General features: G+C 55.2%; 2 protein-coding genes across 2 annotated transcripts; one reads left to right on the plus strand and one right to left on the minus strand.

Annotated features, from left to right (window-relative positions):
* Positions 1-1,211: 1,211 nt before the first annotated feature.
* Positions 1,212-34,557, minus strand: BCAP31 (B cell receptor associated protein 31). Its single transcript, XM_008250320.5, has 8 exons — positions 34,503-34,557; positions 33,233-33,365; positions 30,926-31,026; positions 25,510-25,657; positions 4,927-5,062; positions 3,978-4,101; positions 2,695-2,795; positions 1,212-1,645 (listed from the first exon to the last, which is right to left on the minus strand). Exons 2-8 carry the CDS (start codon positions 33,322-33,324, stop codon positions 1,607-1,609), a joined length of 741 nt encoding a protein of 246 aa, XP_008248542.1. The 5' UTR covers positions 33,325-33,365; positions 34,503-34,557; the 3' UTR covers positions 1,212-1,606.
* Positions 34,558-35,352: 795 nt separating this feature from the next.
* ABCD1 (ATP binding cassette subfamily D member 1) lies at positions 35,353-52,044 on the plus strand. Its single transcript, NM_001171362.1, is given in 10 exon segments — positions 35,353-36,252; positions 38,556-38,736; positions 46,090-46,232; positions 46,313-46,481; positions 46,890-46,984; positions 48,874-49,019; positions 49,314-49,459; positions 51,338-51,422; positions 51,582-51,707; positions 51,810-52,044. Coding segments are annotated over 10 exon segments (2,226 nt in total).
* Positions 52,045-65,500: the final 13,456 nt, after the last annotated feature.

The raw sequence follows: 65,500 nt of genomic DNA on the forward strand, positions 1-65,500 counted from the left end.
AGCTCTCTGTCCTCCAGCTGGCCTGGGTGGGTGCTAACAAGGGGCCGGGCAGAATGACAGGAGGCAGAACCTGCACCCTGACTGTCTGGACTTTAGCCGTCAGAAGCTTGAGAAGGGTGAGCTCAGGGAGGCACAAAGTAGTTAGGGAACTCTTAGTGGAAAAGTGGGACTAGCCCTCAGCCTTGGCATAGCAACCAGAGGGTATCCCTGTGTATACCCTGCCATCTCAGATGGCCTAGGGAGGGGAGAATTCCTCAGGAGGCAGCCAGGAAGCAAGTGGCTGGCCTGGACCCAGACAGGGTAGGCAGGTTGGCCATGAGCCACCTTGCCAGAATCAACATCGTTCAGGGGTCTGTCCCAATTCCCAGAGGCATATCTCTAACCTGCTCCCCCAACATCTTTGCCGAGTCTTCCCCACAGCCCTCGGGTAGGACAGAGACCTTGCAGGGGCCAGGGGCCGGGGTTGGGGAAGAGCTGGCACCATCAGGGCCAGGAGCTACCTTCGTCATACCCTGTACAGAAAAGCATGCTGCAGGTGCCTGCGCCCTCACCGCCAGGGGGGTACCCCAGCTCCAGGCATGGCCCATCATGGCCCTGGCAGAGGCAGCTCTGGGCCTGGCCTGCAGGCTGCCCCTGGGTGAGGCATAAACAAGGAAGCTGCCTAGGGGGAAAGGTCAGCAAGCCTGCGCCCCCAGGCATCCAAGGGTTGCAGGCAGCAAAGGGGTCACCCCCATCCACAGCTCTTCTCCAGCTCCCAGCTCTGCCCCAGGCAGCTGTAGGTCACTGCCAAGGACGAATTCTCCTTTCCCAGACGGCGTTAGTCAGAGGTCATCCTGTAAACCTCAGGACGGGGAGGGGCAGGGAGTGACAGGTGGCGCTCTGCCATGTTCTATCCGTCCCAAATGGGATGAACAGAAACCCTGAGGAGTCAGGTGAGCATGCCACCCCGGAAGCCCTGCTGGTTTACAGAGCCGCCTGACCTCCCCAGGGCGACCAACAGGACAGACACTCCCCAGGCAGCCTGTAAAGGAACGGCGGCAGGAGGGGTAGAGACAGCAGCACCGTGGAGGGCCAGTGGGAGGCTGGCCCTAAGGGACCGCAGCAATGTGAAGGAAAGATGGCTGTCGCCAACAGCCCTCTGGCTGCACTTTCAGAGAACGAAGCAGCAGCCCCTCTCTGGCCTCAGTTACACAAGCACCACGTCCATGTCATCATCTTCAGAACCTTTATTGCCCCCGAGGGGAACTCTAGTTGGCCGGCTTCACCTGCCCTCCAGCAGCACCAGAGAAAACATCAACCCGGCAAAACAAAAGGGGGCTCAAACCAGCAGGAAGCAAGGTCTGCCGCGGGCAGGCCGAGTCCCACCTGCCCTCCACGTTCTTTGTGGGCAGGGTGACAGCAAACTCATTCTGAAAGGGTGGCAATCAGGTCCCCTGCAGTGCGCTGGGAGAGCATGGGAAGGGGCCAATGACGAGCAACAAGCTGTGAAAGGGAATGGGGAAACAGAAAGGAGTGAACTGAAGTACCAGAGCAGAGGCCAGGCTCCCAGGAAGCAGCGGGCACGTGCCAGGTGGAAGCGGCTACAGGCAGGGGAGGAGGCAGGCGCTCATTCCTCCTTCTTGTCCGTCGTACCATCCACCGAGGCCTGGAAAGGGACAGAAATCCCAAAACAGTAGGTTGGCAGGGCACATTCCTCCCTCCAACCTCTAGCCCCACAGCCCAGAGCCAGACTCGGTTCCCTTTTTCCCTCAATGACAGGTCTCCAGGTAAGCAAGAGGCCCCACCCTCAGCAGCGCCCGAAGGCTTGCCAGGGTAAGAATGAACACCAGTCAGCCCTTCCCACTCTAGGGAAGGCCACGAAGCTAACGTCAGTCAAGGGAGGGCAGCCAGGACCTCACCGGGGCGCTGGGCTGCAGCCAGTGGGGAACAGCTGGAGGCCTCCACTGTCGCTCTCTTCTGAAGCAGCCAGACCCAGAACCAACACCTCCTCCTGGGCACACTTCCCCCACCTCCCTCACCACCATGACGGGCTGGGCTCTCAAGTCCCCTTTCTGGCCCTTCCAGCTCTGTGCACCTTCCACAGGGCCCCTGAAGGCCAAGCCCTGCCCACTGAGCATGCCCAGTGCTAAGAGCTCGGGTCCCCTCCACAGCCACCGTGAATGCCCAGGAGCTAGCAGCTACAGCCGGGTATTCCCAGTGTCATCTGAAGGTCCCGAGCAGGCCTGGAGCAGCAGGTGATGGCAGTGAGGGCACCTACCAGGCGAGGTGGCCCTCGACACGCGGGGCTCTCTGCCCCACATCACCCCCTAGCCCTCTGGGAAGGAAGGCAAGCAGTGGGTCCCAGCATTTCACCGCACACCTGTTCTTGAAGGGGCCCCACAGCACAGACTGGGGGTGTCAGGGAAGGTAAAGAGCTGAGCCTGTGGTGGGCAGGCTCAGAGTGTAGAGAGCCAATCCACTGCAAAGACTCCCTTAGCCAGTGCCCATCATCGCCTGCTGTCTGCACGAGGAATTCTCTACACTCCGACTCAGCAGCCACAAAGGAGGTAAGGGGCATTGGGAGAGAACAGCCAGCTGCCACGTGGCCCAAGGGCCTGGAGCAGAGGCGTCAGGCCCCTGCACACTCAGGGAGCTGTGTGGAGCGGAACCTGTTCAGCCCGACCCGCCTCGTGGCCGAGTGGGTGGAGCACTGACCTGCAGCTTGGCATGCTCATCCAACAGGCGGTCGTACTCCTTGGTGAGGCCCTCTGACTGCTTCCGCATGGCCAGGGCCTCATTTTCAGCTTTCTCTAGCTCTGGAAATGATGCAAAGGACAAAGAAAGAAGATGACCAGGATTAGGGAGGAAAAACCTACTCGCTAGAGATAGCAGAAACCACCTCCAATCTGTCTCAAATGAGGTTGCACATGAGACCTCTTCTCCAAATACAGCTCCTGTCTCACACAGTACCTCAGAGCAGAGGGGAGAGGGCTGATCAAAGTAGCCAGCAGAAGCCAAGAAAGGAGCAGCACGGGACCACCACATGAGACGCCTGCATTCTGCATCACAGCACCAGTCTGCGTCCTGGCCTCATTTTCTGATCTAGCTCCTTGCCAATACACCTGGGAAGGCAGCGGAAGATGGCCAAGTGCTTGGGCCCCTGCGACCCGCATGGGAGACCAAAATGGAGTTGGTGGCTTCTGGCTTTGGCCTCGCCCAGCCCCTGCTGCTGCAATCATTTGGGAGTGAATCAGTGGATGAAATATCTTAATCTGTCTCTCTCTGTCCCCTCCCACTTCCTCTCCCCCATCACTCTGCCTTTTAAATAAGTACATCTTTAAAAAAATGGTATCTGGGGGCCGGTGCTGTGGCACAGCAGGTTAAAGCCCTGGGCTGAAGCCCTGGCATCTGATATGGGCACTGGTTCGAGTCCCAGCTGCTCCTCTTCCGATCCAGCTCTCTGCTATGGCCTGGGATTGCAGTAGAAGATGGCCCGAGTCCTTGGGCCCCTGCACCTGCACGGGAGACCCAGAAGAAGCTCCTGGCTCCTGGCTTTGGATCAGCACAGTTCCAGCCATTGTGGCCATCTGGGGAGTGAACCAGCGGATGGAAGACCTCTCTCTCTGTCTCTACCTCTTTCTGTAATTCTTTCAAATAAATAAAATAAAATCTTAAAAAAAATCCCAAATTCCGTTCCTGAATGCTAACACTCCTCTGGCCTCAGCTCCCAGGCATCTTGGGGTACCCAGTGTGCCTGTCTCTCCCAAGAGCAGCCCCCAGCAAGCAACTGCTCTGGTAGAAGTCAGGTCTCCTCCTGGACCCTGCTCAAACCACTCAGGCCCTCCTGGCCGGGGCCTGAGCTAGGCTGTGCTGGTCTTGGAGGTGCGGGGTACCATCTGGGTGTTTGCAGCCAGCTCTCAGCTTGTGCGGGTGTTAAGACACTGGGCACGAAGGCTGTAGTCTTCTGGGGATGGCGGACACACGAGAACAAGCCTCACTCTGCTTGGCACTGGCCAGGTCGTCCTTCAGCTTCTTCAGGTTAGCCTTTAGGCTCCTGTTCTCTTCCTCCAGCTTCACCTCAGTGTCCCCAACGTCCAACTTGCGTCTGTCAACAGCAGCTCCCTGGGAAAAACGCCAAGGGCTGGGTTACTGGGGAGGGAGAGGCTCCAGCCTGCCCCACCCCCCGAGCCCCAGTTCCTCCAGCTGCCCTGGGCACTTGTCCCTTCAGAAATGTCAACGCAGACCTGGGCCATGGCTTGCTCTCAGCTACCAGGCAAAGGCCAGGGTGTAGTTGCCCGCCGAGGGAAAGGAAAAGCCAGTGGGGCCACCTGCTGCTGCTCACAGGCCATACGCCCTGCCTGAGCTGGCCGCGTGCCTGCCTTCTTCCTCACCAGCAGGGCCAGCAGCCCTGTGGAGTGCACCGCTGTACCAATCCTCCACGTGCCGTCCTGGGAGATTTCTGCAAGTCATTCACTAGCGACTCACTGCTTCCCTCCTTCCTCTCCCAGGCCCGGGCAGCTCCCTGCAGCCAGGGGCCCTACGTTCACCCTTGCTCATCTGCTTCCACCCAACCCATGAAAGCAAACCTGTGCCCCTCCTTCCAAGCTTGGTTCTACGATAGGCCAGCAGCCTGTCCCTGCCTCCTTCCCAGCACTGAGGGATACCCGAGAGCGCAGCAACCTTCCAAAGAACGAGGGCCTGAGGGGAGTGGCTCCTGCACCCTCTCCAGCAGGCCTTGGTGAGCTAGAGGAGGGTGTGAGAGTAACCCCGGATCCTTCTTCACACGCACCTCCAGTGGGCACACTGTCCCCACCGAGAACCTCCACTCTACGCCTCCACCCACCTCTCCAGCTGCTCCCCGGTTTCCCAGGCCGACAAGGGCCACTGCGGCCCCAAAATAACATGGCTGCCCGGGCACCCCACAGCGGGCAGGAAGGCAGGGCTCACCTTCTTTAGCTGGTCGTTCTCTTCCATGTACTTCTTGGCCGCCTCACTGGCGCTCTCTGCCTGCTTTTTAAAGGCTTCATTGGAGGCCAGCAGAGTGGCCTGCTGGGAGATGAGAGTCACCAGGCGTCTAAGCAGGCTGCAATTATTTACAAAAAAAAGGGAGAAGTGAGAAAAAGAAAGAGCAAAATAGCTGGCAGGCACTTCTCTTGGATGCTCCCTACCCCAGCCTGCCTCCAGCCTGGACCTGCCCTCTTGAATTGCCAGCAGCCGAGCGAGAAGCCGCCAACCTGGCTCTGGCAACACGAAGGGGAAGGGTGGGGCCTGGGAGCTGTCTGCTGCCACTGCTCCAAAACAGCCACCCTTGGCTCTGTGAGGCGGCTAAGGGGTGGAGGGGGGGTTGGAAGCAGGAGCCAAGGGACACCCAGGGCAGGGCCTAGCTACAGCAGGAGATCCCAGGACTCCAGCACTCTCCAGTTCAGTACTATGGAAGCCTCAGCACCCTTTTCCTCACTGTGAGGCCAGGCTAGCATCTGTCAAATACCGAGAGCAGCTAATAAATTTGGGTACCCCTCACATGCCAGGCCAAATCCTATCTTACAAGGCACTTACTATCGCAGGCCCCATCTTACAAAAGAGGAAACTGAGGCTGAGCAATGTGAAACAATTTGTCCAGGGTGAGAAGCCAGACATGGACAAAGCTGGACTTCCAACTTGTGTCTCTGTGATCCAAAGCCTGAGCTCCGAGCCACCATGCTTCCTTACAAACTAGCAGGTCACAGCCCCCAGGTCCCGACAAAACCGAAAGGTTTCACTTCTCCCCAACCCCCTTCTCAAACCCGTCACACAGGCAGCTGCCAGGACACATCTGTTACATAAGAGTGCCCAAATTGAGGTCTGCTTGGGCTAGCGGGGCAGGCGAAGAATCAGGACACAGGTGCCCACTGCCTGTTGGAGGCAGCCCAGTGGCAAACAGGTGGCAGAAGCTGGGCCCCAAGCACTTCCCTCAAGTCCACCTGTGGGATGGGATGTCAGCTGGCAGAAGAGAGGAGGGACGCATGCCTCGGCAGTCATCAAGAAAGGTCTCAAACACTGAAGATGGGGGCTAGGAGTTGGAGTGTGGCTGCCTACCCCCCACATACCTTGAGAAGGGGCCCGATCCCACAACAGAGGGAAGGCAGAGTATGTGCAACGGCCCAAGGTAAAAAAGAAAAATCTGCTTTCCCAGGGCACTTCAAGCACAGAGTTCTGGCTCAAGAGACCAGCAGCCTTGGCGGCTGCTCCCAACCTTTTTTCTCCTGGCCCTCGCCAGGCCTTGGCAGGCTCTGCTCACCTCCACCTGCAGCCTGCTCCCAGTGAGCAGCACGGGGCGGCTGAGCAGGTAAGCCACCTTCCTGGCCCCCGCCAGGCTTCTCCAGGGCCCTGGCAGAGCCCTTTCAGGAATGCACACTCAGGCCAGGGCAGCCCGCAAGGCAGGAGCCGCCCCTGCGGTTCCTGGTGTGGGGAAAGGCTCCCAGGGGCCCCTGGCGGCACTGGGAGAACCAGGCTGCTGATTCCTGGCAGGAGAGGAGAGTTTCCAGTGACATGTGCTCTCTAAAATTAGCGACCAGGACCTCGTGGCCTAGGGCTCAGGTTTCCCTGCCTCAGCCCCCGGCTGCCCACCAGCCTGCCCCCCACTGGGCTGGAGCTGTGAAGGTGGAGGGAGCTACCAAGCACCTCAGAAGTCGGCGAGAAGCAGTGTGCCTGACTCACATCGGCATGGCCGGAAGTCACTGGAGAGGCTTAGAAAGAAAGGCAAGTGTGACTAAGCCCCAACCCCCCACTCAGAGCTCGTGGGATGCTGAGGAAGAGGCTGGAAATGGGGGTGGGGGCACGTGTGCCGCCTGGCGGTAAACATGGGGCCTGTGGACACTGCAGGGACGGGCCACCATGGGGCGGGCAAGACCCAGGGTTACATCCCTACCCCAGCAGGCTGGGCCAGTGGTGAATGGTTACCAGGGAGGCCGGCCCAGGGAGATGGCTAACACAAACAAGGCAGTGGTGGCAGTGGTGCCAGCAGTGCCAGCGGCAGCGCAGCAGGGGCCCGGCTCTCCTCAGTCAGCCCGGCTTCTCCCAGCTATTGAGAACCAAGGTTTCCGAGAGTCCCGCACACACGCACGGAACTGGGCATAGACCTGTGCAATGTGTGCTCAAACTGCTGGCCCCTGCTCAGCCCCAGACCCAGTCTTCTGCTGGTGGCTGTCAGCTGTTAGGGTCCCCCAGAGCACCCTGGTTACCTTCCCAGGAAATGCATCCGCACGCCAGTCCTAACAGTTCTCCTCTACATCCTCCATGCTGGAGCTGTGCCAACACACCCAAGGACAATTCTGGAAACCACATCCACACCCCAGCCAGGAACCTCAACCCCACCCACTCTCTTTCCTGGAGCACCACGTTCATACCCGTCTTCTCCTTCTTGCCCATTCGTCAACTTATTCCAGTCCAGGCCTGCCCTGGCCCAGCCTCCGACAGGAATACCAAGGGGCCTCTAAACTGTCGGATGTCGCCACTGCTCACTTGGTCCTCCCTCACACACTCTCATTTCAAGAGCTCCTGTCACCACCTGGCCCCTCTGCTCCCTCGGGGCCTTCTTCCTGGCCCGTCTCATTGTTGAAAAGGTTTCCAGTGCAGCCTAGACTCACAAAGCTGACCTACTAAGCGGCAGCTCATGCAGGCTCCTGGAGACACTCCCAACAGCTGGTCTAAAACAGGCCTTACCAGAGCACTGCACGTATCCACTGGGAATCAAACCCCACCACAACACCTCTTGCTGCTGGCACCCCTCTCCTAGTTACCCTCACGGCCCTCTGGCCAGTACCAACCCACCACTTGCCCATCTTGCCCTGCACCTGCATGTCCTTCCCCCAGGCTGCAAAGTCCTTTCTACCCAGCTCTGTCACCACTGGCCCTAAGAAAGCCTTTCCTCTCTTCCCTGCCCTCTTTGGGCGCACCCCCACACGGCTGTGGTGTTCTCTGCGCCATCTTCATTGGTCTGTTTGCCACATGGCCCTTCTAAGCCATGAATGCCCGGATCCAGGCTGAGCGCTGTGCATTTCCAGACCCCCATAGCTGGCACACTGCAAAGGGACCTTCCAGGTGAGCTCAGCCCATTCCCGTAGAGGAAACATTTCCCGACAGGCATGGTGATGTGTCTGAGGCTGCATGTCAAGCCTGAGCCTGCACCTTCTTGCCACACTGGTGTTCACCCTGGAGGCCTGGCACTGAGGGGGCACAGGCAGACACAGGGCTTGCCAGTCAGTCTAGCAACAGAGGAAACAGAAGACAGCAGTGGGAAGGCGTCATCTCAGACCCGAGGCGATGAGTAAGCTGGGCTCGTGGCTGCAGTGGGAGCTGAGCAGGCACTTGGGATAAACGATTCACCAGCACGAGCCAAAGGCAGACCCTTCTTGCTGGACCCACTGGGCAGCCTGAGGGCCCGCCTTCTGGAACACCTTACTGCTCCCTTACATGCTGGGGCACCTGTCTGGACCCTCTCACAGTCCCTGCAGTGATCTTCTGGTGTGTGCCAGGCCCCACAGGACAGTGCGCAACACAGCAAACAGGGGCCACTTTCCAGACTTCCAGGTTTTGACAGCCAGCAGCAGCTGCTGGCCCACTGCCTTTCTCTCTCCTGCCATATATCTCCTGAGTATCCTGGATAACTGGTCTTAGCTAGTCATTCCTGGAGCACAGGTGACAGCTTAGAGTCAAAGGAATTTCCTAAAGGTATAAGGTAGTCAGGGACAGAATGGCCCAGGGTCCAGATTAAATGCACCCAACTGAAGAGGGAAAAAAAAAATCAGTGAACCAAACTTAATACAATCCAGATGTGTCCTTGGCAGACAAATATTAGCCCCAAATACCTGAACTTCACTTGGCTTTCTTGGTAAGATATTCTTGGATGCTGAGCAGCATGATTATGCTTTTATAAAAGGTTGAGTAAACAAGAGAATGCAGGAGACACAGACACTCTCTCTAGACACTAGAGAAACAGAGCCAACCATATCAAGTGGAGAGAGACATGGCTCATCCGTGCTGATCACCAATCCTGTTTCTCTCTGTGAGCACAGACAGGCAGGAAGACACAGGTTTGCCAGGAAGTGGGAAAGGAGCAAGTCTTGACCAACAGGTCCTATGGGGTGGCCATGCCCACCTGGCCAGCCACCGGAGGCTTCCGGAGAGCAGGCTCATTCTGCAGTCGCCAACACCCAACAGGCACACCACTCTGGCCCTTGCAAGTAGATGCTGGTGCCACAGCGCCACCTGCTGACTTCCCAGGCCCTCACAACCCAGCAGCACTGTGTATCCAGTGGATCCTGGGAGCAGGTGCCTGGCAGACAGGAGGAAAATGAGGCACTCACCCTGGCAAGGACTCAAAACCCAGGTGATGCTCAGGATAGGCTTCAAGTGAAGCAGAACAGTAATAACAGAGCCTCTGCTGTACCAGGAAACTCACAGCCACAAGAGCCTGGGGTCACGAGGTCAGGAGCCTGCAGAACAGGACGGTCAGGGAAGACTAGGAAAGTCACGAAAACATCCCAGGAAGGTCACCAGGACAGCTGCTTCAAGCCCAGCTTAGTACAGTGGCTCGAGGTTTCTTTTAGCCTCTAGGCACTCCGAAGCTGGAGAAAATGGGGAGGAGGGGCTGGACCTTGGCTGGGAAGCCCATCACACCACACACAGCCAAGCCCCTGTGGCAGGGGGTGGGGGGGCACGTCACTCAGAGCCACAGGAGGGAGGACTTGGGCAGAGGATAGGTGTGGGCTCGGCTGTGCTCCTCCACTGACACGCCCTAGACTGCAGGGAGGTGGCAGGCTCAGCTCCTCAGCAACCTGAGGCACGGGGCCACAGGGATGGCTGCACAATCCTGGCACCTGCACCTGGCACCCTGCCCCATCCTCTTCCAGCTCTGCCTCCAGTGCTAAGGAGAAAGGGGCCCTCCTAGGATGGCAGCGACTCAAAGGCCATGAAGAGAGAAGAGGGACACTTCCTTGCTCAGCTCACCCACCATTTGTCTTTAGCATGATGGAGAGCACACTGGGGCCCAAGCAAACAATCACTGCATTTTTTCCAAGAGGCAGGTGCTTATTTGGATGCACATCAGACAGTCCTTCCTGAGCTATCTGTGGGGAATCCCCGACAGCCCCTCCACGGCCCAACTGCTGGCAAAATCAAGCCCCCATAGGGCGTGCAGCACATAACTAGAGCTTGGGGAAAGGCATCTAGAAATTAATAGAACTCTTAAAAGGGCTCTTCCCAATACTTAGGTCTGAGGTTCCATGCTAATTTCTGGACTGTCAGAGAAGGGTAGCATCCAGTGGACAGATAGAGGGAGGGAAGGAGGGATAAAGACCAATGGAATTGAGGTTCAAATGCCCTCTGCCAGCTGTCTGCAGCAGCAAGCCCACAGGCCTCGCAGCATCTTTGGGTGGGCCCAGCAGCAGCATCTGAAAACTCCTTAGCCACCTTACCTAGACAGCAATGAAGGACATGTGAACAGTTGCTAGAGGTTTTATGTTGTTAAGGAATTACTGGCAACTTACTGTAGTTATGAGGTTGCATACTCAACTCTTTTAGAAAGCCCTATCTGGGGCCAGCAGGTTAAGCCTCTGCCTGCAATGCTAGCATCCCAGGTGGGCACCAGTTTGAGTCCCAGCTGCTCTACTTCCAATCCAGCTCACTCCTAATGTACCTGGGAAATAGTGGAGGGTGGCCCAAAATGCTTGGGCCCCTGTGCCCACAGGGGAGACCTGGAAGAACCTCCTGGCTCCTAGCTTTGCCCTGGCTCAGCCCTGGCCATTGCAGCCACTTGGGGATTGAACCAGCAGATGGAAGACCTCTGTCTCTCCCTCTCTGTAACTGCATTTCAAATAAATAAATAAATCTTAAAAAATTATTTGAAAGTCCCTATCTTTTCAAAGTGATAAACCAAAATATCACTTTGCCTATAAACATGGTATCTGGGATTTGCATCAAAATAATCCAGAGGGGCTGGGCTGTGGTGCAGTGGGCTAATGCCCTGGCCTGAAGCGCCGGCGTCCCATATGGGCACCGGTTCTAGTCCCAGCTGCTCCTCTTCCGATCCAGCTCTCTGCTATGGTCTGGGAAAGCAGTAGAAGATGGCCCAAGTCCTTCGGCCCCTGCACCCACGTGGGAGACCTCGAAGAAGCTCCTGGCTCTTGGCTTCGGATCGGTGCAGCTCCGTCCGTTGCAGCCATCTGGGGAGTGAACCAGTGGATGGAAGACCTCTCTCTTTCTCTCTGCCTCTCCTCTCTCTGTGTAACTGACTTTCAAATAAATAAATAAATCTTTAAAAAAAAATAATCCAGAGCCCAGGACAGTCCAGTGGGTGAGGGCAAGCTGTGCACTTGGATAAAAGAAATACCAGCCATTAGTAACCAGAGGTCAACATGGTGTGGGCTGCTGTTCCACTTCTACAAATGCCCACATGTTCTCTTTCCACAAAGCATACAGGCCACCCTGGGTGATTCCAGTGCATGGCCTGTGCACCCCACACTGCAGCTCCCTAAAGACCCACAGGCCTGTTCACCTTCAATTTCTGGTCAGGTCTCTCTCTGGAGCAGCTGAAACCAGTCTTTGCTGTGGCTACAGGGCCATCTTTTTTTTTTTTTGGAAGATTTTATTTATTTATTTGAGAGGTAGAGTTACAGACAGAGGGAGAGACAGAGAGAGAGGTCTTCCTTCCGTTGGTTCACTCCCCAGATGGCCGCAATGGCCGGCGCTATGCCGATCTGAAGCCAGGAGCCAGGAGCTTCTTCCTGATCTCCCATGCAGGTGCAGGGATGCAAGTACCTGGGCCATCCCCTAATGCTTTCCCAGGTCACAGCAGAGAGCTGGACTGGAAGGGGGCAGCCGGGACTAGAACCGGCACCCATATGGGCACAGGCGGAGGATTAACCTACTGTGCCACGGTGCCGGTCCCTACAGGGCCATCTTAAAGGTTCCCCTCCACCCTGCCTCCCTAAAGGCCAGGAAAAGACCTCTTCAGCTCCCTCTCTGTGCCTGGCAGCCTTTGACACGAAAGAGAACCCAGAAGCTGCCATCACTACCAGCGAGAAGGACAAACACTTCCTGTGCCAGGCAGAGCTCTAGGAACGAGACACACATTGCCTATATTGTCATTCTTGCCTTATGAATGAGAGAAAAGGCTCAGAGAGCAGAAGTGACTTAGCAGAGGTCAGGCAGCTGGGATCCAAACACAGGCCTGACTGCGGAGCCCACTGTCATAATTATGAACCTGCCCCTTGGGGCCACCATGAGCCATATGGCTCGCCAGGCAAGTTGGAAGAAAATGCCACACAGCCAAGACACATGAGCAGGCACAGTCCAGGCTGGGTGTTCCCCGCCTGCCCGCTCGGCAGGCACATGCTGCGTCAGCTTCCACGTCAACTCTGGCTCCTCTCACTAAATCTAAGCTGGGGTATCACATGGGCGCCAACTATCTGCCAGAGAACACTGCAAGCAGGGGGACTGACCACCCCGCAGGGTCTGGGGTGGTCAGTCGCCTTACAGCAGACAACACAGGCCCCTACACTGCTGATTAAAAAAAATGAACCCCCAGGGGGACTCTGCAGCCTGACATTTAGGAAGAAGAGCTTATCTCCCCTGAGCTGCAACTGCTGCTAGTGTGCCCAGTCGCCACCCTGGCTGAACCCTCTCTCCACATCCAGCCCACCAGCCTGAGCCTCTCACTCCGTAGCCTTAGGCCTCAGTTCCTGGAACAGGCAGGGCTGGTGTCTCCCCCAGCTCAGATGCCTGTGACAAACTGTGAGTGAAGAGTCACCCAGGAAGATGCAGGAAGCAGCCAGAAACAAAGAGGGACTGATAACTCCCTGTTGGGAATTCCAGTGCTCTCTGCACCCAGCACCTTTGACAAGGCCTGGATAGGGGAGGGGAGGCCAGCAGCCCCTCACAGAGGACCGGGTCTGCCTCCAGTTCTACGCACGGCTCAGCAAGTGCCTGTTTGGCAGGTGGAGCAAAGTGCTTAGGGACTTCCCTGAGGGCCTCCTGGCAGCAGCGAGGACCTCTGACCCAGCTCAGGTCCTGCCTTCCTCATTTCTAGCCCAGGGGTTCTCCACCTCCACGTTACAGCTATCTGGGGTCATATTATCTTGTGTGATGGGGGCTGTCCTGGGCTTCCCAGGTATGTTTAGCAGCATTCTCTGGCCTCAGCCCAACAGATGCAAGTGGCATCCTACCAACTGTGACACCAAGCAGGTCCCAGATACTGACAAATGCCCCAGTGGAGTCCAAAACAAGGCCCCAGCTGAGGACCACTGGCCTGGATCTGTGCTCTCCAACTTGGTAGCCCCACACATGTGTGCCTATTGAAATCGTCATGCAAACTTAGCCTCAAGCTCAGCTTCTCAGTCACAGGAGTCGCATGTCAAGTGCTCAACTAGCCACGGCCCAGCTGGAGGACATTCCCATCATTCTAGAGTTCCACTGAACTGTACCAGTCTATACTGACTCTGACTTGCTTCTCAAGATCACATAAATTAGAATGTTTTCTCTACAGAAAGACAAAAATGAAGGTAGTAACAGGACCCACCCTCAGAGGGGGTAAGGAGAGACAGACAGAGAGAGAGAGAGAGAGAGAGAGAGAGAGCGCGCGTGCTTATAAAAAAAAAAAAAGCTGAGGGAACCCTTGTACCAGCATGGAACGTCCTGGGTCTGGCCAGTAACCACATCTGCTCCTGACCCTGGCTGACATTTTAGCAGACTGCAGCAGATACAACAATGAGCTCCACTGAACATGCTCAACCCCACCCACAGGAGGTGCCGTCCAGACTCACTTCCCACGACCCAAGCTATATTCCCAAGGTGCACCCCGGGAGCAGGAACAGTCTACACGGTTGTCTTCACATACTGTCAGCTAGTAAGACCTAAAAGGCTGGGCTTCTATCTGGCAGTCTGATAGCTTTAACCCAGAAACACACCTACCACAGTCACCATCCGCCCAGGACACCCCTTTCAGTCAGCATAAAGGTTTCAGCAGCCCTTGGCATGTGCCAGGTCCTTGGCACTGAGAGCTTCTAGAATAAAAGGGAAGAGCCCCAGGTCCCTATGCTGCACTAATTTGCTCAGGGCACACCTCACAGCCAGGTGTGCAGGCTGCCCCGGGACCGGAGGCCAGCTCTCAGGCCAGCCAGCAGCATGAGTCTCTCACAGCAGACCGCAGCACGAGGCGTTGGGAAGGAGGAGGAAGAGGTGTTGCTGGACCAGAAGGCATGGGGGAGTTCCTGGTAGAAGCGGGGAAATGCTGCAACAAAGCAGGGAGAACATGTACTGCTCGAGGCCCTCCTAGGAACCTAAGTGGCTAGTTCTTGACAGTGAAGACAAAGCAGAGGACTGGAGGTCAACCCTCTATGCCCCAGGTGGTCTGAAGCCACTGGAAGCAGTGGTCAGAGGGTTACCTGGCTAGAGCATGAAGGACACGCCAGAGGGAGCAAGATTGGTGGGACCCTAAAGGGGACTGGGGACCATACCAGAGCCATAGTTCTTTTTGTATTTATTTATTTGAAAGTCAGAGTTATATATAGAGAGAAGGAGAGTCAGAGAGTCAGAGAGTCAGAGAGAGAGAGAGAGAGAGAGAGAGAGAGAGAGAAAGATCAACCATCTACTTATTCACTCCACTATTGGCTGCAACAGCCAGAGCTGAGCCAATCCAAAGCCAGGAGCCAAGAGCTTCTTCCAGATCTCCCACGTGGGTGCAGGGGCCCAAGGACTTGGACCATCTTCCATTGCTTTCCCAGGTCAAAGCAGAGAGCTGGATTGGAAACGGAGTTGCCGGGGCTTGAATGGGCACCCATATGGGATGCCGGCACTGCAGACAGAGGCCTTACCCTCTCCACTACAGCACCGGCCCCGTAACTAGCTAATTTTTTTTAAAGATTATTTATTTGAAAATCAGAGTTAAACAGAGAAAAGGAAAGGCAGAGAAAGAGAGAAAGAGAGAAAGAGAGAAAGAGAAAGAGAGAGAGAGAGAGAGAGAGAGAGAGAGTCTTCCATCCACTGGTTCATTCCCCAATTGGCCACAACTGCCGGAGCTGCACCAATCAGGAGCCTGGAGCCTCTTCCGGGTCCCCGACATGGATACAAGGGACCAAGGACTTGGACCATCTTCCACTGCTTTCCCAGGCCATAGCAGAGAACTGGATCGGAAGTTGAGCAGTCAGGACTTGAACCGGCGCCCATATGGGATGCTGGCACTGCCAGTGGTGGCTTTACCCGCTACGCCACAGCACCGGACCCAAGAGCCAGGGTTCTCAGGGGTGGAGAAAAGGCTCTGCTGAACTGTGCACTGAAACACAGTCAACAGAGGGCTGGTATGATGGCACAGTGGGTTAGGGTACTGCTTACAATGCTGGCACCCCGTCAGCGGCATCCCATGAGAGTGCTGCTTGGAGTCTCGACTGCTCCGCTTCTAATCCAGCTCCTGGGAAGGCAACAGATGATGACCCAAGTGCTTGGGCTCTTGCCACTCGTATGGGACACATGGCTGGAGTTCCTTTCCTGGCTTCAACCTGTCCTAGACCTGGCTGCTGTGACCATTTGGGGGAGTGAACCAGCAGATAGGAGATCTCTTGATCTCTGTCATTCCTCATCACCGTCACTCTAGCTTTCAAATAATTAAATAAATTTTGCATTAAAAACTGGTCACAGAAAATCTAAGTTACACATATTTTACATTTGAAAAAACCCACAGGGAGCTGGCACTGGGGCACAGTAGGTTAAGCCACCGCCTATGATGCTGGCATCCCATATGAGTACTGGTTCAAGTTCTGGCTGCTCTACTTCTGATCCAGCTCCCAGTTAATGTGCCTGGGAAAACAGAAGATGGTCCAAGTGCTTGGGACCCTGCCACCCATGTGGAAGATCTAGATAGAGTTCCAGTCTCCCGGTTTCAGCCTAGCCCAGTGCCAGCCATTGCTGCCTTTTGGAGAGTGAACCAGTAGATGAAGATCTATTTCTTTCTGTCCCCTTTCTCTGTAACTTTGCCTTTCGAATAAATTAAATCTTTTAAAAAGTTATATCTGGGGCCACACTGTAGGTTAATTCTCCGCCTGTGGCACCATCATCCCATATGGGCACCAGTTTGAGTCCCGGCTGCTCCACTTCCAATCCAGCTCTCTTCTGTGGCCTGGGAAAGCAGAAGAAGATGGCCCAAGTCCTTGGACCCCTGCACCCATGTGGGGGACCCTGAGTAAGCTCCTGGCTCCTGGCTTCAGATCAGTGCAGTTCTGGCCATTGCAGCCATTTGGGGAGTGAACCAGCAGATGGAAGACCTCTCTCTGTCTCTCCCCCTCTCACTGTCTGTAACTCTACCTCTCAAATATATCTATTTATATCTATTTAAAAATAAAAATAATAAAGTAACCTCACAGGACCATGGGGTCACATGGAGAAAAAGAATACTGCCAAGCTTCTGGGTCAAGTGACAGGGGTTCTCAAACTTTGTGATGGGTCTCCCAGGAGAAGGTACCCAAGGACCCGAGAGTAAACGCAGCAGAGGCAGGACAGAGCCCAGAAAGCTTTGGCTCCAAAGCCCCAACTCTCCTCACACACTGCCCGCCACACCCGCCACAGTGCCCAACAGCAACTGTAGCCTATCCAAGCTCATCAAGACAGGATTATGGGTGTGATGGTCTTTTTTTTTTTTAAAGATGTATTTATTTTATTTGAAAGTCAGAGTTACACAGAGAGAGGAGAGGCAGAGAGAGAGTGAGAGAGAGACAGAAAGAGACAGAGACAGAGACAGAGAGAGGTCTTCCGTCTGCTGGTTCACTCCCCAATTGGCTGCAACGGCTGGAGCTGCGCCTATCTGAAGCCAGGAGCCAGGAACATCCTCCGGTTCTCCATACAGGTGCAGGGGTCCAAGGACTTGGGCCATCTTCTACTGATTTCCCAGGCCATAGCAGAGAGCTGGCTTGGAAGTGGGTGGGGCCAGCGCTGTGGCGCAGTGGGTTAATGCCCTGGCCTGAAGCACTGGCATCCCATATGGGCACCGGTTTGAAACCCGGCTGCTCCACTTCCTACCCAGCTCTCTGCTATGGCTCGGGAAAGCAGAAGAAGATGGCCCAAGTCCTTGGGCCCCTGCACCCATGTGGGAGACCTGGAAGAAGCTCCTGGCTCCTGATTGGCACAGCTCCAGCCGTTGCGGACATCTGGGGAGTGAACCAGCGGATGGAAGACACCTCTCTCTCTCTCTCTCTCTCTCTCTGCCTCTCCTCTCTCTGTGTAACTCTTTCAAATAAATAAATAAATCTTAAAAAAAAAAAAAAAAAAGGATGTGGAGCAGCCAGGACTTGAACTGGCGCCCATATGGGATGCTGGTACTGCCAGCGGCGGCTTTACCCGTTACACCACAGTGCTGGCCCCTGTGATGTTCTCTTTAAGGGTGGGCCGCTGGGGCTGGCACTGCGGCATAACAGGTTAAGTCACTGCCTACAATGCCGCCGGCATCCCATATGGGCACAAGTTTGAGTCGTAGATACTCTATCTGATTCAGCTTCCTGCTAGTACACCTGGGAAACCAGCAGAAAATGGCCCAACTACTTGGGCCCCTGTATCCACGGGGAGACCCAGAGGAAGCTCCTGGCTCCTGGCTTCAGACTAGCCCAGCCTTGGCCATTGCAGCCATTTGGGGAGTGAACCAGCAGATGGAAGATATCTCTCTCTCTCTCTCTCTCTCTCTCTCCCTCTCCCTCTCCCTCTCTAACTCTCCCCCTCTCTAACTCTGCCTTTCAAGTAAAATAAATAAATATTAAAGGAAAAATAAAGGTGGGTTCCTTTCTTCAACTCCAAGGCCTGCTCAAGGCTAACCTCCTCCATGTCCTGACCCTGGCCAAGTGAGGAGCCAGTTCCACCACCAGGCTCTCTCGTGGACACAGCCCTTTCTCCTGCCACCACACTCCTGTCCGCTAACGCACCCCTGTCTTCGCTCTATCTGGCTTCCCCTTGCCTTCTCCAACTGCTCTGCAGGGGCCGTTCATCCTCTCTGCGGCCCATCCTGCTGCCATGAGGTCGGCGGGTCTGGCTGTCCTACCGGCCCTGCTTTCCCTGTCTTCTTTGTTCCTCCCTCTGGTGGGCAAAGCTGACTCCCTTCCTTGCCACTGCAGCTTGTCCCGCTTCATCTCTCCTGTATGAAGCTGCGATTGTGCCTAAGGCTCTAGAGGGAGCCGCCCCCTCACCCCCCCAGCAGCCAGAGTGCCCTACCCAGCAGGTGACCTGTCCTCACACCACGTGTACACAGAGCAGACACAGCGACTGGGAGGGCCTAGTAAGTGATTCGACTGTACCAGTGCCTCGGATCTGTCCCACCTCTGACTTGGTCTCCCTGAGCCTGGGCTATTCAGCTTTGCTCCACTTCCTTGGAAACACTACCCCTGCTGCTGACTCTGCCACAGAACGACTGCAACACCTGGCTCACTACCACCAGGAGAAGTGGCCACAGACTCTGAAACCCTCCACCCTGCCCCCACCTCTTCTAAGCTATCTCCTCCTCTTGCCCACCGCAACCAGCTCCTGTGCAAGAACCGAGTCAGCTCCTCCCAGGGAAATGTACAAATCACAGGTGAGGAACAAACAACAAGGGTGGCACTGACACTCTGAACAGATCAGAAGGTCCCAAGAAAGCTGGCCTAGCTGAGGCACACATGAAAAATGACACTCAAGCACTGTTTCCCACTGTTTTTACCAGAAAAACAAGGCAAAAGGCTTGTGGCCCAGCAACAGGGAACTGAATAGACACACAAAAAAACACAGGGGAGACAGATCAATTGTCCTAGAAAAACATTCATTGTCAACTGAGTGGAAAGGGCAAGTCACCACAAGGTAGTTCAAGCTTGGTGCCGTTTCATTAAGAAGTGTGTGGAGGGGCCAGCACTGCGGTGCAGCGGGTTAGGCCATCCCATATGGGTGTCAATTCGTTTCCCAGCTGCTCCACTTTCAATCCAGCTCCCTGCTATTACACCTGGGAAAGCAGTGGAAGATGGCCCAAGTACTTGGGTGTCTGCATGTGGGAGACACGGAAGAAGCTCCTGGCTTCAGTCTGGCCCAGCTCCAGCCATTGCAGCCATTTGGGGAATGAATCAGCAGGTGGAAGATCTGTCTCTCTCTCTCTCCCTGTGTGTGTGTGTGTGTGTAACTCTGTCTTTCAAATAAAATAAATAAACCTTAAAAAAAGAAGTGTGTGGAGTCTACAAAGGAAAAGCCCCAGGTGCTCGGGTTAGATGGTTCTCAATCTGAACTCTGAGCTCTCCCCATCAGTAGCTCCAGGAACTTGGAGAGCTTTCTGCACTTCTCTGAACCTCACTTGCTTCTTCACAATACTATCAAAATTTATAGTATGTGCCTGGTACACAGAATGCCTAACAAGCAGTAGCTGCTACTATGCACAGAAAAGTCTGGAAAAGCCTAGAACAAAGCTAAGTGTCAACAGCAGTTATAGGAGCATCTCCAGGAAATTACTTTCACACTTGTACTTAAAGTCTCATCTTTCTACAAGGAATATGTCCTGGTAGGGAACTTCTTGCTCTTCAAACATGAGGAACTACAAGATAAGAGTCGTTAGACTCAAAAGCCCAAGACTAATGAGGACACGCAGTAAGGACCACCTGAGCTCACTGATGGTGCCAGGGCCTATTCACCAAAAGCCACCAGGTGACTGCTACTCAGGACGAAGCAGCTCAGCATCTGAGCAAGAGCCTGAGGCAGGCTGGAGACAACTACCTGGCGCTAAGTGTTCCAGTAACACCAAGAGCCGTATCGCGGAGCAAGGGGGTAGAACAAGGCAGTCTCTGGTGTTCCCGCTCCAAAGCTGAGCAGCTCAGGTCACCCTGTCACTCCGGGACTGCCATTCTCCATGCACAAAGGCCCACAAAGGCCCAGGATTAAAGGCCTTACTGGTTTCAACCAGAACCAAAACAGACCACCGCAACAGGCACATACACATCAGCAAGGCCACAGGGCAATCTGGTCGTCTAGCTGAGCCCTTACTAAACAGAATGCTCAGGCAAGAGGGGTGAGCTGCCTTTCTGCAGCCCCCCAGCCAATGATGTGGCAGTATCAGCCTGAGAACGCAGCAGCATCCCGGCTCTTGACTTCTCGGCCGCCAGCCCTCCCAAGTGCAGTCCCTGGGGTATGTGGGATAGATATGTAAGGGTGCCATGTCACGCCCCTCAACTCCACCACAGCATGCTAAGGGCAGGCGGTGCTATGCGCTGCTCTCCCCAGCTACTCTACCTGACTCACCCTTCTTACAGACAGTAACAACCCCAGATTTGCTAAGAGTGTGAGTGGGACCCCACAAAACAGTTTTCATAACACACCTGAACTTGACCCAGCAAAGAGAGACAGATACCTATCTCACATACAGGCATGCCGCACAACAGTGGTTCATTTTTTAAAAAAAAATGTACAAACAAGTGTGGAGAGGCACACAAAGGACATGTAGAACAAAGCAAGGATTAGCCCACAATCGGAATTTGCCTATTTACTACCTATCTACGGCAGACTGTGTTGACAGATGTAAGAGGGTTCTTCAAAAAGAAAATGCTTCAAAGATCCAAAAGGCAACCATAACATGGCTTCTGAAAGCATCACTGCACAGGTAAATGAGGAGAGTGGGCCCACTCCAAGTCCACACTTAGTCCCGTGCTGGGCAGGGAAGCTCCGTGGCGCAGACAGCAGTGCCGTGAGCTAGTGACCTCTGGGCTGTGTCAGAGCAATGCCGCTGCAGTTTTGCTAATGCGCAGTCACCTGAGGACCTGGCAACATGCAGGTTCTCACCCGCAGGCCCAGGGCAGTGAGAGGCTGCATTTCCAACAAGACAAAGAGACACAGTGTTTGGAGAAGGCGGACTAGAAAGCACACAGGTGCGGTGCTGGATTTTGAATGGGAAAGCCTCCGAACCAGCTCACACAATTCTGAGCAGGGTACTGGTTAAAGCACTGACAGTCCCCTCCCTAAACAGTATTGCACAGCCATTAAGAATGAGTTGTTCAAAAGCATTGCTAAGATAGGTTGTTGGGTGAGAAAGGCTAGTCAAAGCACAGCAAAAAATACACACGGTATTTGTAAGGAAAATGTGACACGTACATGTAAAAAAGACTACTGAGGGGCCGGCACTGTGGAGTAGCAGGTAAAGCCACCAGCTGCAGTGCCAGTATTCTATATGGGCGCTGGTTGAGTCCTGGCTGCTCCTCTTCCAACCCAGCTCTCTGCTGTGGCCTGGGAAAGCAGTGGAAGATGGCCCAAGTCCTTGAGCCCCTGCACCTACAGGGCATATCTGGAAGAAGCTCCAGGCTCTTGGCTTCGGATCAGCTCAGCTCCAGCTGTTGTGACTATTTGGGGAGTGAACCAGCGGATGGAAGACCTCTACCTCTGCTTCTCTATAACTCTGCCTTTCAAATAAATCAATCTTTTTTTTTTAAAAGACTACTGAGCCGGCGCCGTGGCTCAATAGGCTAATCCTCCACCTTGCGGCGCCGGCACACCGGGTTCTAGTCCCGGTTGGGGCGCCGGATTCTGTCCCAGTTGCCCCTCTTCCAGGCCAGCTCTCTGCTATGGCCAGGGAGTGCAGTGGAGGATGGCCCAGGTGCTTGGGCCCTGCACCCCATGGGAGACCAGGAAAAGCACCTGGCTCCTGGCTCCTGCCAGGATCAGCGCGGTGCGCCGGCTGCAGCGGCGGCCATTGGAGGGTGAACCAACGGCAAAGGAAGACCTTTCTCTCTCTGTCTCTCTCTCTCACTGTCCACTCTGCCTGTCAAAAAAAAAAAAAAAAAAAAAAAAAAAAGACTACTGAAAAATTCAAGCAGCATCCCAATTATATCTGTAGCTACCTCTGAGGATAGGACCACAGAGAGTTCACCCGACACATCACTATGATTTGGAGGTGTTTTTGTTTTTTTCTTTTTTTCCACAGAAGAGGTTTTGTTTATTTTATAATGAGCAGGTGTTTGTTTTTGATTAAGAACTCACAGAGCAGACAGCTGTGTTCTTTGAAGTGTTTCCTCCAAGACCCATGCGGTTATGTGGATATGAGGTGTGGGTAACATTACACCACAGGAGAAGCTCCTCAAGGGCCAGGGTCGCCACGCTGGGACCCAACAGACTAGGAGGATTCTACGTTCTGGGCAAAATTCTAGAAATGGCTAAGTAGATCCTCTGTGGGCAATCAGTGGATTCACACTGATCGCTGGGATCCTCACTGCCTTCCTTAAGAAGTAGCTGCCCAAGACCCACCTGTGACTGGATGAACCATGGGAGGGTACTGCAGGCATAGCAGGACAGTGGACACCCAGCTCACGGCGTCCCTCCCTTCAGCTAAGGAGAAGTGAAATGTGTGGGGCTGCTGGAAGAACCTGGCCAAGAAGTTAGACAGCCACTGCCTCGTGTGGCACATGTAAAAATGAATTAGGTAAAGCCCCACACACTTGTCAGAGGGAGAGGAAACACACAACTGGGCTAGACTGCTGACTTGACACTGACATATCACGACCGTGAAAGTAGGCTGTAGCAGTGGGCCCAGGCTTACTGCCACTCTCCCACCTCTGAGAGTCACTCTGGGAATGGCAGTAGTGTGCAAATGAGGATGGCCTGTATTGGAATTCACCGACTTAGGTGAGAAAGGAAACTTCAAACACTTCTGCATCCTGACTATGCTGGCATCGCCCGACCATCTGACAACAAAGGCTCTACAACTGTCAAAAAACTCAGAACTGTAAACTAAAAACGGTGAATTTTACTACGCTGAATTAGCCTGGAGGGGACTGGCTGAACGGGAATGCCCGTGGCACATGGTCACTTGTCTGGTGGCCTAGTTACCCCACAGCTGCAGAAGAAGGGGGACGATCACTGGCTCCTGACACAATCAGATAATACTTGAAGTACCTGACCTGGAGGTGTCCTTCCAAAAGCAAGCTCATGGAAGCAGGATGGAGCCAGGAGAAAGGCTTATGAGCCAGAGTCTGCGAGGAACAAACACTAAGGCATCGGCCACTGATGTGCTAGCTTCTGCAGGAGCACCCTGCGGTCTGCTACCCCCTCTCAGAGGCATGCCCCACATAGCCCTCCAAGTAGCAGCTGACCGACCGCAAGAGCCTGGCCTGCAAGGAAGGGCACCGTCAGCTCACCAGCAGCTCTATCAAGCCTTCGCCTTTCTGTTCACCCCAGCCTCACGAATGCACACTTACAGATAGTTCAACAAGAACTCCAGTCTCCTTCAAGTCCGCCTGATCAATGAGACTATCTCTCCCTGTGTCTGCTCACCACGTGCTGGGGTACCCAAACCCTGAGCAGGCGGAGGTGGAGAGTGAAGCCATGGAGCTGATCCCCACAGCAGCCACTGCTGTGAGCTAAGACCACACCTAAGTACACTGCTGCACCAGCACCTGTTGACTTCAGCCTCTGGTCTGCAAGAACAGACCTGGAGACTGGCAAACGTTTGCTGAAAATCAGTGCCTGCTCAATCTATGGAAGGCATGGACAAGACAGACTACAAACTTTTCCAGGAACTCCCAGCACTTACCAGTGATCCCTCTCTTTTCTAAACGCATACAAGCCATTCTTTCTAGAGCATGGATTGAGGTCAAAGTCAAGCTGGCCCATCCTAGCCATACCCTCACCTATCTTCTCCTCCCTTTGGAAATCAGAATACTTGCCTGCTGCAGCCTTCCAGCATCTCTCCCACTCTGCAGTTCCTTGAGGATCATCAGCAAGTCCAGCTGGAGATGATCTCAAGTTCCCGGACATAATCTCATCAAGTCTAAGTGGAGACTACAACACTGAGACAAGCTACCCGCTCTAGTTCGCCTTTGCCCACTGGGGATTTCAGTTCGCTCATCCCCATGCTTCCTTTGCCCTTGCCCTTCTACCTTCCATCTCCTCTAACACAGACACAGAAAGAGGAACTATCTTCTCCCCCATTTCTTCCCATGTCTCGCGAATCACAGTTCAGTACAAGTTTTTCCTTCCTCAAAGCTATTCTGAAGGTTCTAGAAGCTTCTCTGGTAAAAGTCCTAGTTTCTGCTCTTCCTTCCTCTCTGTGGTCTCTCTCCTTCATTTGGCTCACTTGCAGTCATACTGAGAATTCTGTTTGTGAAACTCAGTCCTCTGGGTTTACTTCTCTTTCACTCTCAAACCACAAAATTGTACTTCTCTGGAGCTTTCTGAAACCCTAAAAATGTAGGCTATGTCTTTGACCCCTGTAAGCCTTCTCATTTGCTGACTTCCCTCATTTGAAGGCACTAAGGTAGCAGATTATAACTCTGATCAAACATATTACCTTGAAAAGCTATGTGCTACCTCCCACCCTTTTGAACCTGGACCCAGAGAGTTCAAGATCATCTGGAAAGCTGCAAGTCAGACAGGCATTCGTCCTAGTGCTAGCGAAGCAGGATGCACCAGGCAAACGGAGGGCAAGCATCCCTGAAGTGCTCACCGTCTTGAGTCTGTAGGCACAACATCAGGAAGGAATTCTCATCCATGAGCCAGGCCTGAGAATCCACACGCTCAGTTGGTGCTTTGGTCTGACGGTCCCCACCATCCGTGTGCTTTAGCATAATGCCTACTGCAATGGCACTGGAGGTGCGGTCTTCAGGGGAACAATTAATTCAGGAGGACTCTGCCCTCCTAAGTGGGTCAGTGCATTACAAAGGGCCAGAGGGGACTAGGTTGGCCCCTTTTGCCCTTCCACTCTTTGCACCATGCATTGTTCCTCTTCTCAGGAGGACGCAGCAGTAAGTTCTCTTGGAAGCAGACCGCAGCCCTCATCAGACATCTTGCGCTTGGAATTCTCAGCCTCCAAAACCAGGCGCAATACTGCAATCCATCTCTATTGTTTACAATTACCCAGCCTCGTATTTTGTTACAACAGCACAAACAGACTAAGTCAGCCGTCTTCTTAGTGCTGACCCACGCACCAAGCACCTTTCCAATCCCTCTCGCCTGAGCCTCCGTGTATCCCTCTGCCAGGGCCCCACGGATCAGAACCCTCGTGTGAAACAGGAGAGAGAAAACAGGGCCCTAGACTCAAATAGGCACTTTCTTCTGGTTTCATCTTGCCCAACTAGCCACCCCACTGGCCCTTGTCGAGGAATTTGGTCTTGCCAAAAACACCAGAAACACTTGGGCTGTCATGGAGCACAAGGTGCTCCCATTACAGATCCACATTTAGGAAGGCCTGGAGACAGGGGCAGTCTCCACCCATTTGGGCCACTTCTGCCCTGTGTTCTCAAGTCAGCGTCCTGATGAGCAGGGCTCCAAAGATGCTCTCCCACGGGAGAGAAAGTCCCAGCTGTACTTTACAAGCAAACACAGGGCCAGATGGCCATCTGTTTGCCCTACAAGATCACGTGGTGAGATCCGGTCTTCTGATATTCCAGTTAGTTCCCTGCCACTCGCCACAGTGACTCGGGGGTCGGGGGCACCTGTGTTATCTCCCTGATTAAGGACAGGACCTCCGGGTCCTGAGGAGTCAGACCCACACAGCTCCCTTCACCGCGCGGGTCCGTCCACACTCACAAGGACAGCAGCAGGGAGAAGCCAGCAATGTAGAGATTCCGCTGCGCACGGAAAAGCTTCATGTGGAAGTGCTCCATCGCCCCCGGGTTGTTCTGGAGGTTCACCTTCTCAGTCACATCGTCGTACTTCCGAATCTCACGCACAGCATCTGTGGGGGAACAGAGACGCAGGTGCTTACCTGCCACTCTGGCCACCCCAGGCTCTACCAGGCAGGCAGGCAGGCAGGCAGGCAGCAAGAGATAGGTCAGCCTCACTTCCCATCAACCCATCCTGCCCCACCCCACTGCCTCGGCTGCCATATCCTCACTGGGGGCTTTATCAGAGGCTCCTGCCTTCACTCTCTCCTCCAGCTTTTCCCATATCGAAGCCTGCCACATCCTACCCAGACCACAAGCTGCTCTACAGCTCAAAACACGAATGGAACCTTCAGTGCTGCTGGCAACGGGGGTGCTTCCCTTGCTGCTGCTGTCCAATCCCACCTTGTCCAGCTTCTCTCAAGTCGGAAATGGCAGCTCAGGAGGCCTAAGCTGCTGGAAGCCAAGAGCTCAGGATGCCTGGTGGAGTCAAGGGCATTGGTTGCCAATTCTGACAAAGGGTTCGGTTGTTCATGTTACATTCTGATCATAAAAGGCTTCCGTGCTCATCAGAAGCTCAACCATATCAGAAACATGGAAAGGTAAAGAATCCCACACACAATCACCTCCAGCGGTACATATGCTGTGTGCCTGATTTCAAATTATCTCTGGTCACATTACCCTGTTATTCACTTTTTCATACATACCCATCTCTGAAATTATCTTCAACAACTGTCTCTTGCCCATCGCCCTCAAGCTACACGACTTTTAGCTCGAGGGCTTTAGGCTGCTGCATTCCCATGGCCTAGCATGGTTCAGGTTGCAGAACCAGAACTCACACAACCACTAAGTGAGCGCTCTAAGCTCCTGAAAGAGTCACCATTTCACAAGCAGCTTAAAAAAAAAAAAGACTATCTATTAAACTGTCTATAAAGTAGAAATGGAACCACACCATATCTATTGCCTTTCCCTACTCACTCAGAGACAGATTCTTTTCAAAGTATATTTGAGGGGCTGGCATTAAGGTGCAGTGGGTTAAGCTGCTGCCTGAGATGCCACCATCCCATATGAGCCCCAGGTGGGAGAACTGAATGGAGTTCTGGCTGTTGGCTTCAACCTGGCCTAGCCCTGGGTGTTTCAGGCATCTGAAGAGTGAACCAGCATGTGGAAGATCTTTCTCTCCCCTCCCCCCTCCCTGTCACTCTGCCTTTCAAATAAACTTTTTAAAAGATTATTTATTTATTTGAAAGCAGTTACAGAGAGAGAACACCGTGTGGTTTGAGTTCCAGCTGCCCTACTTCTGATCCAGCTCCCCGCCAATGTGCCTGGGAAAGCAGTAGAAGATGACCCAAGTGGCTGGGTCCCTGCACCCATGTGGGAAACCCAGTGGAAGCTCCTGGTTCCTGGCTTCAGCCTGGCCCAGTCGGCCGTTGTGGTCATTTGGGAAGTGAACCAGTAGTTGGAAGTTCTCGTGCTCTGAGACTGTCTTTGAATAAATAAATGATCTTTTAAAAAGTTTATTTGAAAGGCAGAGTGACAGGGAGAGGGGAGGGGAGAGAAAGATCTTCCCCATGCTGGTTCACTCTTCAGATGCCTGAAACACCCAGGGCTAGGCCAGGTTGAAGCCAACAGCCAGAACTCCATTCAGTTCTCCCACACGGGTGGCACGAATTCAAGTACTTGAGCCACGATCAAAAGTGGAGCAGCTGGGACTCAAACTGTCACTCTGATACAGGATGTGGGTGTCCCAGTGGTAGCCCAACCCACTGTACCACAATACCTGACCCTGAGACATAGTTTTACATCAGTTTAATAACAGCTCAAATAGTTGACTCCCTGCCACCCAGGTGGGAGACCCGGACTGAGTTCCCAGCTCCTGACTTAGGCCCAGCCCCACCTGTTGCGAGTATTTGTGGAGTGAACCATGAGAGGAGAGCACACGCACTGCATGTACATGCTCCCTCATAAATGAACATTTTAGGAAAGACTGGCATGGCAGAGAATTTGGTTCTTAATTTCTGGTCTTAAGACTACTTGGTCTTATTATTTTAAAAAATTATTTATTTAAAAGGCAAAGACATGGAGACAGAAAGAAATAAAGGGGGAAGGACACAAAAACAGAGATCCTCCATTCACTGGCTCACTCCCCAAAAGCCCACAACAGCTGGGGCTGCCCAAAGCCAGAGGTCTTCATCTAGGTCTCCACCCAGGTCTCCCATGAGGGTGGTGAGGGACTCAAATACTTGAGCCATCACCTGCTGCCTCCCAGGGTGTGCATCAGCAGGAAGCTAAAAATGGAAGAAGAGCCAGCATTTGACCCCAGGCATTCCCAATACGGGATGTGGGCACCCCAAGTGGCATCTTACCATCTGCACTAAATGTCTCCTCCAGTTGCATTTTTTATCCTTTTATTTATTTGAGAAACTGAGAGACAGACAGACAAACCTCCCCAAATGCCCACAACTGCCAGGGCTGAAGGTAAAAGCACAATCCAGTTCTCCCACACGAGTGACAGGAACCCAGTGACTTGAGCAATCATCACTGCCTGCCAGGGTCTGCATTAACAGGACGCTGGAGCCAGAGGCTGGAGCCGGGAATCTAATCCAGGTACTCTGCTATGGGATACTGGCATCTTAACTGCTAGGCTAAACACCTCTCCTGGCGGCTTGGTTTTCAAGCTGATCTTGCATCATAAAAATCCACCTTCCTTTACTGTCAAATCTGTAGCATGAAGCAAGCACCCTCACATACTCTAAGCAGGAACACTAACTGACATAAGACACCTGTTATAAAATGCAAGATGTTCGGGCCGGCGCCGCGGCTCACTAGGCTAATCCTCCGCCTAGCGGCGCCGGCACACTGGGTTCTAGTCCCGGTCGGGGCACCGGATTCTGTCCCGGTTGCCCCTCTTCCAGGCCAGCCCTCTGCTGTGGCCAGGGAGTGCAGTGGAGGATGGCCCAGGTGCTTGGGCCCTGCACCCCATGGGAGACCAGGAAAAGCACCTGGCTCCTGGCTCCTGCCATCGGATCAGCGCGGTGCGCCGGCCGCAGCGCGCCAGCCGCGGCGGCCATTGGAGGGTGAACCAACGGCAAAGGAAGACCTTTCTCTCTGTCTCTCTCTCTCACTGTCCACTCTGCCTGTCAAAAAATTAAAAAAATAAATAAATAAAATAAAATGCAAGATGTTCATACCCTCAGGTTCAGTGACTCCTTCTCTCTGATGTTATCCCACAGAAGCCTTTGTACAAATGTGCAATGTTGTGAGAGTATCTACAAAGAGGGCATTAAATTGTGGTACAACTATATGAGAATACTATGTACTCTTTAAGAAGAATGAGATTGCTGTACAACGATGTCTAATTTATAACCAGAGGGAAAAAAGCACAATCTAAAACGTGTGTGCATGATCCCACTACTGTAAACATGGTAACAGAGATGTAAGCAGAGAACACCGGTGGAAATGCATGAGAAAGTATTTGGGATGGCTGCCTGTAAGACATGGGATGATGGGGGACTTTAACTGTCTAAGTTCAATTTCTAAACTTTCAAAAACAATTAAGCATTACTTTCTAATCAGAAAACAAGATTAAAAGTCCTGTTTTCTTACACTGCCCCCTGCATCGAGGAATCTCATCGTCATAAGGCCCACCTTGGTCAACAGCCAAGAGAAGACTGGGCTGGGAGGCACTGGCTCTGCCTCATCATACCCAGGAGGTGCGCCCTAGACCCATCCACCGCCTTCTCCTGGGTACATGGGTCCTGGGGCTCTCCCAGGGAACATAAAGGGTGGGCCAGGCTGTAGCTCCAGCTGGTTGCACCCACTACTTTTCACTAACTAGCTCTTGCTATTCACTACCATTTCTATTTGTAGAGGACTCTCTCTGGATTCTGCTTTTTAACATCAGGGTAGGAAGCAGCCAGCTGTTCCAGCCATATGTCTCTCTAGAACTTCTGAGCAGGACCTTGATCCTAAAAAAGAATACAGGTTTATCAAGTACTCAAAGCTACAAAGGATCTCTGGCTCATTGAGCTGCGGTAGGAAACAGAGATGGTTACAGTACTGGAAGGCTAAGGCACTGAGGTAATAATCTCTGGCTTAATCCCTCATTTCCCTAGTCCTTGCCTCCAATCAGAACCTAAGAGCAAAAATATACAGGCACAGTTCAAAAATTCTGTAGCCTGGCTTTTCGTGGCGCTCAGCCCCAGAGACAACACGCAACTCCCCCCCGAGCTCCTGGCTCAGAGCTGCTCAGGGAAGAGTCCTGACTGGGAAGAACGGCCTCTTGGGGTCTTGCCAAGTATTGCAGGAACAGCGAGGCACTATCCTACGTGGCTGGAACTGCAAGCCGCACCTGGCCTGTTCAGAGGCAGTTCTTCCTGAACATATCCTGTCAGGCCTCAAGACATCAGGAAGGAGAAATGCCTGATGCTGCAGCTGGAGGCCTGGAGTGGGAGGCAGTCTTTGCACACTCCCCTGACCCCCGCAGTCCCCGCTGCATTTCTGCGAAGGACACGGGACGGGGGAGAGGAGTACGCCAAGCCTAAGCAGCACCACCACCATGAGACAGGACCCCTGTCCCAACAGAGCTGACACTGCGGAGTCTGAGTAGGTGGACACAGTGATCACTCAGCACAGCAAAACAGTGCACAACTAACAGGCAGACAAGTTTTATGGACTCCTCCTGCCTCCAAACAACTCTGCCACTACCTTGCCCTGAAATGTCCACCTTACATCTTAGCACCACCGGCTCCAGCCCCACCCAAGCATGCCCTCTGGTCCATTTGTCTTTCAAGCCCCTGCAGGTGTGTGTCTCAATGCCAAGGTTTATAGGACCGCAGAGCTGGAAGCACTTGCAAAGACCTGAAGTCCAGCCCAGATCCAGAGAGGTCTGGGATTTGTCCCCAAGCTACACTGCTAGTCAGCTCAGTGCCCTTTTCCATTAGCAGACACGGCAGGACTTCCTTCCACAAGGCTCCCTGTCTACTTGGGTGCTCAGCCCCTTATTTGAAGACCTGTTTCAGACACTGAGGGAGAATGCTGCTGGTTAAATGACTGGAAAGCAGTACTGCTTAGACCAGAGACATGAGCCAGTTAGCTTGTCTTAGCTTTGCTTCTAGAATGACCTGAGGAGCAACCTCGGAAATGTGAGGCAGTTGTCATAAGGATGCAGATAACGACTGCCTGGTATAGTCACACCCCTGCTGGAGGAACCTCTCTCCACAAATGCCTGGCAGCAGCACCATCTTGCCCAAAAGAAAGACGGGGGCGCCTCACTGATCTGTCTGCGAGAAGCCCCACTTGGCAGAGCACAGAACAGCAGAGGCCACACACAGCCCACTCACCAATGACCAGGAGCACGAGAATGCTGATGAGAACCACAAAGAAGGTGTTGCCGTAGGTCACGACCAACTCCACCAGGCGAGACTTGAAAATCTTCTGCCATCTGTGAAGGGAAAGCACATGATCCTGGGGGGCAGGGCCCTGACCAGCACAGAGAGTCAGCTTTGCACTCTTCTCATGGCCCGAGCGCGGCATGGTGTCAGCTTCAGACACCTGGAATTCTCCAATGTATGGTAGCTATTTAAAAGTGCTTAAAAAAAGCTGCATGTATACAGATAGGAATGCCTAGACATTAGTGGTCTCTAGAGAGGAAAACCCACTTTTCATTTGTACTCTCCTTTGTAGTACTCAAAATGTGTGTCTTGTAGGACTGGCGTTGTGACACAGCGGGTTAAGCTGCTGCTAGCAACCCATATGGACACCCAGTTCAAGTCCCAGCTGCTCCACTTCTAATCCAGCTCCCTGCTAATGTTCCTTGGGAAGCAGTAGAAAATGGCCTAAGTGCCCCTGCACCCACACGGGAGACCTGGATGAAGCTCCTAGCTTTGGCCTGGCTCAGCCCTGGCTGTTGCAGCCATGTGAGGAGTAAACCAGCAGGCGGAAGGTTTCTTTCTCTCTCTCTCTCTCTCTCCCTCCCTCCCTCTCCCTCTCGCTATAACTCTGCCTTTCAAATAAATAAATAAACCTTTAAAAAAAAGAAATATTCTTTTAAAAGACCCAACGAGGTCCTATTTTGGACATTAGTTAAGTGCCGTAAGTCTCTCTTATTCTTTAAATCCCCCTTCCTTTCTCCCTCTTTCTTTTCCAATTTACTTTATGCAAAAACCAGGTTGCCTGTACCATACAGCTTCCCAGGTTGCACTTCCGAGGGTCCTCTGAACTGCATGCAGATTTGGTTTTGGGCAAAAATATTCCTCAGGAATCGCTGCACATCTTCTTGTGGCTCAGATTAGTGGCCTATATTTCTCACTTTAGAAGTTTTGAAAAATATCTGAAGAAGCTAACCATTTGGTACAGTAGTTAAGGCACCCCTTGGGACGCCTGCCTCCCGTGTCAGAGTAACTGGGTTCAAGTCCTTGCTCTACTTCCATTTCAGCTTCGTGCTAATGTGCATCCTGGGAAGTGGCAGTGATGGTTCAAACAGATGGGTCCCTGCCACCCAGTGGCAGACCCTGATTGAGTTCCAGGCTCTTGGGTTCAGCCTGGCCCAGGCACAGCTGTTGCAGACATCTGGAAAGAGAACTAGTGGATAGAAAACCTCTGTGTCTCTCTGCTCTTCAAGTCACTTTAAGTTTTACTGAGGCAGAGACAGAAAGATCTGTCCACTGGTTCACTCCCCAAATGGCCACAATGGTCTGGGCTGGGCTGGGCCAGGCCAAAACCAGGAGCTGGGGACTCCAACGAGGTCTCCTACCTGAGTGGCAAGGGCCCAAGCACTTGGGCCATCCTGCGCTGCTTTCCCAGGCACATTAGCAGGGGGCTGGATAGGAAGTGGAGCAGCCGGGACCCAAACTAGCGCTGCTACGGGATTCCAGCATCGCAGGAGGCAACCTAAAAGGCTACCCCACAACGCCCCTCAAATAAATTTTTTCCATAAAGAAGAATTTTTAAAAATTTGTGTAAATCTAGCCTTATTCGAAAGAAAGCTTCTAATTTAAATAGAGATAGATGTGTTCAGATGTTGTAATTAAAAATTAATTTCCAGTCAGCATGTGACAGGTCTGGTGTACAGTGAAAAGGAACACGGCTTCATCCTTCAGAGGCTGAGTAATGCTCCCGAGGCTCTGCTGCAAGGCCAGTGAGACGAGCTGGGACAGAAGGCACCAAGTCAGCAACGTGACCCGATGGTGCAAGGCTTCCGGAGAGCACACAGCCGCGTCACCCAGGGACGGCGGGAGGGCAGTCACGCTCAGAACACACCAAGGCTAGATCTTCCTCCCTTTAGGGTATTGTCAAGAAGGCAGGGCGCACTGGAAAGGAGCCCTGCGAGACGTGACAAGGCAGAGCCGTATGGAGGGCCACAGTAAGAAGCACAAGCCCCACCACCCCCGGCCCAGACAGGTTCTACCTGTTTCCCTAGGGCCCCAGGTCCAGGGCCCACCGGTTCTGCACACAAGCTGCAGGACTTGGCCGTGGGCACCCCGCCGCCTGCCTGCCAGCGCGTTCCACGGGCCCCACCACCCCCGGCCCAGACAGGTTCTGTTTCCCTAGGGCCCCAGGTCCCGGGCCCACCGGTTCTGCACACAAGCCGCAGGACTTGGCCGGGGGCACCCCGCAGCCTGCCTGCCAGCGCGCTCCATGGGCCCTACCTTTTGGGAGAGATGAAGGGAATGCAGAGAAGCAACACGGCAAAGACCTCTGCATAGAGGAAGGTGGCGACTGCAGTCCACTGCAGACTCATCCTGTCACTGGGTTTCCAACGGGGAGATGGGAGCTTCTTTCCTGGCCATGTGCAGAAGGAACAAGAGGAGCAGTGAGAGCTGGGCAGCCGCGGGCACCCAGGCCAGGTGCTCTGGGCGGCCGGGGCTGCCCCTCTCCACCCAGGGCCCCCGCGCTGGACTTCAGAGCCTCGCAGCACCAGCTGAACCGGCCGGCGCTCAGCAAGGCCACTCACGGCCAACGGTGCCCAAAGGCCGAACAGACTTGCCTTTCCCGGGAGAGCCTTAGTCGCCCCCCTCCACCACCTCCAGAGCCAGCACGATCCCTCTCCCCAAGGGAGCCCAAGAACCCCTCCTGCGCCTGTGTCACTGGCAAAGCGCTTTTCTTAAACAGACAGCCCAGCAGCAGGACACCCTCAGCACGCCCCCAGCACGCCCCCTTCCCAGCGGCGCTCCGCTGCAGGGCGCCGGGCCTTTTTCAAATCCCTGCTCCGACCCAGGCCCGGCCCGCAGTGCTTCGGAAGCTGCACCGGTCCAGGAGCCGCCTCCGCCTCGGCCGCCGCCCCCTGGGGGAAGCAGGAGGCCCTGCCCTCCTCAGCCTTCCAACGGGGCCGGCCGAGAGAAGGCCAGGAGCTGTTTCCGGAGCTCAAACAGCCCTGCCCGCCGCCCTGCGCCTCTGACGCGGGCGGGAGGCCCCCGGGGGCCCAGAAAGGCCCACGAGCGAGCGAGGCTGCTTAGAGGGCGGGAGTCAGGGCCAAGAGCAAACGCAGGTCTCAACAAGGCACCTCAAGGCAACCATCCAGAGCGAAGTTCTAGAAGCAGCAGGCCTGACACACCGGAGACGCTCGCCTGTCAGCCCTCTCGGGCCAAAACGCCCACCCGGCGCAGGAGCCGCCGTGCGGCACCCCAGGGCCCCTGGACGTCGCCCTGGCCCGGCACCGCTTCCCCGAGGCCCCCCCCCCGGCGGCTCCTCCGAGTGGGGCTTCGCCACCGTCCCCCGCCCCCGCGCCCCCAGAGCCCGCTTCCACCCACCGCCGCCCCAATTTCTCTCCGCCCGGGCCTGCCCTCCCGGGTCGGTCCCGGGCTCGGAGGTCCCCAGGGACCCTCGGTCTCCTCACGCTTTCCGTCCCCTTCCCCGCCGAGGGGCTGCGGGCGCCTCAGCGGCCCCAAAGCCCAGGCGGGGGCGCGGACCGCCACTCACCGAGTTTCCCACAGTCAGTGAGCACGCCCCGCTGCAGCCAGCGAACTCTCGCCACAGCCCGGGCCCCGCCCCTCACGCCGCGGCCGGAAACCGGAAGCGCCCGTCGGACCCCGCCCACAAAGCGCGCGAGCCCCGGGAAGCCCCGCCTACCGCCGCTTCCCGCCCCATCCCCGAGCCGCGTGCCGAGCGCAGAGCTAAGAGGAAACCGCGTCTCCCGGCCGGCGGCGACACGGCGGGGCGGGGCGGAGCTTTGGCGGGAAGGCAAGGGCCGCTTGTCTAGCCCGCGCGGCCGCCCCACGTCTCTGTGGTCCGGGGAGGGGGTGGGGCCAAGCCCGCTGAGAGAACGGGGTGGGGCGACCCGCGCCCAGGCTCCGCCTTTCGCCCTTCCTCCGCCTCCTCCCCTTCCCCCGGCTCGCCCCTGGGGAGGGGTGGGTGGGTGGGGATTCTAGGCCGGTGGCGGAGTCACTGTCGCTTGAGCCAGGCTGCAGAGCGGACGGACGCGCCTGGTGTCCCGGGGAGGGGCGCCATCGGGGGAGGAGAAAGAGGTGGAGGGTAAGAGGCGCCCTCTATGCCCGAGACCTCTTGAGGGGCTAGGGGACTGACACGAGAGGGGATCCAAGTTTCTCCACCTGGGCTGCCAGAGGAGGCCAAGACCCTGGAGGGCCCGAGCCCACCGCACCGGGGGCCCCAGCACCGCCCTCAGGGGCCTAAAGCGACCATCTGGGAGGCCACTGCAAGGTTTCCAGTTTCCTAGACAACAGACCCGGGGTCAGAGCAACAACCCTTCCAGCCACCTGCCTCAGCTGCCGCCTCAGGCACCAGTCCCAGCCCACGCACCTGCCCGGGTGACATGCCGGTGCTGTCCACCGCCCGGCCCTCGCGGGTGACCACGCTGAAGCGCACAGCCGTGGTCGTGGCTCTCACGGCCTATGGAGTCCACAAAATCTACCCTCTGGTGCGGCAGTGCCTGGCTCCAGCCAGGGGCCCTCAGGTGCCAAGGGGGGAGCCCACGCAGGAGGCTTCCGGGGCCACAGCAGCCAAAGCTGGCATGAACCGAGTCTTCCTGCAGCGACTCCTGTGGCTCCTGCGGCTGCTGTTCCCCCGGGTCCTGTGCAGGGAGACGGGGCTGCTGGCCCTGCACTCTGCTGCCCTGGTAAGCCGGACTTTCCTGTCGGTGTATGTGGCCCGCCTGGACGGAAGACTGGCCCGCTGCATCGTGCGCAAGGCCCCACGGGCGTTCAGCTGGCAGCTGCTGCAGTGGCTCCTCATCGCCCTCCCTGCCACCTTCATCAACAGTGCCATCCGCTACCTGGAGGGCCAGCTGGCCCTGTCTTTCCGCAGCCGGCTGGTGGCCCATGCCTACAGCCTCTACTTCTCCCAGCAGACCTACTACCGGGTCAGCAACATGGACGGGCGACTTCGCAACCCGGACCAGTCTCTGACAGAGGACGTGGTGGCTTTCGCGGCCTCTGTGGCCCACCTCTACTCCAACCTGACCAAGCCACTCCTGGACGTGGCCGTGACCTCCTACACCTTGCTTCGAGCGGCCCGCTCCCGCGGCGCGGGCACAGCCTGGCCCTCGGCCATTGCCGGCCTCGTGGTGTTCCTCACGGCCAACGTGCTGCGGGCCTTCTCGCCCAAGTTTGGGGAGCTGGTGGCAGAGGAGGCACGGCGGAAGGGAGAGCTGCGGTACATGCACTCTCGTGTGGTGGCCAACTCAGAGGAGATCGCCTTCTATGGGGGCCATGAGGTGGGGCAGTTCGGGTGCTGCGCATGGGAGGCCCAGAGGCGGGCAGCTTAGAGCGGTGGGGAAAGCCCGGGGCTGGCCGGGGCTGGCGCTATAGGTTTGGGTAGGCCACGGGAAGGAGGGGACGGGGTGCGGGGAGTGGACGGGGCCTTTGGTGGCTGCGGACTTAGGTACAGAAATGAAGAAGCGAGGGAGGGTGGGGGGGCGGGGTGCTGCCCTGAGCTGGCTGCCTGCATAGGCTGCAGGCACTTCTGCTTCCTCTCCCCGGCGGCCAGGTTGTCCCCAGCTTAGAGCTGCAGATCCCAGTGCTTTGACATTAGGAGCTCCTGCTCCCACCACTCCCGCAGCCAGCCAGGAGGAGACGCCTGCTGTCTGGGAGCCGGGACCCTGGGATGGGAGCCTCTCCTGGGGCCCTAGGCCCTTTGAAGGCCGGCGTCCAGCAGGGCTGGCCGGCGCGGGGCAGCCAGGCATTATGGGTATGACTCAGCCCAAGCAGAGGTTAACGAGCAGCGCCCAGCGCGGTGGTGGCGGTGGCGGCGGCAGCAGCAGCGGCAGTGCTTGGGGTCAAGGCCGCCAGAGCCATGAGCCCACCCGGCTACTGACCAGTTCAGCCGCCCCCCCCCCCCGCAGCCCCAGCTAGGGATGCTGGGTCCAGGCCGCCACCGCGGCGGAACACACTTCCTGCTGGCCCAGCAGCCGCCCTGCCCCAGTGTGGCCGCCCTTCCGCCCGGGTCCCAGGAGCTTAGCTGCCTGGTGGGCTGGGGCCAAGCCGAGGCCGCCCGGGATTGCATCGGGAAAGGTTACTCCAGGCCAGTGCTCCCTTTATCTCGCCTCAGCCCCTCCCTTGTGCCTGGAGTGGCAGCTGCCTCGGGCTGTGCTCTCTGCAACTCGGGTTTCAGTTCCCCGAGTGCTTCTGAGGGGAGGGGCCGATGGCGTGTGTCTCCTGAACGCCTCTCTCCCGCGCTCCTGGGGCTGGTGGCCTTTTGCCCGGGGAATCTTGTCTCTGGCTGCATATCAGGCAGAGAAGCAGCCTTGTCCTTGATTCAAAAAAAAGGAAAAAAAAAAAAGCTTGTCCCTGGAGAGAAGGACAGCCAGGGCGGAGCCAGGCTGCAGATGAGGAGGAAAAGCACCGGCCTTCAGGATAGCCCCCTCTCCCGTCCCCCTTCCTCCCTCGCGCCAGGCCACCACGCCCTGGCAGCCAGTCGTGGCCTGGGGTGAGGTGCTTGGCACGTTCCTTGCAGCTACATTGTCAGCCTGGGCTGGCACGGCTGCCAGCTTCCCAGCTGGATCACCGGGGTTCTCAGGGGAGGCTCCGGGAAAGCTGAGCTGCGGGGGGTAGGGAGTGGTGACAATGATGGCCAGTTCTTTGAAGGACTTGCTCGGGGCTAGCTTCAGGAAACAGCACATTCCTTCACCCAGAGGGTTCGCTTGCCTGGGCGGGAGGGCATCCACGGGCGTCCGTCTGCAGGCTGGCTGTGTAGGTCGTGGCTGGAAAGCTACACTGACACTAGAAAACGTGGGGGTGCTGCTCCCCTCATGCATGGATTGCGTGTCCTTGCAGTGCAGGCATGTGGCCCAGTGCAGTCCCGCTGGCTGACGTCCCTGTGAACACAGGCCTAGGCTCAGACCAACAGCGTGGTGTTCTGGGCCTTTCAGAGCAGACGCTTGTCCGAGTGCACGCACAGGCGCAGGGACAGACACATAGCCTTGAGCCTGCTTCACAACAAAGCAGGCCTTTATAAGTCAGAGCATCCTTACAACGTGGCTCTTCCTGCCTTCACTGCCGCTGCCCCCTTCCCTGCAGAGGTCCCTTTCCCCTCCTGAGGGGGCAGGTGGCGGCCAGGGCAGGAAGGAAATCAGTAGAACAGAGCACAGGGGGCTGCCCACTGCTGAGGCGGCAGAGCCAAGCCGGGGAGCAGGCTCTCCTGGTTTCCGTGGGAAAATGCCTTGCAAGGTTCTCACGCAGAGGAACCGTGGGAAAATAGAGCGCTGATGACCTTCTCTGGGGGGCGCGGTTGTGCCTGAGCGACAGAGGCAGGAGGAAATGGGCTGAGCAGAGGACTGCATGGTGACTGCCACGGGCCGGCAGTGGTCCCAGCTGGAGAGGTGGCACAGAGGGGATGGGAGCTGAGCTGCAGTGTCAGCCAGTCCCTGCCTAACCGTAGCCACCAGCTCTCGGCCTTGCTGGGACCATCAGATGGCATGGTGCATGTGAGTGGCATTGGGAGCTCTCCCCTTTCTCCTCCCACCCCCACCCTGTGCCTGGGAGTTGCCACAAGGCCTCTGGGTGCTTGTCACCCCTGCAGGTGGAGCTGGCACTGCTGCAGCGCTCCTACCAAGACCTGGCCTCGCAGATCCACCTCATCCTGCTGGAACGCCTGTGGTACGTCATGCTGGAGCAGTTCCTCATGAAATACGTGTGGAGCGCCTCGGGCCTGCTCATGGTGGCCGTCCCCATCATCACTGCTACTGGCTACTCGGAATCAGGTGAGAGCCGTACCACGGGGTGCCCAGCCAGCCTGCCGGCCCCTTCTGCAGGGGACACTGAGATCCTGCCGCAGCCTGGCGGCTAGCAGAGGCCAGACTGTCCTTGTAGCTCCTGGGTGCCTTTTGCCCTGCACACAGCTTGCACTCCTGGGGACAACTCAGCCAAGCCCAGCACCACACATGTGCCCTTGCCTGCCTGTCCCTAGCCTTGGCCCAACGTGGAGGTGGGAAGATGCGGGGAGTATGCTGTGTGCATACTCTTCAGCCCAGCCTGGATTTTCCCACCCCTAAAACAGCTCTTGCAGATAGCAGAAGGTGGAAGGCGCGACCTTGAGTCCTTTCAGGGGAGCGGGAAGCCTGTTCTTTTTAAGACTTATTTATTTATTTGAAAGGCAGTGTTACAGAGAGGAAGAGACAGAGAGATTGAGGTCTTCCATCCGCTGGTTCACTGCCCAGATGGTCGCAATGGCTGGAGATGAGATGATCCAAAGCCAGGAGCCAGGAGCTTCTTCCGGGTCTCCCATGCGGGTGCAGGGGCCCAAGGACCTGGGCCATCTTCCACTGCTTTCCTAGGCCACAGCAGAGAGCTGGATTGGAAGAGCAGCCAGGACTAGAACCAGAGTCCATATGGGATGCCGATACTGTAGGCGGCGGCTTCAGCCACTATGCCAGAGCGCTGGCCCTTCACGCTGCTTTTATTCTTGGCTCTGCCTTTATCCTGTCAGTGCATATTTTAACTCACCCACATGTCTACTCATTGCTTCTCTCACCATCCTATTTTTTTATTTTTATTTTATTTTTTATTTTTTAAAGATTTATTTATTTATTTGAAAGAGTTACACAGAGAGAGGAGAGGCAGAGAGAGAGAGAGGCCCTCCATCCACTGGTTCACTCCCCAGTTGGCCGCAACGGCCGGAGCTGCGCCAATCCAAAGCCAGGAGCCAGGAACTTCTTCTGGGTCTCCCATGTGGTGCAGGGGCCCAAGGACGTGGGCCAACCTCCACTGCTTTCCCAGGCCACAGCAGAGAGCTGGATTGGAAGTGGAGCAGCCAGGGCTAGAACCGGTACCCATGTGGGATGCCAGCACTTCAAACCAGGGCATTAACCCACTGTGCCACAGCGCCAGCCCCACCAGCCTATTCTTAAAAAAAAAAAAGGTTTATTTTGAAAGGGAGAGAGAGGGAGAGACAAAGAGACAAAGAGAGATTTTCCATCGACTGGTTCACTCCCCAAATAGCTGGGCCAAGGTGAAGCCGGGAGCTTTTTCTGAGTCTCCCACATGGGTGCAGGGGCCCAAACACTTGGGCCATCTTCCACTGCTTTCCCAGGTGCATTAGCAGGGAGCTGGATTGGAAGTGGAGCAACCAGGACTGCAACAGCACCCTTTTGGGAGGCTGGATTTGTAGGCAGCAGCTTGGCTTCACTGGCTATGTCACACCGCCAGCCCCTTCTCTATCATATCCTTACATATCATTTATTTCTTTTTTAAATAAAAATATTTACTTATTTGAAAGGCAGAGCTACAGAGAAGGCAGAGAGAGACAGAGAGAGAAGTCTTCCATCCGCTGGTTCACTCCCCAATTGGCCGCAACGGCCAGAGCTGTACTGATCCGAAGCCAGGAGCCAGGAGCTTCTTCCTGGTCTCCCCCGTGGGTACAGGGGCCCAAGCACTTGGGCCATCTTCCACTGCCTTTCCAGGCCATAGCAGAGAGCTGGGTCAGAAGTGGAACAGCCGGGACTCGAAGTGGCACCCATGTGGGATGCCACTGCAGACCGGCGCTTTAACCTGCTGCGCCACAGTGCCAGCGTCCTCGTTTCTTTCTTCTGTGTTCAGTTCCTTTATTCCAGGTAGACATCTCTTTCAGCAAGGATTTCATCTTCGGAAATTCTCGATTGTTGTCCAAAAATATCTATTTCATCACTCTTTCCGGGCTAAAGTTTAGTTGGCTGTGCGAATCTAGGTGGACAGTTATTTTCTCCCAGTCCTTTTGACGATATGCATTGTCTTCTGGCTCCTCTGGAGCTGTGAGTGTAGTGGTGCCTGCATAGTGACCTGCAGTTTCTCTCTGGGTGCTTTCGGAATTTTCTGTTACTCTTCGCCACTGTGCAGTGTCGCTACCATGTGCTCGGGTGTGGGCTTCGGTTTATCCGTCTTGAGACTGGTTCTATGTCCTTTGAACACGTGTGAATTCAGGCCTCTCCAGGCTAGAATATTTTCAGCCATTAGCCTATAGAAATATCACCTGAGCCTCCTTTTACTCTCTTCCAGAACCCCTGCTAGCCCTTTGCTAACCTTCAGTTTTTCTCCGTCGCCCCCTCCATCTGTCCCGTCTCGTGCTACCTGTTCTGCCCCCTGAGAGAGTTCCTCAGATCTCTTCCTGCTCACCAGGTCACCAGGTCAGCAATTTTCCCTTCAGGCATGTCTGCTTTGAAGACTTTTTACATTTCAGGTACTGTTGGATTCCATTTCAAACAAAAGTCTGAAAGGAGAAATTTTCTTTTTCAAATACAAATTCCACACCGTTTTTGTAAGTCTCTTCTGTCTGTGTCTCTTCAAACAATCCTTTGATGCTGGATGCCTGCTGTTTTTAAAGCTGTATTTATTTATTGGAAAGGCAGAGCAACACAGAGAACTCACCCATCCACTGGTTCACTCCCCACATGGCTGCAACACCCGGGGCTGTGCCGGGCCGAGCCAAAGCCAGGAGCCCAGAACTGCATCTGGGTCTCCCACGTGGCTGGCTGGGGCCCAAGCACTTGAGCTCGCAACTGCTTCCTTCCCAGGTACAGTAACAGGAAGCTTGATGGGAAGCAGAGCAGCCAGGATGCCGACCCGCACTCTGATACAGCCGTGAGCATCCTGAGCGGTGGCTCCGCACCGCACTACAGCAGCCGCTCCTGGGTACCCCATAAGTCATGCGTATTCCCCAACTCTCTCGAGCAGTTTGGTTCTCGGGAGTTCTTGGGCATCTGATGCGCCTTTCTCCTCCGATTTTACTCATGGGGAACCGGTTCCTTGTAGGCTCTGCAGCAGGACTTCCATGAGGATCCGTGTGGCCTCCATGGAGGGTATAATTCCCTGGTGCCTGTTCACTTTGTTTGTGCCAAGCACTCCAGGGGTAATTAACCAGGTGCAGGCCGTGTTCATGTCCAGTTCCCAGCTTGCGCAGTGGGGAGGTGGTTCCTGAGCGTGGAGGTAGTATTCATTTGAGCCCCGGACACGTAATTACAGATTCGTAGGCTGACCTTTTGTTCTATGCACCCAGAACCCCAGCTAAGAGACCGAAGCTCCTGGTCCTCTGTCTGTCTCTGGGGGGAGGGGGTGTCTAAGCCAGCACCCTGATGTTCTTCCAGCACAGCTCTGCGTTAGAGGGACCTCAAGTTTGTGCAGTTGGTGGTGGTCAGAGGGTCTTCAGTCATCGATGTGTTGCTACAGCCTGACTCATTTCACAAACAGAAGTCTCTCTGCTTCTCTCCCTATTTGTGATTTCACCCTGGGCTGCCATACCCTCGCTGTCTGTGTCCCTCTCTGGGCGGCACCCAAGAGGAAGACTGTGGTCTGGAGCATGCTGTTACTTCCACCACGTAGGCCCCCGTGTCAAGGTGGTCTTGGTTCCGGCACAAGTGCCAAAGTCTACGGTTACAGAGCGTGCGGACCAACCCGCAGCTGCAGCCACTTTGTCCGTGGCTAGGCCTGGACACAGCACGGCCTGTCTAGTCCCCCTGAAGGCCAGAGACGTTTTGGAGCCTCTGCTGCGTGAGGCTTTGTAGGCCATTCAAAGAAATAGGAGCTTCTGACCCCACCCTCGTGGCCCTTACATCTGGTTATCTTTGCAAGATGGACAAAGCGCCCATCTCCCTTGCCCGGGCTGTTTTCTGGCTTGCTGGCCTCCTTGTTATTCCCCCAAATACCAGGCATGCTTCTGCCTCGGGGCCTTTGCATGTGCTGCTGGCGCTGCCAGGAACGCTCTTTCCTCTTCCACCCCAGGCACAGCGCCTCCCTTTGACAGAGAGAGCTTTGCTCCCAGGCCCTCTAGGTGTGGCCTGCTGCCTTCCTGCCTGCCTTTTCCCTTTCTCTGCCTTACCGCCCTCCCAAGTGCCGACATCCTGCCTGTGTCGCGGCATCCTGTCTGTGTGACGTCTGTGTCTGGTTTCTCTATCTCTCCCCGACTTTAGACTGTGGAGAGCTGGTTGAGGGCAAGGCTTTTTGTCTGCTGAGGCTGCTGGGAGGAGGCAGGCAGGATTGACACCAGCCTTGTTCTGCTGGCCGGCGAGCCTGCAGGGCCTGGGACGAGGGCGGGGCCTGGAGTTCCCACTCCAGCCCAGCAGCCTTTCCCTGTCACTTGGGGGGCCTTCGCTACCTGCCGACAGAGGACAGTTAGTTCTGTCTTCTGAATGGTGCAGGCTCTTGCCCGGATGCCCTGGGAATCCTGCGGACTCCTTGCTTTGTCCCTAGTTACCTACCGTCCAGCTCTCAAGGCATCCAGAGGGGATGACCAGTGTCCCCCGTGCCTGTTGGGAAAAAAGGCCGAGGACCTTGGACTTTCAGGAGCAAAGCCCCCTGTCTCCTTCCAGCCTGATTCATTGGCCGGGTTTCCCACACAGGGCCCCAGAAGGCACCACAAGGCACCCTGTCCATCCATCCTGTCCCCTGTCTTCCCCACACTATCTGAGTTGACTCCCTGCTGTTCTCCCCACCCTACTCTTGCCGTTAAGCCCGAGGCCCCCACCCCAGGACCCCATTTGCCCCTGGATCATGAACCCTCTCTACTGCCACCCTTGGGCCTCAGTAGTGGGTGCTATTCGCTACCCACATTCCAGAACCATCAGAGTCAGCCTCCTCTTTGCTCTCCTCTGCCATTTCCAGGGAGATTCCTTGTGTTAAAATCTTGCTTCTCTGGGAAGTTCCAAGGGTCAAGGGAGTCAAGGTCATTGACAAGAAAGGCTGATAGACATGACCATGGGGGTCTAGACTTCAACAGCAAATCAGGTTAAGGAGCAGCTCCTGGGAGAGAAAACAGGATGACTGTGGCATGGAGGTCAAGGGCATGGCACCGAGGGAGGCGCAGCCATGGAGGTCAGAAAATCCCCTTTCCAAAGGCAAACAGCTCTGGTGTCAGACGATGAAGTCCAGGCCAAGCCAGGAGGGCTGACCTCACCAGCACGTGACAGAGGGCACGGGTGTTCTAGGCAGAAGGAGCCAGTTGGTGCGTTTTCTGTTTTTGTTTTGTTTTGTTTTAGTGTAGATTTTTACTTCAGGTACAGTGGAGAGCTGTAGGAACAGGGATGGAAGTTTTATTTGTTGGTTGGTTTTAAATTAACGGCTAACCATTGCCTATGTGCCTACAGTGTACACTGTGATTATCTGATGCGCATATACTGTGTAAGTGATCAAATCAGGTAACTAGCATTTCCATCTCCTTAAGCACTTACCATTTCTCTGTGTTGGGGGCTCTGGAAGTCCTCTCGTCTAGTTGTAATAGGAGCTATCTACTAAATCGTTCGGAACTCCCGGTGCCCTGTCGTGCTGGGCGGCATTGGGGCCTCCTCCTCCCTTTAGCCCCCACCCCCAGCCTTCCTAGCTGCTGCTGACCTCCAGGGCGCCAGCTCTTCTGAGTTCCACATATGGGCAAAATCACGGAGTACTTGTCTTTCTGTGCCTGCCTTACTTCACTTAACATAATGGCCTCGAGTTCTAGCCACGTTGCCACAAATGACAGGATTCCATTCTTTTTTAGTGGCTCATTTTTCACATACCATGCACTCCAGCCTTTTGTGCCTGTGATTCAGCAGTTTTTTATATATTCCGAGTTCTGCCGCCTTCCCCACCAAGTCCAGAACCTTTTTATTGCCTAAAAGAAACCCAAGACCCGTTAGCAGCTACCCCCGGTTCCTCCCCTGCCCAGCCCTGACAACTACGGACTTCTTTTCTGTCTCCATGGGTGGGCCTGTCCTGCACATGTCGTATCAGTGGAATCATGTGACATGAGGTCTGTTCTGTCTGGCTTCTGCCCCCGAGCACGGGGGTTTCAAGGTTCATCCATATTTTAAGATGAATCATTTCTTTCCTTTTTATGGCTGAATGATATTCCATTCATCCATTGATGGATGTTTGGGCTGTTTGCCCCGTTCGGGCTACTGTGAACATCCCCACACAAGCTTCTGTAGACACACGTGCCTGCCTCTGCTGCATATCCAGCTTGCTGTGGGATCCCTGGTTCCTGTGGTCCTAGCAGGTGGGAGGAAGCATCGTGTGGTTTTCATTTGCACTTCCCTAATGACAGATCATGCGGCACATCTTTCCATAAGCTAGGGCATTTACCTATCTTCTTTGGCCAAATGTCTATTCAGATATTTTTCCTATTGTTGCTTTCATTTGGTTGCTTTATATGTTTGACAGAGAGAAGGAGAGAGAGCGCGCACACTCTTATCCACTGGTTTACAAACCAGGAGCCAGGAACACAATCCGCGTCTCCTATCACTGAGCCATCCCTGCTGCTGCAGGGTCTGTGCTAGCAGAGTGGAGTTGAAGCTGCAGCCTCGAATCAAATCCAGGCACTCTGATGTGGGACACAAGCACTTTAAGCAGAAGGCTAAACACCCACTAGCTTGCCTGTTGTTTACTGGGGTTGTTTGTTGTTAAGTTGTAAACGTTCCTTATTTATTCTGAATATTACAGCCTTATCACATAGGTGCTTTCCAAATATTTTCCCCTGGTCTGTATGTTCCTTTGTTATGTCCTCGCTGGCGTCCTTTGGTACACAACGATGTTTAGTTCAGTGAGGATCAGTTGGTTCTTTTGTTCCTTGTGATTTCAGTGTCATAGTTCAGAAACCATTGCCATACCTAAGGTTATAAAGCGTCACCCTGTTTTCTTCTGAGAGTTTTGTTTCCTTTATGACTGACTGACTGATCTGAAAGGCAGGGCTATAGAGAGAGGGGGAGAGATCTTCCACCTGCTGGTTCAATCCTCAGATGCTTACGGTGGCCTAGACTGGGCCAGGCTGAAGCCAGAAGCCTGGAACTCCAACCTGGACTCCCACGTGTGTGGCAGGAGCCCAAGCACTTGGGCCGTCTTCCCCTGCCTTCCCAGGTGCATTAGCAGAGAGCTGGATCGGAAGTGGGGCAGCCGGGACAGAAACTGGCCCTCCAGTGTGGGCTTCTGCATCGCTATGCCCCAGAACCACCCCCTCTCTGAGAGTTTCGCGATGTGCGCTCTTCCATGGTGGCCTGTAACCCACTCTGCGCTAGTGTGGAGTGTGAGGTAGGGGTCACTGTCTCGCAGGCTGTCCCAGCACTGTGTGACCTTCCGCTGTCTCTGCCCCTCCCCCCTGCCCGCGTTGTGCTCCGCAGACTCGGAAGCTGTGAAGAAAGCGGCCTTGGCGAAGAAGGAGGAGGAGCTGGTGAGTGAGCGCACAGAGGCGTTCACCATTGCCCGCAACCTGCTCACGGCTGCTGCAGACGCCATCGAGCGGATCATGTCCTCATACAAGGAGGTACCGCGGGCCCAGCCCCCACACTGGCCGTGCCCTTCCCTAAGTAGGCAGCGGCTGAGCCACGGTCACCTTCCCTGCAGGTGACGGAGCTGGCCGGCTACACAGCCCGGGTTCACGAGATGTTCCAGGTATTTGAAGATGTTCAGCACTGTCGTTTCAAGAGGCCTGGGGAACCGGAAGATGCTCAGATCGGGAGTGGGACTGTGGCACGGTCTGGTGTTCGAGTGGACACACCCCTGAAGATCCGAGGTAAGGTTGCCCCCTCCATGCAGAGTGCTTTCTCTTGTCCTGGCTCCTCTTAGCCCCATTCTGCCTCTTGGGCCCCCAGAGACGGCAGAGCTGCCCAGCAGGGTCACTCAGGTCTTCTGCCCTGGCTGGACAGGGCCTCTGGGGAGGGCTTTCTACAGCCTTCCTTCCCAGAGTTGTCTGCCAGCATGGCAGCGCTGGAGAGCAAAAGTAGACTCAGTGCTCCAGGTTCCTGGGGTTCCCAAGGCACAGTACCAGACGCTGGAGGGGGAGGGGACACTGGTTAATTCCCAAAGGCATATTGGGGGTGGGTAAGCCAGGGCCCAGGGAGCAAGGGAGGACATCTGGGGGCTGTGCAGAATGCACTACAGGCCACCGGAATACTGTGTCCTCCTTGCGCTCTCTCTACAGGCCAGGTGGTAGATGTGGAGCAGGGGATCATCTGTGAGAACATCCCCATCATCACGCCCACAGGAGAGGTGGTAGTGGCAAGCCTCAACATCAGGGTAGGTCCACTGGAGCAGGGGCACCTGGCCTGGAAGCGCTAGTGGGCCTGGGCCGAGTGGATGAGGCAGAGGTCCATCCTGGCTGCCTGGCCATCTGCATTTGCAAGCCTCAACCCTTGGCTTCTTGGCTGCCTGTGCTGGCAGTAGCCATTGTCCCCGGATCTACGTGGCAGGTAGGCCGAGGTCAGGGTCACACACCAGCGTGTCTCTGATTATTAGCACTAGGGCAATGGAGTCAGAGTTGATAAAAGGGATTAGCTATTACCAGGGCTGGCCAAGGGTCACCCAAGTGTTTCTGATCTGATCATCACCTGTCCCCCTACACCCTCCCCCCGAAAAGGCAAGACGTGGGGGCTCTGATTCTACTTTACTCACCTGAGCCCCTCTGCTGTGCGCCCTGAGAAGCCCCTGGTGCAGCCTTGCCCACTGGCAAGGCCACAGAAGGGAATCTTTGACAGCTCAGCTGTCCCTGGTCACCTGTGTCCCAGCCACAGTGCTGTAGAGTAAGGGAAGACCGTGGCAGGGGGAGGGGAGAAAGTGAGAGGGAGTTATTCCCTCCTTCTGGAAACCAGAGGTAATTTAGGGGAGCTCGTAGGGTGTCCCCACTCAGGAGGGAGCAGTGATGTATTACAGAGGCCTTCACTTAGCTGTCCCAGGTATAGCAGGGGCCACAAGAAAGGTGGTCCACACACCTGGAGGGAGTGGAGCCACAGGGACACAGGGGTGGGTAGAAGGTGAGCATGGGGGACAGGCCCAAGAGCAGGTTGGAAGCGGGACACACGACTTCACCCCAAACACGGCTGTGATCCCCGTCATCCTGAGCAGTACTCACTTGGCTAGTGGATCCATAGTGACTGAGTCAGTGTCCAGGGGCTGCGGGAACAAAGGGCCAGAGGCCCCGCAGCCTTACCAGCAGCTGGGGGTCCGGGAGCCAGGGGCGGCAGGGCGGGCTCCTTCGGGACTGTGAGGAGAACGTTCTCTGGGCCTCGCTGGCTCCCGGCGCTGCATCCTGAGCCCTCGTGTTCCATGGCCTCCTCCTGACGCACACGGCCGTCCAGAGCCCCCTTCTCCCGAGGCACCAGTGCTTCTGGAGTCGGGGCCCACCTGGCTGCAGCATGACTGCGTGTCAGTCCTGCTCAGTACCTCTGCCACAGCCCTGTTTCCACGTGATGTTTTCTAAATGGCATTCCCAGGTACTGGGAGCTAGGACGTATGAATTGGGGGTGAGGGATACAATCCAACCTGTGACACCGCCCGAGGTAAGCCAGAGGCCGCCCGCGGTGAGCACAACATCGGATCTTGGCAGGGGCCCCCGCAACGTGCTGTGGATCTCCCGGATGCGGAAAGGCACGCGCTGAGAGAGAGGAGGGCCCAGGCAGGAGTAGCAGGGGCGGTGGCAATCTGTGCCCTGCAGTGCCTGCGCTCTCCCGACCCCTCACCCTGCTGGCACGGGCACTAAATGGGGCCTATTAGGAAGGGCCCATGGTCCCTCTGCCCTCTGAGCCCTTCCTCCTACACACTGCCCCACTGCCCTGGCCAGCATTTCCCCAACAGCAGGTGTTTGCATAGCTCCGTGGTAGCTGTGGAGGCAAAGAGGGCCACGGGGAGAGCAGGGATTGGCGGCGTGGGGGGGGGGGGTACCTGAAGTCTAGAAGGGGAAGAAGGGGAGGGGAATGGGCTCCACGGCCACACCCACTCACTCCGCTGTAGCGAGATAGGCCCTCCCTCTCTAGTGCTGGCCAGGCGCTCCGCTCCCCCAGGCCCAGTAGTGCATTACCAAGTGGTCCAGACTGGCTTACCTCGGGCCTCAGGGGAGGGAGCGAGCTGAGGCTGGGAAGGAGACCCCAGGCCGGGTGCCAGGCCTGCATGCCCCCCCGCCCCCCCCCCAGGTGGAGGAAGGCATGCATCTGCTCATCACGGGCCCCAACGGCTGCGGCAAGAGCTCCTTGTTCCGGATCCTTGGTGGGCTGTGGCCCACCTACGGGGGTGTGCTCTACAAGCCCCCGCCCCAGCGCATGTTCTACATCCCGCAGAGGTGAGGAGGCTGCCGGGGGCCCAGTCCCTGTCTCTCCCTTGCCTCCTGCTGCCCGTGCACTGCAGGAAGCAGGAGAGTCACCCCTCAGGAGAGGACCCCAAGATGCTGACCCAGAGCCACAGACGGGCTGCAGCCCAGTTGGCTCGCCTGTGGCTGTCGGATTTGGGAGGGTGTGGCACGTGCTTGCAGATGCATGTGCGGGGTGTACACACGCTGGGGGGCAGGCTGTGCTTGGTGTGCACACGCTGGGGTGGCAGGCTGTGCGGGCTTGGTGGACACGCAGCTTTCCCACAGACCCTACATGTCCGTGGGCTCCTTGCGTGACCAAGTGATCTACCCCGACTCGGTGGAGGACATGCGCAGGAAAGGCTACTCGGAGCAGCACCTGGAAGCCATCCTGGATGTGGTGCACTTGCACCACATCCTGCAGCGGGAAGGAGGTAGGCGGGCAGCACACAAGTGACCCTCGCCCTTTGTCCCAAGACTCGGACATCCCAGCCCCTATCTTGTCTCTCCCTTGGCCCCGGGGCATGAAGATTATCTCTGCACCCAGGAGTCCAAAGTGCTAGGTGCTGCAAAGCTGCGACACAGGTGCCAGGCTCGGAGAGCCCCACCTGTCAAGGAGGACCAAACACGTGGTCCCCAGGGGCATGAGTGCTTGGGCAATGGCAAAGGGCATCCAGCAGACCACTCACCGCACTGGGGTCTCAGCTGAAAGCTGCTGCTCACCTGGGCTGGGGACAGCGGGCAGTGGAGAGCGGCTCACGGAGGAGCACGTGTGACAGCGAGGAGCGTGGGCTTGTCCTCAGCAGGCTGGGACTGGTCAGTTTTGCATTCTAGCAAGGTGCAGTGCGGCGGGTAGCCGGGGAAGAGGCAAGCGAAGGTGTGCGCGGCCTGGGACTGTGGGTGGGGAGGGCAGAGTCAGAGGGGCCTCTGAGAAGAGACTGGCAGGGGGAGGGGCAGGCTGGGGGCAAGCAAAGGTGTCTGATGAAGAAGACTGTGCAGTGTCCATTGTTCTCCGCACCGTGGGTGTCCAGCTGCGGGGACACAGTGGAGGGCGTGGAATTTGCTCAGAGAAATCCGAGCCGCTTCCTGCCCTGCTCGGGCGCGCGATGACCTGGAGCCTGTTCACCTTAGAAGGGGAAGGGCCCAGCCCCTGCCTCTGCCCAGCGTTCAGCAGCGTACCTCCTGCAGGGTAAATCCACGCAGGCAAGTGAGGAAGTCAGCGGCACGCGAGGCTGGGGCTGCTGCCGGCCGAGCCCTCTCCCCACTCTGAAGCTTCTTCCCCAGGGGCCGCTGGCCTGCCCTTAGCACTCGCTCCTGCTGCCCTGGGCGTGGGAGTGCCCCCCGCCGCCTGTCCTGCGTGGCAGGGGTGACATCACAACCTAGCAGGGTCAAGTTCAGCGGCAGGGATGATTCCCGAGTTTCCCCTTCTGTGCTGGAAGTCCCTGGACAGGCTTTTCTGCTACGTCCCGCTGCTGTGTGTGTCCTCCATCTTCAAGGGCCTTCATGGTGCAAATGGGCCATTGCATCTACGCCGCCGATGCAGGCACATAGTCACAGCTCACCACAAGGCGAGCTAGGAAGTGTGACGGTCGTTCTGGGCAGCCACAGGCTGGGAAGGCAGAGCAGACGAGGGAGAGGAGGCGCTGACTGCAGTGCCCCGCAGCTGAATCACCCACTGAGTGGCTCGCTCACGCGGCCCAGCTGAGCCCCGTCCTCTCTGCTGCCCGCTGAACCAAGTGGCGGCTGCTGCTCCGTCAGGGAGGGGCCTGGTAGTCCCGTGAGAGTTTCCTGTGGCTGCCATGGCTTCAGCCACGTGGTGGATCATCTGCTGTCTCTGGAGGCCTGAGGCCTGAGGCCAAGGTTCCTCGTGTGGGCGGTGAGGGAAGAATGCATTCCAGGGCCTGTCCGTGGCGTGGCGGCCACCATCTTCTCCGGGGGTCTGTGCACATTGGCTTCCCTGTACGTGTGTCTCCCAGCCCTCATGTCCCCTGTGTGTGACGACGACACCAGTCGCACTGGCTTGGGCCCACCTTAATGACCTCACTTGAACTTGATCACCTCTGGCAAGCAACCTGCCTCCAAATACGCTCACTCTCTGGTACCAGGGGTTAGATCTCCAATACATCTTTTTGGGGGACCCAATTCTGGTCCCAGCTCTTTCGATCCTGAAAGGGTCCCAGGCCACAAGGACACAGCTTCAGCATTGCCCTTTCTTTGCGCTGAATCGCTGCCCAGCTCCCCAGGCCCCAGGCCCCAGGCCCCGAGCCCCGGGCCCTTGTTGAATCGAGCGGGGTCCCTTGCCCCTTGCCTAGGCTGGGAAGCGGTGTGTGACTGGAAGGACGTCCTCTCGGGAGGAGAGAAGCAGAGGATCGGCATGGCCCGCATGTTCTACCACAAGTGAGTGCTGTGGGCCGTGCCGGCAGCGAGACGAACGCCGGATCGGCTTCCCTCTGCAGCTCTGGGGCTGGGGCGGGGGCTGGGGCTGGGGCTGGGTGGCAGGGGTCAGGCAGCTGACGGGCTGCACCCTCTCCCCACATCCCGGTCCTCACACCCAAGGCCCAAGTACGCGCTCCTGGATGAATGCACCAGCGCCGTAAGCATCGACGTGGAAGGCAAGATCTTCCAGGCGGCCAAGGACGCCGGCATCGCACTGCTGTCCATCACGCACCGGCCCTCCCTGTGGTAGGCACCTCTCCGGGCCTGCAGCTGGAGGCAGGGGGCTACTCCCCGGGAGAGGAGGACCCCTCCCTGGGCCGCCCGCATCCTCGTCTCTCTCCTGGCTAGGAAGTACCACACACACCTGCTCCAGTTTGACGGGGAAGGAGGCTGGAAGTTTGAGAAGCTGGACTCGGCCGCCCGCCTGAGCCTGACCGAGGAGAAGCAGCGGCTGGAGCAGCAGCTGGCCGGCATCCCCAAGATGCAGCGACGCCTCCAGGAGCTGTGCCAGATCCTGGGCGAGGCCGTGACCCCAGGCCAGCTGGCGAACCCCAGCCTCCCGGGCCCTGGGGTCCCCACCTGACGGAGGGCCTGACCACACAGCCCCGAGCCTGTCCCCAAGCTCTCGGATCACATGAAGGAAGCAGAAACACCCCCCACCATCCCCCTTGCCCTCAGCCCGCCCCTGCATGCCTCCCCCATGGCCCCAGCTCCGCCTCCCGCCGCCCTTCCCTGAAGACCCCAGCGAGCCTAGATGCCCCTGCCACCAGCCCACATCCCTCATCCCTCGCCCCGGGGGCTGCTCCCCAATTCCTGGGTCCTGTACTTTTCTCTGGAACAGGGCAGAGGCCTGGGGAGGCCCAGGCCTGAGCCCATTACCTCTTCAGTCCCTCGAAGACTCCATGGTCCATCCCTGTGGCCATCCCCCAGGGTGACCAACCAAGGCTGCTGTCCCACAGGACGCACTTCCTGCCACGGAAGCCAACAGATAGGAACCCTGGTCAGACAGAGCCCCTCGTCTGCACCCTCCCCTCCCCTCCCCTCCCCGCCAGGGGCCCCAAGGAGCCCCGGAGAAGTTGCACAGAGAGCCGGTCCCTCTGTCCCTCCAGCCTAATTTATTGGAGTCTCTGTTTGTAGCCGTGGCAGTTGCCGGCGGGAGCACCTGCCACAAGGGAGGTGGCCACCGCGTTCCCTCCACGTTGCCCTGCCTCAGAGGCCCGTGGCGGCTCCTGTTGCCCGCCTACACTGCCAGCCGCCACTGGGGCCGGGCCAGAGTGAGGGCGCCGTGTTCCCAGCTCAGTGCCAAAGAGGGGTCGGCAGGGGGCACCAGCCCTCACTCCAAAGGGAGACCCCACCGCCATGTGCCTTTCCTGGCCCTCAGCCCTCGGGCTGGGTGCTCCCTCGGTCCCCTCAGTAAAGACTTCTGTGGAAAATGCAGTCCTGCCTCCCAGCCTCAGTGTCTGCTTTGGGGAGAGGGGGAGGGGCAGAAAGGGTGAGTTTAAGGGAAGGAGGCAGCCTAAGCCTCCAGGCCGCTGTGGGGAGATGAATGAGGCCCTGAGCCTGAGCCCACAAGGCCACTTCCTAAGAACTATTGGCTGAGCCCAGTGCTGGGGGCAGGGGACCACTGCAGGCTCCCTGCCCCCCAGGCACCCTCCGACAGAAGCTGCAAAGCAAGGGTGGCTGGGGGGAGCCCCAGGAATGAGGCCAGCAGGCAAGGAGCTGGGAGCTGGCTAAGCTGAGACCCAGGCAGGATGCTCGTGCTTCTAGACCTAGGAAGAGGGCACTGCTTGTGCCAGGCCAGGGGTGAATCAGGAGCAGGATGAGGGGAGGGAGGAGCTGGGCTGGCATGGGCATGGGCAGCTGAGGAGAGCCAGCCCTAGACAGCCAGGCACGGAGGTTCCATGGGCTCAGCGTGCCCCACCTCACTTCACGCCCAAGAGAACTCAGAACAGCCATGCAACCAAACACGGATACATGAATGCCCGTAGCAGCCCAAGCGTCCAGTGACAGCTGAATGGACAGTGTAGGGCATGTCCATGGAACGGGCCATGAGTGAGCCCTGAAATAGCAGGGCTGCACCCTGAAGTCATGCTTGGTGACGTCACACATCCCATGCTGCATTCATGGTTACTGGGGTGGAGGGCGGGGGCAAAGGAAAAGGGACTGCTTAAAGGGTCCAGGGTTGCCTTCTGGGGAGATGCAAGCTACGGAGCCACAGAGCTACGGAGGAGAGGTTGCCCAATACTGTGGATTTGTTGAACACTGCATGGGGTAGTTGAGAAGGAATTTCACCTCAAAAAATAAGTGAAAATAGCCCGCATCTCCCAACTCTGCCACAGTCACATTTCACCAAGAGTTTGAGAGGGGACAAATCATATTCAACCCATGGCAGACGAATAGATGATTGATAGATAGATAGACAGACAGGCAGACAGAGAAACAGCGATGGTAGAGAGAGAGATGGAAGATGGATGTTTGGTAGGTGATAGATTATAGATGAATGAGTATAGATAAATGATAGGGAGATAGGTGATTGATGACAGATGAATAAATCCTTGCTTATAGACAGCTAAATTGCAGATGATTCTAGAAAGAGGGTGGATGATAGATGAGCAGATAAGTGCATATAGATGGCTAGAGGGAGGGAGGGATGAGTGGATGCATGGATAGACGGAGATGAGAGGGCTGTGCATGTGGGGTGTGCGTTATGGCAAAGCAGATGAAGCCACTGCTTGGCAAACCTGCATCCCATTTCAGAGTGCCTGGTTTCAGTCCTGTCTGCTCCGCACTTCAGATCCCACTTCCTGCTAATGTGCATGGCAGGCAGCAGAGGATGGCCCTGCCACCCACATAGGAAACCCAGATGGAGTTCCTGGCTCCTGGGTAGGCCAGGCCGTGCTAAGGAATGAACCAGGGGATGGAAGGTGTGTGTGTGTGTGTGCGTGAGAGAGAGAGAGAGAGAGAGAGAGAGAGAGAGACTCTTCCTTTTGAATAAATAAATCTGTAACAAAAGCCCTTGACAGACGCTAGGTAGGGAAGGGAGAGGAGCCTGTGGCAGAGGAGGCGAGGTGAGGGCCCTGGGCTTTGGCTGGGAGGGCTGGGGCACTGGTGCCCTTGGCCAGGAGGGGCAGCCCCAGGGGAGGGCAGGTCTGAGGGGAAGGTGCAGCTGCCATGAGGCTGGTGTGCAGCGACAGCAGGGCAGGCAGAGCAGCAGCAGGCGTGGGACTCCCGGTATGGACAGCCTGGGGAGAGGTGCTTGGGCTTCCGGTAGGGGGCCGAGAACAGACTGTGCTTTATCTACATTGTGAAGTTAGGATTTGTTCCGGATCCCAGGGGAGGCAGAGAGAAGAGAATACTGGACAAAGTGAGCTTCAGGGGCAAAATCACAAGTAGGATTAAAGAGGTCACTGCACAATGACCACTCATAATGGGGCCATGAATGAGTATAAAACCAAAAGAAAAGGAGCAAAGGAAAAATGAATAAAGTAGTAGATTCTCCACAGTAAATCATACCACCTCTCGCTGGACATGATAGTTCAACCAGACAGAATTAGTGAGAACATGGGAAACACGCGAACAAGCATCCAAAAAGCAGAGGGGACACTTTGTTTTCAGAGTCACTTCGAACATCTGCTGAGATGCCCCACGCCCCGGGCTGCAAAACAAGTCTCAACAGACAGTCAGAGCTTCGCGATCCTCAGCCCCAGTTCTCCAGCCGCAAGAGGAGAAACTGATAGCACGTAAGGGACTCATCCCAGATTTTGCAAATTTAAACTAACTAGCACACTTGCAGGTAATGCATTGGTCCAAGTATTCCAATGAAAATCTGAAAGCGTTTAGAACCGAGCAACAGTGAAAACCCAGCCTAGGAAAGCTGCCGGGGAAGCTTATAGCCTTAAAAGGAGGAAGGCAGACAGCAGCAGAAAGGGCTCCCGACCGCAAGACGCAAGACGCAAGACGGCAGAAGAAGGAACTCAACACAGCCGAAACTCACGAACTCACGAGGATGCGCGAGAAGACAGAGCCTTCGCAGCGCAAGGCGTTGCTTTGAAAGCGGGGAGACGAACGCTCCCCTGGCAAGAATGAAAGCAGAGAAAAACGCAAATAAACAACACCAGGAAGGAAGGGGGGTGGTGGTGGTGTAACTACGGGGAAGCACAGGAGCTTAAACATGGCTTTAGCCCTTATTGCTGCAAACGGCTCTGAAATGGGAGGGAAGGGAGTGCAACTGTGAAAAATGGAAGCTGGAAAACAAGCAGCGGATCAGACTTGCCCTTGGCTCTGACTTTAGAGATCAGAGCCAACTGGAAAAGCGGCGGAAGGCACCAGGGGCCCTGTGAGGCCAGCAGCCAAGGGGAGCAGCCTCAGGAGAGCAAGCCTGCTGGCACCTTGATCTTGGCCTTCCAGCCTGCTGAACTGTCAGACCAGGCATGGCCAGAAAGAAACAACCACGGGGCCGGTGATGTGGCGTAGCAGTAAAGCCGCTGCCTTTGACACAGCGGCGTCCCATGGGGCACCGGTTCTAGTCCTAGCTGCTCTACTTTCGCGAATCATTTAAATAAACAGAAATAATAATAATAAAAGAAGGAGTGACTGCAGACATCCTTGTCTCATTCCAGTTCCGGAAGGGGGAAGGTGGCAGTCACGGCCTGAGAGGCCCATGCAGGGAGGGACCAAGACCTCTGAGCCGCATCCAGAAGCAGCCTCAGCCCCTACCTGAGCTCCCAATCCACGGAAGTGTGAGAACACTGGTGCCTCTCCTCCCGCACGGGCTACACTTAAAGGAAGACTGTTCTCGCTTTCCACTGTTGTACGAAACAGATGCTCAGTGAGTGCTCTTTGCATTTCAGTGTTTTTTTTTTAAGATTTATTTATTTATTTGCAAAGCAGAGTTAGAGAGAGAGAGAGAGAGGTCTTCCATCCGCTGGTTCACTCCCCGAATGGCTCCAATGGCTGGAGCTGGGTGGGTCTGAAGCCAGGAGCCAGGAGTTCTGGGTCTCCCACGTGGGTGCAGGGGCCCAAGGACTTGAGCCATCTTCTGCTGCTTTCCCAGGCCACAGCAGGGAACTGGATGGGAAGTGGAGAAGCCGGGACGCGAACTGGCGCCCCTATGGGATGACAGAGTTGCAGGTGGCAAGCTAACCCACTGAGCCACAACGCCAGCCCCTGCCATTCAGTTTTGATGGTGACGAACTCTGATGGCTTGTTTCTTCTGATGAACCCTCAAGCTCACAGACCAGAAACTCAACTCACTGACTTCCCTTCTGGTCCCCCCAGCAGAGCTATGGGGTTCGCCCTCACCACATCCTTCATTGTCTGCCACCAGATCCTCAATGACCATTAACGGAATGAAAGAATGACATCACTTAGGGCTTTTGCACACGCTCACACACGGGCCTGCCTCTTCCCAGCGCTCTTTGCACCAGGACACACACGCTTCCCGCCAACGTATATGAAGCCAGTCTCAAAGAGGTCATTTTGTACCCTAGCACCAACTCCAGGGACTGGAACACACTATCTCCGTGAATCAAGTTCACACACCCACCTCCATGTCTCAGGAAAAGAGATACAAACCAACCAATTTTACCTTTATATGTAATAATCACTTGCCAAAATTGTGTTGGTGGCCTCAGTTATACACTAGCAAAAAGTGTATCAATTCTAGGGGCCGGCGCTGTGGCACAGTGGGTTAATCCTCCACCTGCAGTGCTGGCATCCCATATGGGTGCCAGTTCGAGTCCCGGCTGCTCCACTTCCAATCCAGCTCTCTGCCATGGCCTGGGACAGCAGTAGAAGATGGCCCAAGTCCTTGGGTCCCTGCACCCACGTGGGAGACCTGGAAGAAGCTCCTGGCTTCAGATCAGCACAGCTCTGGCTGTTGTGGCCATCTGGGGAGTGAACCAGCAGATGGAAGACCTTTCTCTGTGTCTCTGCATCTCTCTGTAACTCTCTCTCTCAAATAAATAAATAAAATAGTTTTTTTAAAAGTGTATCAATTCTGCAGTTCAAAACACATTTTTGGATACTTGGGGGGGGGCAGCCAGCAGCAGAGAATTGGAGGCACCAGGGATGAGTGCAGCAGGTTAAGGCCCGCTGGGGACACCAGCATTGTTGAGTCCCGGCTGCTCCATTTCTGAGCCAGCTCCCTGCTTGTGTGCCTTGGAAAGCAGCAGACGACAGCTCAAGTCTCTGCACCCCTGTACCCACACAGGAGACCCAGATGAAGCTCCCGGTTCCTGGCTTCAAAGTGGCCCAACCCCTGCCATTGTGGCCATTTGGGGAGTGAACCAGCAGGTGAAAGAGCTCTCGCTCTCGCTCTCCCTCTCTCTCTCTGCCTTTCAGATAGATGAAAATAAATAAATAAGCACTTAAAAGTGGTGATAGTAAAACGACTTGGAGGCAGCAGTTTCCTCAGAGGCCTTGTGGGGGGGCTGGCTCCCAGCACGTTCCCCCGGGCGCTTCCCGGGGAGGTTGCAACCCAGCTGCTGCCACGGAGCCTGAAGGCAAAACCTCCCCAGGAGGGAGCAGCCTGGGGGCCTGTGTGAGCTGGGGCTCTCCCAGGGCGACCAGCCTTGACGGATGGACAGAGTGTGGGCCACAGTGTTACCAGGGCTGAGAACAGTCACGGGGCGGGGCAGGGGCAGGGGCAGGGGGCAGGAAGAGAGAGGACACAGACAGAAAGACAGATGGCTGCAACCGCTAGGGCTGGGCCAGGCTGAAGCCAGGAGCCTGCAACTCCATCTGGGTCTCCCACGTGGCTGACAGGGGCCCAAGTACTTGGACCATCTTCTGGTACCTGCCCAAGCACATTAACAGGAAACTAGATTGGAAATAGAGCAGCCAAGACTTGAACCGGCAGCTTAACCAGCGCCCCAACACCAGCCCCAGCCTCTGTACACCATTTGTTTTTTCAAGAAAAGAAAAGATTTATTTATTTGTGTGAAAGGCAGTTACAGAGAGGGAGAGGCACAAGTAGAGAGAGAGATCTTCCATCTCAAATGGCCACAGCAGCCAGGGCTGGGCCAGGCCAAAACCAGGAGCTTCTTCCAGGTCTTCTATCTGGGTGGCAGGGGCCCAAATACTTGGGACATCTTCCACTGCTTTCCCAGGCTGTTAGCAGGGAGTTGGATCGGAAATGGAGCAGCCGGGACCACAAGTGAAGCAGCTGAGACTCAAACTGGCGCCCATATGGGATGCCGGCATCACAGGTGGCGGCTTTACCGGCTATGCCACAACACAGCCTCTCCCCCCTGCCGGGCCCCGTTCTTAAATATGAATTTATTTATTTATTTGAAAGGTGGAGTGATGGGGGGTGGGAGAGGATAGAGAGACAGAGAGACAAAGAGATCTTCCGTCTGCTGGTTTATTTCCCAAATGGCCTCAACGACCAGGGCTGGGCTAGGCCTAACCCAGGAGACTGGAGCTCCATCCAGGTTTCCCACGTGTGTGGCAGAGACCCAAGTACTTGGGCCATCTTCTGCTGCCTTCCCAGATAGTATTAGCAGGAAACTAGAGCCGCCAGGACTTGAAGCAGCATTCCGATACAGGATGCTGGCGTCGCAAGTGGCAGCTGAACTCGCTGCACCCCAACACCAGCCTGTGCCCTGCACATCTTGGTCGCTGTTTGAGTATCGTTAACAACACTATATCACGTAGTTCAAGATCCCTGGAAGAGAGGATTCTAAATGTTCTCTTCACAACAAAATGACAAATGAGTGAGGTGACAGATACCTAAGATCTTGAGATGATCATTGCACCCTCACACCACACTGTGCCTTTAAAGATGCCCACGTCTTATTTCTCAATAAAACATAAGGGGTCCGGCGCTGTGGCGTAGCGGGTAAAGCCACCGCCTGCCATGCCGGCATCCCATATGGGCACCAGTTCTAGACCCAGCTGCTCCTCTTCCGATCCAGCTCTCTGCTGTGGCCTGGGAAAGCAGGAGAAGATGGCCCAAGTCCTTGGGCCCCTGCACCTGCATGGGAGACCTGGAAGAAGCTCCTGCCTCCTGGCTTTGGATGGGTGCAGCTCCAGCCATTGCAGCCATCTGGGGAGTGAGCCAGTGGATGGAAGACCTGCCTCTCTGTGCCTCTGCCTCTCTGTAGCTCTGCCTTTCTAATAAATAAATGTTAAAAAAATAAAATAAAATAAAATAAAATAAAATAAAATAAAATAAAACGTAAGGAAGAGTGGTTGTGATGGACCGGGCTGCTGTTGAAAGAGCTGCACCCCCTGCTAACAGGTGGGAGGGATCTGGAAGCTGTTAACTCGGTTGAGGCAGTGCACAGATGCCGGCTGAGATGCAGCCATTGCCAAGGCTATTGTGTGGAAAGTGTGATCACTCACGCTCCAGAAGAGCAGTTGTTGACTTTAAGGTCAATGACGCAGGTGCTGTGGTCTTTGCAGGGCTGTGGTCACTGTGTCCTTGATAGCCATCTTCGCGGTGGGGCCTCACCATGGACGAACATTCCCGGGTACATGATGGTCTTCCGTGTGAGGGCCTGCGCGTTGTCACCAAAGAGCCTCAGGGTGTGCGGGAACTACCCAAGCAGCGCCCTGAGTATGTCCACCCCTTCCACGGGGGCCCCAACACAACACGTGTTCTAACGCGTTCGGCCACTGTCTTTAGGAATGGCGAGACGGGACTTCTGGCGATGCCATTGGGACTCCCCGTGGCTTCTTCCCAATCGCTCTGGAATCTTCTTGTTGTCATGTGCTTTTAACCACATCAGCTTCAGGGGCAGGCATTTCCCTAGTAGTTAAGATGCCCCCTTCCCACACCAGAGTGCCAAGGTTTGGTGTTCGGCTCCGGCTCCTGACTCCGGCTCCTGACTCCAGCTCCCTGCTAATGCAGACCCCGGAAGGCGGCACTGACAGCTCAAGCAGTTGTGTTTCAACCACATGGGAGACCAGGATTGAGTTCCCAGCTCCTGGCTGTGGCATCTCCCCACAAGTGCAGGCATTTGGGCAGTGAACCAGTGGATGAAAACTCTGTCTCGGCCGGCGCCGTGGCTCACTAGGCTAATCCTCCACCTTGCGGCGCCGGCACACTGGGTTCTAGTCCCGGTCAGGGCACCAGATTCTGTCCCGGTTGCCCCTCTTCCAGGCCAGCTCTCTGCTGTGGCCCAGGAGTGCAGTGGAGGATGGCCCAAGTCCTTGGGCCCTGCACCCCATGGGAGACCAGGAGAAGCACCTGGCTCCTGCCATCGGATCAGCGCGGTGCGCTGGCTGCAGCGCGCTGGCTGCGGCGGCCATTGGAGAGTGAACCAACGGCAAGGGAAGACCTTTCTCTCTGTCTCTCTCTCTCACTGTCCACTCTGCCTGTCAAAAAAAAAAAAAAAAGAAAGAAAGAAAACTCTGTCTCTATGTCTCTCAAATAAATATGTAAAAAAATTTTAATATTTTATTTATTTACTTGAGAGGTAGAGTTACTGTGTGAGAGAGAGACAGAGAGAAAGGTCTTCCGTCCATTGGTTCACCCCCCAAATGGCCACAACGGCTGGAGCTGGGCTGATCTGAAGCCAGGAGCCAGGAGCTTCCTCCTGGTCTCCCACGTGCATGCAAGGGCGCAAGGACTTGGGCCATCTTCCACTGCATTCCCAGGCCAAGCAGAGAGCTGGATCGGAAGAGGAGCAGCCGGGACTCGAACTGGCATCCATATGGGATGCTGGAGCCGCAGGTGGAGGATCAACCTACCGTGCCATGGCACCGGCCCCAAAATACGTAAAAAATTTTAAAAAGACATCAGCTTTAGGCTACCAAATCTGCCAGTATCTTTTCAAACAGATGAATGGAAATCAGCAATGAATGGAAATCAGCTTTTGAAGAAAGATACAGGGGCCTGTATTGTGGAGTAGCAGATTAGGTTGCTGCCTTTGACAACGGCATCCCAGATGGGAACACTGGTTCTAATCCCGGCTGCTCCTCTTCCAATCCCACTCCCTGCTAATGCGCCTGGGAAAGCAGCAGACGATGACCATGTACTTGAGTCCCTGCCACCCACGTGGGAGATCTGGATGGAGTTCCTGGCTCCTAGCTTCCACCTGGCTTAGCCCTGTCTGTTGCAGACATTTGGAGAGTAAGCCAGTGGATGGAAAATCACTCTCTCAGTCTCTCCTCTCTGTCTCTGTCAGTCTGCCTTTCAAATAAAATAAATTGTTCTTTGGCCGGCGCTGTAGTATGGTGGGCTAAGCCTCCGCCTGTGGCACCGGCATCCCATACAGGCGCTGGTTCCAGTCCTGACTGTTCCTCTTCCGATCCAGCTCTCTGCTGATGGCCTGAGAAAGCAGTGAAGATGACCCAAATGCTTGGGCCCCTGCACCTGTCTGGGAGACCCAAAAGTAGCTCCAGGTTCCTGGCTTCTTGGATTGGCCCAGCTCCAGCTGTTTGGCCATTTGGGGAGTGCACCAGGGGAAGCAAGACCTTTCTCTCTGCTTTTCCCTCTCTCTGTAATTCTACCTCTCAAATAAAAAAAGTACATCTTTTTAAAAATTTTTTTAAAAATCATTTTAAAAAGAGATAAATTAAAAAGGTTATAGGGCAGGGGTTATGGTGCAGTGGGTTAAGTCACTGCCTGGGACACCAGCATCCCATATGGGTACCAGTTCAAGTCCCAGCTCCTCCACTTCCAATCCGGTTCCCTGATAATGTGCCTGCTACGACCTAGATAGGGTTCTTGGCTCGTGGCTTCACCTTGGGGAATGAACCAGTGGATAGAAGAGATCTCTCTCTCTCTCTCCCCTCCACCATTACTCTATCTCTCAAATAAATAAAGGAATGAATAAATCTTTAAAAAATAAATTAAAGATTGATCTGTCATTCTGTTATAAAGCAAGTTTGAGTACCAATGTCTCTGAAAAGGCATTGTCCTCAAATAATGTTCTAGAAAGACAATATTTTCAGTTCACCCACAGTAGTTGTGTGCATATATGAGTAAAGACAATGTTTTTGTCTATTTTTAAATTTTATTATTACTATAAAGATATCAAGTCCCATGTAGCTCCTAGACGCAATTCAAAGAATCCGACACCTCCTTGCCCCTTCCTTCTTTCTAGTTTAATTTTTGTGATGCCACATTTCTCACTTGCTTGATAGTTACGGGCTTAATGGCCCACTAAATAAAGGTGCCACATTTAGGCCGCCTAGCAACTCTGAAAAAGGAAATCACCCGATGGGGCTATTTCTGACGTGTGTCTCCCGTTATGATAACAAGACAAGCTGAAGCAAGACAAGCCAATAAGTGATCTGGGTTAGAAAATAAATCAACAGACATTTGCAAAGAGAAATTTTTGTTGTTAAAAAAAAAAAAACAACTAGTGTGTGCATCAACTTGGAAGGCTGCCACAGCAAATATGTCTGGTATGATTCCATTTATATAAAGTGAGGAGTTCCCTCCATGACTTGCATAACGGCCCCAGCAGACATTCGCAGAACATTCTCCAGGACACATCGCCAAGCAAGTCAGCTAAGTCAGGATGATGGAAATCATAGCAATCAATCATCTCTCCTGAGCACAACGGTGTGAAAGGAGAAACCAAGAACAGAAGGAAAATTGGTAATACCCACCTGTCCGAACAACCAGTGGGTCAGAGAAGAAACTAAAAAGAGAGACCCAGAAATGTCTTGACACAAATGAAAACGGAAGCACAACACAGCAAAACTCCTGGAATGCAGCAAAAGCAGTTCTGAGAGGGTAGAAGCAGCCAGCCAAAGAACAAAGCTAAGCCCAAAGGCAAAGTCGGCAGAAGGAACCAAGCAACAGATCATGACAAAAATCAACCAAATACAGAATGGAAAACGATAGAAAATATTAATGAAACCAAGAGTTGCTTTTTAAAAAGGTTTATTTTGTTTATTTGAAAGGCAGAGTGACAGAGAAAAAGAGAGAGAGAGAGAGAGAGAGAGAGAGAGAGAGAGAGAGAATCTTTATCCACTGGTTCACTCCCCCAAATGGCTGCAATAGCTGAGGCTATGCCAGGTCAAAGCCAGGAGCCTGGAACTCCACTTAGGTCCCACATGGGTAGCAGAGGCCCAAGGGACTGGGCCACCTGCTGCTTTCCCAGGCCCATTAGCAGGGAACCGGACTGGAAGTGAAGCAGCCGACTCAAACCGACACTCGTACAGGATGCTGGTGTCTTTCTTTCTTTTTTTTTAAACATGTATTTATTTATCTGAGAGGCAGAGGCAGAGAGAGAGAGGTGTTCCATCCGCTGGTTCACTCCCCAGTTGGCCACAACAGACGGAGCTGTGCTGATCTGAAGCCAGGAGCCAGGAGCTCCTTCCATGTCTCCCTCATGGGTGCAGGGGCCCCAGGACTTGAGCCATCTTCTCCTGCTTTCCCAGGCCATAGCAGAGAGCTGGATCGGAAGTGGAGCAGCTGGGACTCGAACTGACGCCCATATGGGATGCCACACTGCACATGGCAGCTTAAACTGCTATGCCAAGCGCTGACCCCAGTGCCGGTGTCTTTAACCTGCTGCGGAAGAACAGCAGCCCCTAAGAGTTGGTTTTTTGAGAAGATAAATCTTTACGTGGAGAGAGAGAACTCAGACCAATCCAGAAATGAAAGAGGAGACCTTACAATGCATGCCACAGAAATACAAAGATCATAGAGATGGGAGGTGGGAGACAGTGACGGTTTAACCGGGGGATCTGAGAAAAGCAAATTCCAAAACTCTGGTAGTCTGCCTGCTTCTTTGCCTCCCCTATCTGCAACCTTGACGCGGGAGACAAAAAAAGGACTAATTGGCGAAGCTGAGAAAAATAAATTGTCAGCGGGAAAACCCTCCACTTAGAAGCTGTGTAGAAATGCGATAACTGGCAGATGCCCACACACCAGGTGACTTCAAAACCACACTAAGGGGGCCTGCGCTGGGGCACAGCGGGTTAAGCCATCGTCTGCAGCACTGGTTCGAGTCCCGGCTGCTCCACTTCTGATCCACCTGCCTGCTAATGCACCTGGCAAAGCAGCGGAAGATGGCCCACATGCTGTGGGAAACCCAGATGAAGCTCCTGGCTCCTGGCTTCCATCTGGCCAAGCCCTGGCCACAGGATGGAGATCTTGGCTCCTGGCTTCAGCCTGGCCTAGCCTTAGCTGTTTATGGGCACTTGGGAGGAGCCAGCAGATGGAAGATCTCTTTCTCTGTGTCTCTCCCTCTGTCTGTCACTCTGACGCAAATAAATAAAAATTATTTTTTAAAAATTAAAAGAGTGGGATCGGCGCTATGGCGCAGCAGGTTAATGCCCTGGCCTAAAGCGCCAGCATCCCATATGGGCGCCGGTTCTAGTCCTGGCTGCTGTTCTTCCAATCCAGCTCTCTGCTATGGCCTGAAAAAGCAGTAGAAGATGGCCCAAGTCTTTGGGCCCCTGCACCCACATAGGAGACCTGGAAGAAGCTCCTGGCTCCTAGCTTTGGGCACAGCTCCGGCCCTTGCAGCCATCTGCGGGGTGAACCAGCAGATGGAAGACCTCTCTCTCTCTCTCTCTCTCTCTCTCTCTAACTCTGTCTTTCAAATAAATAAAAATAAATCTTTTTAAAAAATTTAAAAAGGTAAGGGGCAGTGCATTGGGTTAAGCCATAGCTTTGGATACCTGCCTCGTGTATTGGAGTGCTTGGGACTGAGTCCTGACTGCACTTGCCATTCGGCTTCCTCTGAAGGCACACCCTGGGCCCCTGCCGTCCACATGGGAGACCCCGATGGAGTTCCAGGCTCCTGACTTCAGCCTGGCCTAGCCCTGGGTGCTGTGGGCATTTGGGGAGTGAAGCATCCTCTGCCTCTCTATCTCTCTGTCACTTTGCCTTTCAAGTAAATAAATAAATCTTTTAACAATAGAATAGGGAGTAGAAAAATAAACTCTTGAATATATAGCCAGATTTTTTTAAAAAGGATTTCTTTATTTATTTGAAAGTCACACAGACAGATCTTCATCCACTGGTTCACTCCCCAGATGACTGTAACAGGAAGATCTGGTTCAGGAGCCAGGAGCCAGGAGCTTCATCTGGGTCTCCCACATGGGTGCAGGGGCCCAGGTCCTTGGGG

Source organism: Oryctolagus cuniculus, chromosome X, assembly GCF_051225735.1.
Source record: "Oryctolagus cuniculus isolate XC-2025 breed Fujian yellow rabbit chromosome X, ASM5122573v1, whole genome shotgun sequence".
In the NCBI taxonomy this organism is placed as follows: domain Eukaryota; kingdom Metazoa; phylum Chordata; class Mammalia; order Lagomorpha; family Leporidae; genus Oryctolagus; species Oryctolagus cuniculus.

Bases quoted from the DNA above. Each gene is read 5' to 3' on its own strand.
- BCAP31 (XM_008250320.5), bottom strand. From the start codon at position 33,324: ATGAGTCTGCAGTGGACTGCAGTCGCCACCTTCCTCTATGCAGAGGTC. The intron at 31,027-33,232 runs GTAGGGCCCATG...TTCCCTTCACAG, and splicing joins CCCTTCATCTCTCCCAAAAG to ATGGCAGAAGATTTTCAAGT. The intron at 2,796-3,977 runs GTGAGGCTTGTT...CATCATTTCCAG, and splicing joins CCTGGCCAGTGCCAAGCAGA to AGCTAGAGAAAGCTGAAAAT.